At 58.0% G+C, this 52,398-nt stretch overlaps 2 protein-coding genes across 10 annotated transcripts; both read right to left on the bottom strand.

Annotated features, from left to right (window-relative positions):
• Positions 1 to 3,572: 3,572 nt before the first annotated feature.
• On the bottom strand, positions 3,573 to 5,232 carry HES6 (hes family bHLH transcription factor 6). Of its 2 annotated transcripts, none has more exons than XM_072719018.1 (4): positions 5,090 to 5,232; positions 4,933 to 5,019; positions 4,805 to 4,846; positions 3,573 to 4,621 (listed from the first exon to the last, which is right to left on the bottom strand). In XM_072719018.1, the coding sequence occupies exons 1-4, from the start codon at positions 5,168 to 5,170 to the stop codon at positions 4,493 to 4,495; spliced, it is 339 nt and encodes a 112-aa protein (XP_072575119.1). In that variant the 5' UTR covers positions 5,171 to 5,232; the 3' UTR covers positions 3,573 to 4,492. The 2 variants fall into 2 exon arrangements, with proteins under 2 accessions (XP_072575119.1, XP_072575118.1); XM_072719017.1 differs by having other exon boundaries at positions 4,765 to 4,846; positions 5,090 to 5,231.
• A 4,185-nt stretch (positions 5,233 to 9,417) lies between these two features.
• On the bottom strand, positions 9,418 to 51,340 carry PER2 (period circadian regulator 2). 8 transcript variants are annotated; one of them, XR_011994105.1, is made up of 23 exons: positions 48,727 to 49,433; positions 40,138 to 40,367; positions 39,390 to 39,452; positions 38,348 to 38,499; positions 35,998 to 36,119; positions 35,007 to 35,208; positions 32,361 to 32,412; positions 31,322 to 31,464; positions 29,612 to 29,690; positions 26,440 to 26,546; positions 25,751 to 25,904; positions 25,373 to 25,481; positions 24,511 to 24,636; positions 24,159 to 24,240; positions 22,739 to 22,898; positions 22,529 to 22,653; positions 21,556 to 21,720; positions 20,471 to 20,710; positions 17,663 to 18,486; positions 16,420 to 16,606; positions 15,192 to 15,380; positions 13,896 to 14,046; positions 9,418 to 11,555 (listed from the first exon to the last, which is right to left on the bottom strand). XR_011994105.1 is itself a non-coding variant. In XM_072719011.1 (23 exons), exons 2-23 carry the CDS (start codon positions 40,347 to 40,349, stop codon positions 11,406 to 11,408), a joined length of 3,798 nt encoding a protein of 1,265 aa, XP_072575112.1. In that variant the 5' UTR covers positions 40,350 to 40,367; positions 50,150 to 51,340; the 3' UTR covers positions 9,418 to 11,405. The 8 variants fall into 8 exon arrangements, 6 of the variants coding, with proteins under 6 accessions (XP_072575112.1, XP_072575113.1, XP_072575114.1 ...); XR_011994104.1 differs by lacking the exon at positions 48,727 to 49,433 and adding an exon at positions 42,708 to 43,572; XM_072719011.1 differs by lacking the exon at positions 48,727 to 49,433 and adding an exon at positions 50,150 to 51,340 and having other exon boundaries at positions 15,192 to 15,384.
• Between the last annotated feature and the right edge of the window lie 1,058 nt (positions 51,341 to 52,398).

Here is a 52,398-nt window from a genome sequence, read left to right as displayed (position 1 = left end):
CGCGTCCCCGGGGCCGCGGCACGCAGGTGTGGGCGCCGCGCAGGTGGGGGCGCCGCGCAGGTGGGGGAGCCTCCTGGGAATTGTAGTTCTCCTCCTTCCACTTCCCCTCCGCGGGGCCCCGCTTCGCCGCCCAGCCTGAAACGGGCCGTCCCCGCTCCGCACCTGCCGCCGGCGGCTGCACTCGCAGCACCTCGCGACCTCCCGAGACCCGCGGCCGGGCGCCCGGGGCCGTCCTCCCGCGGACGCGCGTCTCCAGCTGCGGGCCCGTCCCCTCCTCCTCTCCGCGGCGCCGGGCGGCAGGAGACCCGGCAGCGCAGCCTCCGCGCCCACACGGCCCCTCCTCGACCGCGCGGGGCTCCCGGCAGCTGCGGGCTCGGTGCGGCTGAGGCCCCGGCTCCCGGCGCTTGCGGGCAGGGGGCGTGGCCTCCGGCAGGGGGCGTGGCCTCCGGCCCCCGGGAGGCCTCTGGGAGTCGCAGTCCACGCTCGGCCTGCGGCGGCCTCGCGGAAGGGGAAGTGGAAGGAGGAGAACTACAATTCCCAGGAGGCTCCGCGGTTCGCCTCCGAGAGCTGGGCGCCGCGGGGAGTCCAGCCCCAGGGACCCCGAGGCTCTGCTCCCCTGTTCCGAAATCCGTCGGGTTTCCCCAGGGGCGGCTCCCAGTGCGCTGAGCGACACTGGCCGGATCAGCGGGTCAGCGCTGGTGGCTCGCCAAGGCGGGAGCCCGGAGCAGAGCTACGGGGGGAGGGACCCGGGGGCGGCCGGGACCTGAAGAAGGCCAGAGCCTTGAAGGCCGCTGCCAGGCGCCCCACGTGGAAGTAGGGGGCGAGGTAGCCCTGCTGCCGAAGTCCAAGTCAGAGAGATGAGGACGCCAGCACCCCGTCGGTGGAAGGATGCCGATCGGAGACTGGGTTAGAAGTCGAGCCCATGGGGCAGGCGCAGTGGCTGGGTGCTGACTCTTGGTTTGGGCTCAGGTCGTGGGTCGGATCCCTGCGCGGCTCTGTGCTCAGTCCCCTTGCGACTTCCCCTCTCCTCCTGCCCCTCCTGCTGGTGCTCCCTCTCTCTGTCTCTCGAATAAGTACATAATCTTAAAAAATCCCAAGTAGAGCTCATGCACGTGGGTGGCTGGAGGTGAGATGACAGGCAAGGAAAGAGTGGCTTCTGCAGATTTTTTTTTTAAGATTTTATTTATTTATTCATGATAGTCACACACAGAGAGAGAGGCAGAGACACAGGCAGAGGGAGAAGCAGGCTCCATGCAGGGAGCCCAACGTGGGATTTGATCCAGGGTCTCCAGGATCATGCCCTGGGCCAAAGGCAGGCGCTAAACCACTGCACCACCCAGGGATCCCGTCTTCTGCAGATTTTTGCTTTGCCTCATCGGAGTGCCATGAACAGGCAGCGAGTGGGGCAGTGACAGTGCAGGGGTGGGAGGTGAAAGTCAGTGGTTCCTGAGCTGTGGTTTGTCAGGCCCAACAGACGTCTGAGTGGAGATGCCCAGCAGACAGGACATAGGGGCCCTGAGGATGGAGACAGGCTTTGGATCAAGGGCACACAATGGAATAAATAAAATGGACCAGGTGGGGTTACTGGGCAGGGGTGCTAGGGAAGGACACAGAGCCTCGAATGTGCATCTAGGAGAGGAGCATCCAGCAAAGGAGACTGGATGGCCAGTGACAACCCAGGGACTGGGTATTTTTGAGGCCGAGAGAAGAGAGAGTTTCAGGAGGGAGGGAGTGATAACCCAAGAGGAGTGCTTCCCGGGAAGAAGGCCGAGCACGAGATTCAAAAGACAGGACTGCTGGATTTGGAACCATGGTGGTGGCTGGAGATCTTGACCCCAGCAGGTTCGGTGGAGGGAGGGACCAATGGCCTGACTGGAGAGGTGTGAAGGGGAGTGAGCAGTGTGGAAGTCAAGACAGCTCCTGTAAACAGTGCTTTAAAGGAATGTTGCTTTAGAGCAGAGAAATGAGGCAGTGGCCAACAGGGTATGACAAGTCCAGGGAGGTTTTATCTCCTCTTTCTCCGGATGGAAATATTTCAGCTTCTTTTTTTATTTTTTTTTTTAAGATTTTATTTATTCATGAGAGACACAGAGAGGCAGAGACATAGGCAGAGGGAGAAGCAGACTCCCTGCGGGGAGCCCGATGTGACTCGATCCCAGGACTCCGTGATTCCGCTCTGAGCGGAAGGCAGATGCTCAACCGCTGAGCCCCCCAGGAGCCCCATATTTCAGCTTCTTTGCAGAACGATGCAGGAGGAGAGATTAGTGATGCCGCAGCAGAGATTAATGATGCAGCACAGTCACTGAGAGGTCGGTGGGGACTGAATCCAATGCTGTGTGGAAGTCGGGCATCATTCTGCATCGTGATGGAAAGCAGGATGCCTGGGCAGAGGCCCTGGTGGGTATGGTTGGCACAGTAATGGTCCCCTAAATTTATCCACATCGTGTTTCCCAGAGCTTGTTGAGTGAGCTGCCTCACCCCACCCCATCCCACCAACCTATCCCATCCCTAAAAGTAAGTTGCATCTGGTTATAGCCTAGTGGCTGAGCTCTAACACTGAATCACAGGGGAGCCAATGTGAACGGCCCCTGGGGGCCAGCACCTGCGGAGGGGGAGGGGCTTTTGTAAAAGGGCTGTTGGGAAAGGTGTTCTTGAAGCAAAGGGCACGACCAGAGAGGAGGCCCAGGTGTCCGTCTGGAGTCATCACACCTGAGCCCCAGTCTGGGCACTGGCTTAGTGGCAGTGACTGCTTTCAACTGACCACATATCATCCACAGGCCCTGTCCTAGCCCAGGAGGGGAAGCTCCCTCCACCCTGGCTGCCCATCCCATCACCCTCCTTCCAAGGTTTCTGACCTCGTGGGCCCATTTTGACCTCTAGTCCAAGCTGGGTAGAGCCATGGCACATTCACTTCAAGCCATGAACTGGGAGGGTCTGTGTCCCTGAACTCACTGGTATTGGGTATGGTTCCTCTTCTGTCAGGAAAAGTGACCACCTGCCATCGCATCATGCTCATAGATCCTAAAACAGGTCTTTGATTGGAGATCCCAGTGGGGGTTGGGGGGAGTCAGCAGTTTAGTGCCTGCCTTTGGCCCAGGGTGTAATCCTGGAGTCCTGGGATCGAGTCCCACATCGGGCTCCGTGCATGGAGCCTGTTTCTCCTTCTGCCTCTCTCTCTCTCTCTCTCTCATGAATAAATACAATCCTAAAAAAGATTTGAAAGAAACTTCAAAGCACATGGCTAGGAAGTAGCCATTCATTTTATTCCCAGAAGCTCGTGAATCCGAGAATGGTCCCGGGACACACTATTTCCCTGTTGCTTGGTTACTCTGGAGACAAACCCCATCTCCAGGGTGCACAGCATTCCCAGGGAGGTGGAGGCACTACCCACGGTGAGACAGGCCACAGGGGGCCTCCTCGCCACCACCATTACGCTACTAACTTTGCCGACAGAGGGGAACAGGTTTTAGAAACAGTCACTGGCATTAGATACAAGAAGAACGCCCTTAGTTTAGTGTTTACACATTAGACACATTAATGACACCACATCATTCAGCCCCACTCCAGAAGGGTAACTAACTCTCCAAAAACCTTTATTTAATAAAACCAGAACATCTGATGGTAAACTAATAACACAGACTCAAACGTGCTAGATGCAAGACGTTCAGGGGGCTTTGCTTCTCTCTGGCACACATGGGCAACGTGTGCAAAAAGCACCTGCCTCCCCCGTGTCCCGACTGAAGGGGCAAGTTCAAGCTGCTGCTCAGGCCAGGGCCGTCGGGGTCTGAGGTCTCCCTCCGTCCCGGTCCCGAGTGCCCCACGCCGAGAAGGGCTTCAGCGCCACTCTGGTCACGTCTGCCCCCAGATCCACACAGTCCCCGAGAAGGCCGGGACAGTGAGACCCTGGAGAACCCTGGTAGTTCTGTAAGATTCCTCCTCCTGCCTGTAGCTCCCGCCCTGCACCCAGCCGGGGGGAGCTGTGGGGTCCATAAGAGATGGACTTCCTTAAGAAACACGGCCAGGGGCCTGCCTGGGCTGCTCATCCCCGCTGCCCTGCCACCCAAGCACCCGGGGAGGAGAGCCGGCGGACCTGGGAGGCACCCAGGTCCCCGCCCCACCACATCTGGACTGCAGGGAGGCGGGAGCGGAGCAAGGGAAGGCCACAGCCACCCTTGCACACCTCGGGCTGGAGCTGGTCACCAAGGCCTCCAGACGCTCTGGGCTACGCGGGTAGCGGTCAGGCTGCCCAGGGCTGCTGGCACCAAGTCTGGCCCTTCCGCAGGCGCTCGGGTCAGTTCAGCCTCGGGGGCCTCCTCCAGGTCGGAGCACGGGTCGTCCCCGGAGCCTGGGGGGCTGGGCAGAGGGGACCCCAGGACCCCTCCCGTGGGCCAGCCGCTTCGCCCGGGGGCTCCCGGGGGCCCGGCCAGGGCGTCCCCCAGCAGATCCCGGAAGCTGCTGCCCTCGCGCAGGGGCATGGACTCGAGCAGGTGGTTCAGGAGTTCTGCGGCGACGGTGGCATCGATGGCCTGGCACGTGGACACGAACGTGTGCACCTCGTGCATGCACTGGATGTAGCCGGCCGCGAAGCGCTCGCTCGCCTCCGCCTGCAGCTGCTCGCGCTCTGCGCCCGGGGGGCGGGAGGGAGAGAGCGGCGGCCCGGCCGGCCGGTGAGCGGCGACTGCGGCGGCCGGGCTCCCCCAGGGGACCTGAGGTCGCCGGGCGGGGGGTGCCCAGCCCCGGCCCGCCCGCGCCCCCGCCACTCACCGCGCGCGCGGCCCCGCAGCGTGCCCTGCACACGCCGCACCGTCAGCTCCAGCACCTCGGCGTTCTCCAGCTTGGCCTGCACCTGCGGCGGGGGGGGGGGGGGAGGGCGGTGAGGCCGGGCCGTGCCCCCGCCGCGCCCCCGCGCCCCCGCCCCCGCCGCGCCCTCACCTCGGCGCCCGCCAGCAGCAGCCGCAGCTCCTGGAGGCTCTCGTTGATCCGCGCGCGCCGCTTCTTCTCCACCAGGGGCTTCCGGGCCTGCGGGAAGCGGTCGACTGAGCCCCGGCCCGGGCCCCCGCCCCCGCCCGCCCGCGCCCGCGCCCCGCACCTTGCGGTCCCCCCGCGCCTCCCAGCCGTCCTCGTGCTCCCGGCCCGCGCGGTCCCGTCCCGGCGCCAGGGGCGGAGCCATGCCCGCCCGCCCGGAGCCCGGAGCCCGGAGCCCGGAGCCCGGAGCCCGGAGCCCGCCGCGCCCTCGCCGCCCCGCCGCGCCCCGCCCCTCTTATAGCCCCTCATTTGCATCTCAATGCGCGGATTGGCTCGGGGCCGCGGGCTCGGGGGCGCGGCGGCCAATGGGAGCGGCGCGCATTGTCCGGCCTCGCCGCCCGCCGCCCCCCGCCCGCCGCCCGGCAGCTGGTGGGGCGGGGCCGGCGGGGCCCCCAGCGCGGCCTCCGCGCCCCCGCCGCGGCCTGGGGCGCCCGAGGGGCGGTGACCCGGGGCGCGGCCGCGGGGGCGCCTCTGTTGCCCCTACCTGAGCCGGGCCCGGGTCCGCGTGCGCCGGAGCCGCATCGCTCGGTCCCCCTCGTCCTAGTCCGCGCCAGGGGCCTCCCGAGGGGCGTCGGGGCGCCGGGGGGCCGGGGGGCCGGGGGGCCGGGCACCGTCAAGGGGGCTCCCGGGGTGGCGAGCGGCTCCCTGGCTCCCTGGAGACCCCTGCGTGCTGGTGGGCCTCTCCCGCACGGGACTCGACCCTGCACCGCGTCCTGCGCCCGCGCGGGGCCGCCCTGCCCTCCTCGGGTCACCCTTCTCCCGGGCACCCCCCCCCCCACACCAGCCGCCGTTTCTTTTCTAACCATCATCGCTGCCCCCCTGAGCCCCGCAGGTCCCCTAATCCCCTTCACTCCCCCGACCCCCGCCCTCCCCGCACGGACACCCCTGACCTCGTCCCCGCCCTTCCCTGCCCCCCCACCCCCCCGCCCGTCCTTCTCCCCGCTCCGGTTCACTCTCCCGGGCCAGGCTCCTCCGCCCCCCCCGCCCTCCTCGCCTCCCATCCCCCCCACCCCCCCCACGCCCCCCCCCCCGGCCGAGGCCGCCGTCTGGTCTCCGTAACTTGATGCCCATGACAGTTGGCAGCTGCAGCGGCTCCGCTGGAGAAAAGCGAGGGCCGCGCCAAGAGCGACAGGTGTCGGCCGCGCCTTTGTCTGGGCGCGCTTTGTCCAGCGGCGGATGGCGGGTGAGCCTGTGTCCGCCAGACGACCGCCCCCCGCCCCCCGGCCCCCGCCCCCGCCCCCCGCGGCCGCCCATCTGCCAGACCCGCCTCCCTGCGGGTGGGGTGCGTGGGCGGGGGGCCGCGCCCTGGGCAGCACCCTGGGGACCCCGGCTGTTCCGGGCTCCACTGGCTCAGGTACACTTCGGGGCACAGCGAGGCTGGGCGGGCAAGATGGGCTCTGGGCAGGACGCCTTGGCACAGGCTGAGCCTTCCACCTGGAACACTCTTCAACACCCCTCCAAGTGTCTCTTTACTCACTGTTCAGGTCTCCGCCTCCCTATTCCTCTTCCTCCTCCTGGTGGGAGCCACCTGCCCCACAGTAGCGCTGCACCCCTACCCAGCCCCACACTACTCACCAGGGCCTGGGATCCTCAGGGTCTGGTCCCCACCCCTCCAGGCTATAAGCATCCCTTGTCAAGGGTACCTAGGACCTCCTGTCTACCTCCAGCGCAGAGCCTGGCCTCTGCAGAAGCCTGGGTGGGTAGAGAAGGTGAGGGGATGTCCCAAGCCCGGCTGGAAAGCAGTAGGGGAAGGAAGCATCCAGGGGCTGCAGTGCAGTGGGTTGTAGGACTAGGCCGCAGATATGCCTCACCCCAGCCACCTGACGTTGGATCTTGCAGCCCTCCCTGTGACTCCTCTGACTCTGGGCTCCCCACCAGAAGGACCTTTACAGACAGGGTGAATTTGGTAAGAGGTTTGATGTTTCTCAAAGTCACCTCACTGACCTCTATCTGTAACTACCTGAGAGTTTCTCCTGTTGACTTTCACCTCTCTGTACTCAGCCTCTTGTTTGCTTCCCATAAGCAGGCTTCTAAGACCTCCCAGTCCAGTGTTGCTCACCCAGGTAGAAAGCTACTCCTTTCCCTCTATCATCCCCTGTGGTTCTCAGTCTCCCCTGCATGCCAGGAAGCTCAGCTCTCTTCCTTCCCCCTCACCTGGCAGCTCAGAGCCCCACCTGCTTTTCTTCACTTACTTCTAGTGGTGGTGCTGACAGGGAAGGGGGTTCAGTGTGGACCCCATGAGAGCCCATAACTGGCCTGTGACTTTACTCTTCTTCATCACTTAGACATCACTCCAGGGAAGGAGATCCCTCAAATAAGTACAATTAGGTTTCCACTACTTTGAGAATATGAAATATGAAAAAAATTCATTGATATTTCTTCTAGTCTGATGCGTATGCCTCCCATCACCCATAATATTGTTTTAATAAGGCCAAATAGCGATTTTAGAATGCTCTCCATGAAGGACAGTTACTATTGGAATAGGATGGGCAGTGCCCTAGGGGACACCTCTGGGAAAAGATCAATAGAACATTTTATTTGATGGAGGCATGGGAATGGGGAGGAAGGCATGATAAAGGCAAATAGCACAAGCAAAAATGAGAGGCAACTAAGAACTCCAGGAAAAATGGAAAACAGAAAGCTCCCCACAAAGAGAAATATAATCTTAGCACATTGACTGACCTAGAAGCTAACAGTTCTCTCACAGTCACAACAGTATAACACTGTTCATGAGGTTTCAACATCTAGAATCAATCTATAGAGAAGGCAAGGAAGACATTATGTTATGAAACATGATATAAAGTTGACTTTGTAAAACCCAAAGGATAAGTGACAGTTGTCAGGAGGAGGGAGGAGGCTGAAGAGAGTGAGTAGGGACCCCAAAAGGTTTGTCTCACATGGGAAGGTGGGGTTTGAAGAATGCTATCTATAGAGTTGAAGGAAGGAGAAATGAAGTGCTGGGATATGCCTCATTGTGACCAAGTACCCTGAGGAAACAAAAAAAGCACAAGGATAGAGCAGGGTATTAGAAGTCAACAAAATCCTTGGTTGGACCAGAAGTTGCTCGAGGCCCCATCTTTGAAGTTCACCTCATTTTCCCTTAGTGGGCCTGTTGGCTGGCTGGCTTGGCCTTTTTCTCCCAGAAGCCTGGTTGTTCTACCCCAGGGCCACCAAGCCCTCTCTCCTTCCTTTGCACAACCTCCCCTAGTGGACCCATTTCCTGCCATTTGTCCCTTGGACTGATCCTACCTTCAAAGGTTGCTTGAGCACAGACTTCCTGAGCATTTGGGCCCTTTGATCCCTCCAGATCCAGGAACAGAGGGCAGCAGAAGCTGGGCAGGGCTGCGGTGGCCACAGGGGGACCAGTTAGCGGCAGGAGTGGCAGGCCATAAATCCCCAGGGAACAAAGGCAGCGGCCAGCCTATGGATGTCCAGGCCCCTTGTAGGCAATCAGCCCAGAAAGCTCGGAGAAGCTCCTTTTGGTCTGGAAATAAAGGGGAGGTGTCTTTGGGGTTAAATGGTAAATAAAAACACCATTAAAAGTCCCCAACGGCACTTGGTTCAGCCAAACAGCCATATCTGGTCATTTAAGGCCAGTCTGCCCAGGCTTCCATACTCACCCTTGCTCCCCACCCCCACCCTGTTCCCCCATCACCACCAGGCCAGGAGGCAGGCAGTCGAGCCCGCCCTGCTATTCAGGGAGCTCCTGGGAGGCTGGGCACCGGGTCCAGGATCCATTCATCTTGCTCTGATGGCCATGGTACTGGCATGAACAGTGGGAGGCAGTTGGAAGCAGGCCCCCACCCCATTTTGACCAGGGCCCGCTAGGCTGCTTCACTGTGGAAGGGACTGGGCATGTGGGGTGAGGGGATTGTGCAGTGCTGCCTCTATCGTCTCTGATGGAGACACGAGGCCTTTCTGGCTGACATCCTCTGACATCTGCCTTCAGCCCCGTGGCCAGCACACTGCCAGCCAGCCCAGGAGGGACGGACAACCTAGGGCAGGGTACAAAGGAACAGAGTGGGTACCCGGGGCCACACCTCAGAGTAGACAGGCCTGGGGCTGAGCCAAGCAACCCCAACCCTGCATCTGCAAGTGAAAAGCCCATGGGAGCACTGGATTACAGGATTGGATTTACATTTTATAAAGTTCACATCCTAAGAGTTCACTGGGCTGCACTGGCAGCAGGCGGTGAGGGTGCGCGTGAGAGAGATGCCCACGCGCATGTGCAGGACGGGGCCAGCTGTGCAAGGGAAGAGATGAGGGAGGCCTTTGTGACAGAAGTGGCCCTAACACAGCATTTCTAGAGTTCCTTTTTTTATTTTTTTTAATCTTCTGGTACTCTTTGATCTCTATTGTTTTTGCTCTGTGCTACATTAAAAACACATACAATGAACAATAAAAATATACTTGCTTTATTTACCAATTTTCTAAAAAGCAAAACAGTCATAAAAAGACACAAGCAGTAAACAAACATATTGCACTGGGTGAAGAAGGTTTTGGTTTGTGCGTGAACAAACCACTTGTCCGGCAAGGCTTACCAAGTCATTACACAGACTCCGAGAGCTTATGTACATGTCTTTTTTAGGAATAGATTAAAAAGAAGGCTCAGTTTAAAATCAAGAAAAGGGTTTCATGACCCCTGTGTAAGCACACATACTAAAAGGAAACACGTCTCGATGCGTGGCACCGTGTAAACAATTTCACAAAATGCTCCTATTGTCAACTTTCCAGCACGCGTTAAAGCTACGCAGTTAACAATCAATGAGCACAAATCATGTACTTGAACAATGCTGATGGCAGACATTCATAACAGTGGAGAATGTTCTGACAGTTGTATGTTCAGGTAACGTACATGTGACCTTACTGGCGTCTAACTCCCTAATGATCTGACGTCAGAGGCAGGAGGCGGGTTGGGAGGCATCTATTCTCCACACAACACACAGGCTACCACCCTCATTTTGGGCATCTGAAGGTGATGTTACTTTATAAATAATAAAAAGGACCCACCAGTCAGGACCCACTCAAACTTACATTTGAGTTTATGAAAGGTAGGATTAACACCCAAATGTAAGATTGAAAAGCGAGCGGATTACAAGGAGGCTTCATTTATTCTAGTAGCTGCTTCTCCACCAGAGAGCAAGGGGAAGCCTTTCTTTTCCGTTTCTACAAACTCAACCTGATTTTAAGTCCATTGTTTCACCCGTGGCAACTTTCCATTCACTCATATAGCCCATATAGCGCTTCCCGCAGACGAGCTTTGGGATACAAGAAGCAACATGAGGTTTTGTAAGCGGATGGGCAGACGGGCCTCACTCCCTCCCCGGTGTCCCAGTGACCAGAAAGTGCTGGTGACACTAGGACTGTCACTGCAGGGGCCCGGGACCGGAAGCTGCCCCCAGGGAGGCCAGGCTCATGTAAAGACAGGATGCCGGTGTCCCAGCCCAGGGTGCGGTGGGAGAGGCGAGCTAACGGCGCCCAGGAAAACACAGACGTGGCCACCAGCTCACAGTGTCAGCGGCGACTCTCTGCCAGAGCTCATGTCTGGGACAAACACCAACAAGTCCCAAATGTGGCGACGAGAGCCTGGTCTGCAAAGGGCAGTCACCCTAGAGATGACCAACAATGTATTTCATCTACATACTTGTCATGGTCTGAAAAGGATACAAGAATGATGTCGAAATACACAGAAGGTTCTGGCGTGGGCTAGTCTGATGGCCTTGGCCACACAACCACGGGGCCTCTTGTGGCCATCTCTGCTTTGCTGACCGCAAACCCCAAGCTACCTCAGATCCAATGTTTGTCGCTGTCGTACCTGAAGCTGAAGCTGCTGGTTTGCCAAAGTACGCTTCACACCGTTTCACGCGCAGTTGGGACAGGCCGTAATCTCCATTTGGTATGTTTTAGAAACATCTAGTTTGACTAGACGATGATTTAGATAAAGAGCAGCCCCCAGAGGAAAGAATCTGATCTGAGCCACACACACCCTGGGGCAGCTTGGGAAGGGCCTGTTTGCCATCAGCCTGGAAGATGCTAGGGACACCCCCGGGGCCGTGGGAAGTCTCCTCAAGTCCACCGACCTCCCTGCCTCGTGCAAAGAGGGGATTCAGTCTTTCTCAAGTTAAGTAATAATGACATCTGTCCCCTGGCTCCCAAACTCTGTATTTATGTTTTAAATAGAAAAATGTATTTCCGCCCAAACCTTTCTCACCCTCCACAGTTTTAAATCATTCCTTCGGAAAACTATGGGTTTTTTTGTTCTAAAACAAAAAAGGCAACACAAGTGTATCCGTCCACTGGATCACAAACATGTGGAAATCTTTCATGGCTTCCGAGCACCGTCTAACGTAGGTCATGGGCTGCCAGCACGGGGCGGGGAGTTAGGTCTGCTCTTCCCTGCTGCGACCCGAGGGGGCTCCACGTTCCTCCTCCTGGGTGTCCGTGGCTTCGCTGGGACCCAGGGTAGGACTATCTTCCTCGTACGGTACACAAATACTGTCCTGTCCCTGGTTCTCACAGTAAACACATTCCTTAAAAGAGAAAATGTAAAGTCAGTAGCAAAAATGACACCTTCGTTACCGACAAGTAGTCGGACCTGAGGGAAGCACAGGGGACCACAGTCAGCCATGGGGCTGCTGGAGGAGCGCGGGAGGGTGGGGAGCCTCTGAGGGGCCGCTGGGACCTGCCTGCTCTCGAGGGAGGCCACGCTGCTCCCCAGGGGCCCCACTCTCCACTTCCCTAAGCCCAGGGGGGCATCTGGGCGCTTGTCCCCTCATCAGAGAGGCCACTTTACATGGTGAGGAGATGGCGAAGCAGGTAGGCTTAGGCTCTGTCCCAACTGCTCCCCTTCCTGCCCTCTCTAACCTCAGTTTTCTAATCCGGAAAATGGGGCATCAACAACGTTCTGTCTTATTCCCTGAGTATCTGTCAAGCACCTGTCACGCACCAGGCAGGTCCTAAGCGCTGGGATCCACCAGTGAACAGAGACAAAATCCCTGCCCCAGTGGGGGTGACATCCTGGTCGGGGAGAGGGACAGTGACGTGAGAGGTGCCCCCAGAGTATTAAGGATGAAAGTCTAGGTGGACGTGGAACGAGGCACACGGAGGAGGCCTGTAATCTCACACTGGACCTTCAGAAGAGGCCACAGAAGGTGCCTGATGGAGGGGGTCCTGTGACACCTGTGGAGCCTCACTCCCCTTCCCTAAGGTGTGTGCTGCACTCAGTGATGCCTCCAGCAAAAAGGAGGTGAAGATGGGATGGAGGGCAGTGTGGGACCCCCCCAGGCTGGGTCCTCCCTGCCTTCCCTGGGGAGCAGGCCACCAAGCCACCCGGACACCCAAGCAGTCCCGCAGACAGACGCCCACATGGCCAGCACCCACTTGATGGGTGCGTGAGGGAGCCCCCTGGGGTGTGTCTTCCAGCCTGCACGTGATGACAAGCCCTAGCCAACATCGTGCCTTCACCTTCAGGGGAGACCCTGAGCTGGAACTGCCGGCAAGCGGCTCTAAACCAGAAGGAACACTGGGAGAGCCTCAGTGTTTATGGCTTTAGGCCACCGAGGTTTGGGGATTTTTGCTATGAGGCAACAGACAACCAGTCAGGTGGTGTGTGACCAAAACACCAGAAGGAAGCCAGAAGGCGTCGCTTGTCTCTGAGAGAGGGGCTTCCGGGCAGAGGCAAGGGCAGGTGCAAAGGCCGGGCAGCAGGAGCCTGCCTGCCACGTCCAGGGACAGGCAAGAGGCCCGTGTGGCTGTGGATAGTGAGGGAGGGGAAACAGCAGAAGGCTGATGGTGGGGGGGGTGTCAGATTTTTATGGCTTTGCAGCACTTAGTTCTGACTAGGTGGGGGCACCACTGAGAGAGACAGGACTGTAGGGATGGGGGGACGTCATACAACAGGAGGCTGCTGTGAAGATCCAGCTGAAGGAGCATTGTGTCTTGGAGGTGATGGGGGGCCGGGGCCTGTCCTGCAGGTGCAGGAGGTGATGGGGGGCCGGGGCCTGTCCTGCAGGTGCAGGAGGTGATGGGGGGCCGGGGCCTGTCCTGCAGGTGCTGGAGGTGATGGGGGGCCGGGGCCTGTCCTGCAGGTGCTGGAGGTGATGGGGGGCCGGGGCCTGTCCTGCAGGTGCAGGAGGTGATGGGGGGCCGGGGCCTGTCCTGCAGGTGCTGGAGGTGATGGGGGGCCGGGCCTGTCCTGCAGGTGCAGGAGGTGATGGGGGGCCGGGGCCTGTCCTGCAGGTGCTGGAGGTGATGGGGGGCCGGGGCCTGTCCTGCAGGTGCAGGAGGTGATGGGGGGCCGGGGCCTGTCCTGCAGGTGCAGGAGGTGATGGGGGGCCGGGGCCTGTCCTGTAGGTGCAGGACAGAGATGCAGCACTCAGCGGCTGAAGGACATGGAGACCCTGAAGTGAGCGGCTTCCAGGGCATGAGGCTCAGAGGGAGTGCGGATGCGCACAGACTCATCCCGGGAAGTCCGGGGCAGGAGAAGGCGCAGCTGCAGGGGCCTGGGGCCTGGTGGGAGTGGGGTTCCCACCTCACCTAATGGTCTACGAGACCACTGAGGGTTTACGATAGGAGACCCACTTCCCATTTTCTGTGTGTTTTTTTAATTGAAGAAAGAATTGAAACAAAGAAATGACTTTCAAACGTCAGTAAGCCCTTGAGATCAGACTTTCAGAAGACCTTTTAGAGAACAACATTGCAAAGTTCTTTAAAGTAGACTCAATAATATCACGGTATCATTTGTTCTCATTAACTAACAATAGTTTTAGAAGTTTGAGTTGTACAGAAGAGCGGCAGGGCCCCCACGGCGTGGCGCGGTGCCATCCCAGCGCCGTCTACCTCCACGGCCCAGACGAGGCCGCCGAGCTTACCGTGAGGTCCAGGGCGGTGGGCAGGCCACCGGCCCGCAGCCACGGGTGGACCTCCTGCAGCTCCTGCCTCTGGCCCTCCGTGAAGCGGGGCTGGGACTTCTGCATCGCTTTCAGCTTCTCCCGGTCTTCCTTCAACACGGTCTCCAGGTTCCTTCACAAAACATTTAGAAATAGGTAAGCTTTAGGTCTTATGGGTCTTTTGCATTTTAAAAAAATATACTATGCTCATATTTCATAAACTCAGTATCAATTAATCTTAGGTGATTTTTTTTCATGCAAATTTCCTTTTTTCTTTAAAATAAATTATCCTAGAGCGCCTGGATGGCTCAGACTGTGAAGCATCTGCCTTCAGCTCAGGTCATGATCTTGGGGTCCTGGGATCGAGCCCCGCATCGGGCTCCCTGCTTAGCAGGGAGTCTGCTTCTCCCTCTGCCTCCGCCCAACCCCACTTGTGCTCTCTTGCTCTCTCTCCCTCTCAAATAAATAAGTTAAAAAGAAATAAAATAAATTATGCTACTTAAGGCAACTTAATCATCCTAGTCAATAATCTGTAGTTTTCCTACTAAATTGGTAATCCAAGTAATGATTTCGGTTCCATTTTAAATTAGTCAAGGGAGCTGGGTACCTGCAGATGCTTGGTTCTACACAGGCTGGTTAACTGGACACTCTCGCTGTCAAGGCAGTGGGTGCGACAGCCGTCCCTGGCCTCCTGCACACACTGGGCTGGCTTGAAGCTGCCCTGGAATTGGAGCCCCAGTAACACCCCCCACCCCAGGCCTGTCTGTCCTGAGCCTCAGCATTAACCCCTCCTTCTTTCCCCAGCTCCTTCCACAGGGGCCGCCGCAAAGGCACAGCGACCATGGTGGTCACCTGCACAGCCTGACACAGTCACAGCGGTGGTGGCCCAGACCCGGTCACTACGGAGCAGCCGGTGGCTTAGGTTGCTCATATCCCTTGACCCCTGGCTCCTGCATCTTGAGGACAGACACACCCCATTTACTCCACAGGTGAACGGGCAACAGAGCAAAAGGGAGATGTTGGCACAAAGGCTTTGCGAGCATGGAGCACGATGCTCCGGGGGGTGACAGGGAGCCTGTGTTCCTCCCAGCCCACGGCAGGTCACTCCGTCCACACAGCAATGCTCTGCGGGACCAGGGAGTCACCCTGGGTGACCCTGCTTCTCTGTCTACTGCGCTCAACCAATCTGAGATGAGGCTTTTGGAGAGCTGTCCCCCCTGCCAGGCAGGTCTGATTCTTGGGGTGTCCCATGTCCCTAGGAGAAGGCTGGGCGGTTACCGGGAAGGCATCTGGTACGTCATCATGACGCTGTCGTCCGTGTCGGCCATCAGCAGCCAGACGGGGTCCTGGAGGACGTATTTGATGAAGTGTTCACTTTCTTCCATGTCTGCCTTCATTTTTGCTTGGTGATTATTCTCCGAGGAGTCAATGCTTCCAAAATATTTGCTGGTATGACTTGTGTCACTGCTGCCTTTAAAAAACACAAAACACGTGGCAAGTGAGAACCTTTTACACAAAGTTAAACCTCGTATAATGGCAGTTTTAGGGAGCTGAAGAGTTTTACTTGGTAATGATTGCCCAGGTTGGTAGGTTTTCCCTTCTCTTTCCAGTTCTCAAATGATCTAGATGACACCAGGATTCTCTCCTGGGTCGGCCCTGAGAAGTCCAGACAGGGCTGTGGCTTAGGAATCGTGCTCCCTGGGGTGCCTGAGCGGCTCGGTCGGTTTACATGTCCAACTCTTGATTTCAGCTGGGGTTGTGATCTCAGGGTGGTGGGAACAAGCCCCGAGTCGGGCTCTGTGCTCAGTGCAGAGTCAGCTTAAGATTCTTTCTCTCTTCTCACTGTGCCTACACCCCCCCCAGCAGAAATCACGCCCCCTGCTCCTCAACTAGGCCAGGCCACAGAGAAGCTGGTTTTGGGATCTGGTTTTGCAAGCGGGAGGCAGCTGTCCTGGCACATTTTCCAGCGAGCCTTCCGTGTGGAGCGCGGCCAGAGAACAGGTGCAGGAAAAGCTCCCTTCAGGGAGGCAGGGCTCTCACCGTATGGAGAGTGTGTGTGCGCTCCCCATTGCGGCTTCCGGATCACACCTGAGTGATCCTCGTTGGCGGAGCGTGCAGCCCACACCCGAGGTTCACACGAGGGGAGCTAACTGGCCCTCCTGGCAGGCCCAGAGAGCCTGGGGGGTAGTCCAAGATGGTCCAGAAGGGCCAGGGTGTGAGGACTGCAATGACAGCAACGTCAAAAGCAAACAGGTGGAGGGAATGCTGACTGGCAGCGTGGGGGCAGGAGGAAGGAGCCACTTGGAGTGCCAGCCGGACACCTGCTGGGACCTGGTCTGCACTGGGTACTGGACCCTGAGCACACACGGGCCTGTGGCCTGGGGTTCGGGAGAAGCTGGGCAAGCCCAGGGACACTAGGTGACCATCGTCCACAGAAACCTGAAGTGGAGCAACTGAAACAAGCCTGCTCCCGCAGGATTCTGTGCTCCCAGCGCCACCAACGTACCGGTCCCACTTCTGGACGTGTCGCAGCCCAGAGAGCCGGAGCCCAGGGAATCAGAGGTGGCGGAGGCCCCGCTCCTGGACAGGGCCGACCCTGTGGCCGAGCACAGGTCCTCGTGCAGCAAGAGGTCAAGCAGGCCGCTGGACGTGGAGAGGGCATCGCTGTTCTGGGCATCAGCAGGCTCCTCACGCTTCGGAAACAGGGAGAAGATGGAAGAGTCAGGGCTCGGCACACAGAGTGGGGCTCGGGGGCGGGTGCTGAGGGCACTGTCCGCACGGGGCCGCTCAGGGACAGAGCCCGCTGCGGCCCGGCTCACGTGGCTGGCCCTCCCTTCACGGCCTGCGACGGAGGCCCCATGAACACATCCTGCGGTTCCTGGGATGACAGCGACAACCTCGCCAGTGGCCTGTGAGCGCCACCTGATAACCCTCATTTTGGGACAATCACGCCAAGGACAGTGGTTGCCGGGGAAGCAGGGAAATCCCTCAGCAGCACCCCAGTGCTGCCGCTCACAGTCGGGGGGAGGGGGCGAGGGCTCTGGTTCCCGGGGGGACCGCCGTGGCGGCCTGGCTGCATCCTCACCCTCGGACCCTCGGACCCGGAACCGCAGGCCCAGAGCCCCAGAACCAGAGTCGGGGGGCCCGGGCACACTGGGGGCGGTCACCTGCGGCTACCAGGTTGCGTTCCCTGTCCGGGGAGCAGGGGCAGGGCGCCCGGGCAGCTCCTCCTGAGCCCGGGTGCTTGCTCGGCCTCACGAGTGCTCTGCGCACCGCAGCGCGGCACAACACGCAGGGGCTCGGCGGAAGCACAAGCTCAGCCTCACGACCCGAGCGAGGACAGCACGCCAGGGCCGTGAGCCGTGGAGGGAGGCGGCGGATGGCCTGGTCCGCAGCCCCGTCCTCTGCCTCTCCTCCCCCGGCCCCGAGCCCGAGCTCTGAGCGAGGCTTCACCCTCGGAAGTTCCATTTAAAATTTTGAGGCTCATAAGGAGTCAGGGGGTTACGTGTGGTCCTTCGGACCCCGGCCTTCGCCGCCAGGCCATCCAGGCAGCTTCCTTCGTGGACCCCGAGCAAGGGCCAGCTCCCCCTTCCTACTCTGACAGGCCGTTTAACGGGAGGGCACCGCGTCCAGCACCGCCCGAGCCGCCCGCGATCGAGCGCCGCGTCTGCCAGCGGCACCTGCCTCCGCCCGCCCCGTCGTGCCGCCCCGGCCGCGTCTCTAGAGAACGAACGTCGGGAAACCCTTACGATGGGCGCTGCCTTTGGCTGCCGGTCCCAGGAGGTGCCGGGTTTGCAGTCGGGCCCCGCCGTCCCCGAGGACCCTGCTGTGGCTGCGGCCGCGGAGCTGCCCTCAGGGGCCTCCTCCAGCTGCAGCAGGTTGAGCTGCAGCGGGGAGCTGCCTCGGGACTGGAAGAGCGGAGGGGACGCCCTGCCCGTGGGCCCCGAGGCCGGCGCCGGGGAGGCCGGGGTGGCCGCGCGAGATGCCGCGGGCCCGCGCTCCGCCTGGGGACAGGCGCACGGCTGTCTGGGGGGTGACGTCCGACCGGCGAGCTCAGGCTGCGAGGCAGGGATCACGTGTGACAGAAAGTCAGGCTGGCCGGGGAAGAAGGCCTGGGGCAGGCTGGGGGGCACGGCGGGGAGGGGATAGTTGGGTAACACCAGTGCCATGACCGGGGCCAGGGGGACGGCGAACGGCGAGGGCTGGAGACCAAACTCCTGCCGGGCGTCCATGGGCAGGGGGGGCACCGCGAAGCCAGGGTGGGGGGCCACGGGTGCCGCCGCCACCGCCCCGGGTGCGGACAGGATTCCTGGGGCTGGGAACACGGGCAGGGGGTACGCTGGCACCGAGGCAGGGAAGGGAGTCGTGGGGCAGCTGGACTGGGATGTGTCTGACGGTGACCAGGCCGTGGCGTTCAGGCCCAGCAGTGGGGGCCGGAGGGGTGCAGGCCCCCCAGACCCAGTGCTCTCGGACGAATCTCGAGGCTTGGCCCGTTTGGACTTCAGTTTTCTGTTCTTCCCGGTTTTTTTCCAAGATGAATCTATTCCAGAGGCATTTCTTAGTCCTGGAGTGGCTAAAATAATGGGAAAACAGCAGAGTTAAAATGTCAACATTTTAGTGACTCCTGATGAGTGTGTTTTTGGAGACTTTTGGCCCCCAGAAATGTGAGGGCAGCTCCTAGTTCAGCAGCTGTCCTGTGTTTGCAGATGTCACCCTAAGAGTTCCCTGGCCGTCACTTCCCTGGTGAAGTGAGAACAATAGGGGCAAAATGTTCACAAAACCAGACTCCAGGGATCCCTGGGTGGCTCAGCGGTTGAGCGTCTGCCTTCGGCCCAGGGCGTGATCCCAGAGTCCCGGGATCCAGTCCCATGTCGGGCTTCCTGCATGGAGCCTGCTTCTCCCTCTGCCTGTATCTCTGCCTCTCTCTCTGTGTCTCTCATGAATAAATAAAATCTTTAAAAAAAATTAAAAAACAACAAAAAAAAAAAAACAAAAAAAAACAGACTCCACCAGTTTCCAGGACTGCCATTAACAGTAAGAGCACATGCACCGTTTTCTTCTGGTGTTCAAATGTCCTTCCTTTTACAAAATAATGGTGATGAAAAAATGGCATTTAAAAGGTTTCATTTGTCCCAAAAAGTAAAAAGGCTGGTAAGTCTCTGCTGTTCCCCAACATTGGTTTGTGAAATCTGAAAGGTAGGACCACTGATCTCATTTAACCTTATTTTTTAATTTTACAAGTTTTGTCACTACTGTTCCTTAAAATGAGATGTTTCCTGCTTTACCTGTCGGGTGAGGGGCAGTCAGAGGGTAGAAGGGAGCCAGAGCTCCTGGAGCCACCTGCCTCCTCTCAGGTAACCAGTGCTGCTTTAGAAGGCTGGAGGTCTCCACGGGCAACAGGAGGGACTCTGGGCTTGTCCCTACACCTCCCCTGGCCTGGATCCTGCGAGCAGTACTTTGGGCTGGGGTGTCCTGTCATGTCTGGGAAGGGTCCCAGGAACCTCAGTTTCTCCTCCCGTGTCACACAGGGTAACTTGGGGCTTTGGCAGCAGGTGTGCGGAGACACCTCCTGTCAGCTGTGCCAAGTGCTGCTCCTTACCTTCATTCCACGCTGAAGACAAATGGGCCAGTCCAAGGCAAAGTGCTAAGTGGGTAGGGGCTTTATCATTCAGGCCATGTCTGGGGTTCCTTCTATAGGAAATCTGTCCCTTGCTGGGACTGGGGGCTGAAGCACTGGGCTCCTGGGATAACACATCAGGGGCTAGACAGGGCTGCTGTGGACAGCTGCACAGTCTATGCACTGCAAAAACTGATGGGCCAAGGGGGCAGGGGGGAGCTAGAACTCTGCACTAAGCCAGGCCCACAGGGTAGGTCTGCCCAGGGTGGGGGATGACATCTTTTCCTAATTTCCAAAGAGATTCCCTGTGGCCTGGCAGTCACCCTAATTCTGGGGAAGAAGGAGAAAAGGAAAAGAATGGAAAAGACATAATCCTTGGGAGCGTCAGTCTCCTTCACTTCTTACATGTTCACTTTGTGGGGCGTCTGCCTAGAGTCAGGGGTGGCGAGTGCCTGTGGCGCATGTGTCTCCCGGGCTCACTGGCTCTGATCGCGGGGTTAGAGGTGGCTCTCTGATCGGTCCAGCCCAGTCTATTCCTCTTCCCTCCAGGCCCTCCGACCACCTGCTGGCTCCCACCCTGAAAAGCAGGGTCTGTCCTCCAGCCCCGAGGCCGGCCTCGCCAGGAGGGCGTATCGCCTGGGGAGAAGGGAGCCACTCCCTCCTACGGTGTCCATAGGGGTCTGACGCCAAATGCCCGTCAGTCCTGAGGGCAGGTAGGTCCCCTGCCCCGCATGGTCACCCAGCAGCGGCGCTGTCACTGCCCTGTCCTGCACTCTGCAGGGGCCAACCTGGGACTGTCACCGCTCTCCATAGCACTGCTCCTCCGTTTCTGCATCGCCGGTAAGTTCCAGCCTGTATCTAACGGGGGACATTTCACACTTTGAAAGCAGCGCTGGATTCTATTCCACCAACAAACTTAGAATCAGGTTTTGCCACTTACTTCTCTCACTCAACTGCCCCTTGGACTTTTCTTGCAAGTAATGATGGCAGCGAGACTGGAAGATACTGAGTTTCCGCATCTCCTTGAACCTGAGCAGGAAGCTCTGCTCCTCCTTCTGGGTGTGGGCGGCCAGCACTTCCTTGGTAAGGCCCAGCGTCCTGAGCGGCTCCTTCTCCGGGCCCAGGCCGCAGGGCCGGCAGTCTGGAGACTCGGGGCCGCTCACGGCATCTTCCACAAGCTCTGGAACAGAAGACGGGACCCCTCATCTGCAAGGGCCCCGGGCCTTAACACGACTGAAAAACCCACAGTGTGTCTCTGCAGAAGGAAGTCCTTCCCAGGAGAGACTGCTTCGCTGCCACAGCACGGAAACCCGGGGTCTGTTCGGTTTAGCCTTCCGAGAGTTAACAATCAAAGGCAAAGACGAGGACGGAGAGCCCTATGACCTGGGCGGCTCTGGGATCCGTCCTCCAACCAACTGAAATCTGGGGTCTCGGGGGTTTCAGCCCAACGTTGAAGATGAAGCTCCTGGGCCGTCCCTAGTTTTTAGAGCATGATACGCTAGGCTGGCGCACGACCCCCGTCCTGGTTCGGGTGTGACAACCGTGACCCGGGCAGCTGCAGGTGCAGACAGGACAAGGGCAGGGGGACCCACTGCCTCTCCTATGTGTATGCTTCCCTCACTGTCTCTCTCTTCCCAGCAAAGGACAAATCTGGATTTCATTTCACTCGTGGGTGTTTGTGAAGAACAAGGTAAGTCAGTGACGGTGTCCTTGCTGCTCTGCGGGCACAACCTGTACTAGCTCCTGTCCTCAAACAGGAGATGGGGTGGGGACCCTCAGCCTCAACTAAGGGGTATGCCTGGGATCCCTGCTCCCTCTGTCCCATCCCCAACCCCCCCACCCTTGGGCTCAGCAACACCATGGCTCCTGCCCTATTTATGCCTGAGCAGATGACTGCCACCAGGTGGTGCCAGAGCGCAGCGGGGCTGGCCACAAGGTATGGCTGCACCCGCCCTGCTTCTTTCTGCACCTGGATTCCTAATTTTTATTGTTAAAATCAGATCATCCAAGAACCAGCAAGCATACCTAGCTCAGGTTGTGGCTTCTTGTCGCCCACGTGAACGATGGTGCTGCTGTAGCTACACTGGCTGGTGAGGGACACCACACTCTCCGCCTTGCAGGGCAGCGTCAGTGGGGGCAGGTGTGCACTAACCTCGGCGTGGCTATTCACCTTGGTGGGCAACGTGGTCTCTTTATAAGAGAAAATGAACACAGACACAAAAATGCAATAAAAGCAAACGGCTGGGATAAGAACCACCACTGTCTACACGGTGCACCAATACCCAAGTGACCCACTCAGCCTGCGCACACCCCGGCACGTGACGGTTTGTCCCTGGGTGTTTATTCACAGGGTAAGGATGGAGAAGAGGAAAGTCTGAAACAGACAGTTATAGTCTTGCAGCCTGAGTCCTCTGAGAGGAGGTGGGTGGTTGGGCAGCTGCAGGTGCTCGGGGTCAGCAGCCTCCGGCCAGGGCCTGTGTACAGAGGCCACGCAGGCAGCCAGGAGCCCACCCTCTGCTGGGTGCTCTCCCCCCTGAGGGCTAGGACAGAGGCTGAGCATCACAGCATGACTGACCAATACTTATGCTCTGTCAGCAATGGGACACCTGGTTTCTGGTCCTGGTAAGGACCACCAGCAACACTCACAACTGAGGGGCCGGGGATGTAATCTGACTGGTGGGGGGCACTAACATTCAGAGGCCAGAGCTCCTCCGAGAGACATGGAAACAAGACCTGCCCAAGAATGACAATGTGAGATGCCCCCCAGGCCTCCAGCAGCCCCACAGGATCCTGTCCTCAAAGTCCCAGATCACCTTTACCTCTAGCTGGTAAGAAGGTTGCTAACTTTTGAGCTACTTTGGTCACTTAAATACTGTGTCCTTGAAGCCACTCAAACTTCCTGTGGGAGGGAAGGGGGCTTCTGACCTTCAGTGACACCTGATCCCACAGCAAAGGACCCGAGTCACCACACATGGAAGAGTGCAAACCAACAAGACACCTGTGGAATGCAGCCCGGGGCTGGCCACTGCCTTTCGCTTGTCGCTGGCCTTCTGGGTCGCCATGTTTCCCGGGAACTCACACTTCCTCTTGAGAGTGGCCGCCTCGCTGCAGCTCTCCAGGTACCTGTGTGGAGGGCCGGAAAGGGCGTCAGGCAACACGGGAGCCCCAAGAGTGCATGAACCGAGGCCAGGGACACAAGTGCCCACACCTGATGACGCTGTCCAGGCAGCTGATCTGCTGGTAGGAGCCGGCAGGAGGGTTCTTGCAGCCCAGCTCCTCAGGAGAGCTGCCCGCGGGCAGGCTGGTGCCCGAACTGTCCTTTTCCACGGGGACAGCTTTCATCTGAGCAGGAGAACTACTGTGCATTTCTGAAAAAAGGACAAAATATTTTTGAGTTCACACTTGTTTCCCCCAAAAGAAGATTCTCTATTTAAAAAGCATTTTAATTCTACCTAAAAATAAGGCTGGGGGCTCAGAATAGGATTCGCAGCCACAGAAACAGCGACAGCCAGCTGCTTGGGCAGCCCTGCTGGGGCATGTGCTCCTGTGCCATCCCCAGAGGGAACCTGGAGAGAGCTGTCACTAGGGCCTGCTTCCTTCTGGGGCTCGGTGACACTTGGTCCAGGCTGTCCCCAGGGTCTGGGACTCAGCAGTGGAAAAGGCCAGTTCTCATTTGAACTCCTGAAACTTTCAGGGGCAGTAAGATTGCAGATGCTCTGTGGTGGATGGGTATTCTCTGTCTCTGGGAGAATCAGTCCTTTCAAATAGGGCCCGGTGGTACAATAATTACGTCTCCAGTGGAGCCGGCTGAGGATGCTTCTCTTGCCCTCTCCGCAGGCACCACATGTTATTCCCTGAGGGACCCTCAAGGCCAGAGCCATGTCCTGATCACTGGTGTGTCCCCAACACCCACACAGGTTGGAGCATGCAGCATGCCCACTGGGGGCAAAGTGCACACACACCCACATGTCCCAAAGGCCAAAAATCCTGGTGAAGAAGAGGTGCAGGTCAGCCCCAAGTGCAAGGGATGAGTCAGAGCCTACCAGGGGGAGAGGCCTACGGTGCACCTATGTGCATACATGCAGAGGAGCTGCGTGAGGCCAGGCAGGAGGCTGCAAAATCACAAGGTGGTGAATTGGGCTCAGGTGGTGGGGAGTGGCTGACAGCCCCCTGTGCCATTGGCTCCCCATGAGTGGGAGGCCCACGAGCAAAGCTGGTGCCGTCCACTTCAGATGCCTCATTCATACACACGAATGCTAGTGGGTTGGCTGGGCAGTTCCCTGGGGTGAGCGTGTGCATGTGCTCACATGAGTGTAAGCACTGACCCTCTGGCCACGACGTAGAGCAAGGAGGACAGAGGCCGTGGGGGCAGGGATGGACGCCTAGGCAACACCTCGACAGGTGTACAAGGTGCCAGGTACATGCCTGGAGACCAGAGTCAGCAAACTGATGGAGTGAAGGCCCACACTGCCCTGCGTCGGCACAGGGGCGGGCTGCTGCACAATGGAGGGGACACAGCACGCTCAAAGGGTCAATATCCTGCCATCCGGAGCTAGAGTCAAACCAGGTTCCCCTTGCCACCTTGCCACACTGAAGTTTTATTAAGGAAATGGAGAGACTGTTTTTACCTGCAACAGATTTTTCCTTTTGTTCTCCAGGTTCACCAGGATGACTTTTGTTTTTGACGCTGCTGCCATTTTTACAAATTTCCTTGAGGAGAAACAAAGGAACATGTTATTCCCCGTGAAAGAGCGAGTTCTGAAGGAGAAATCTGGGCGAGGCAGGGCTAGAGAAGACATGCTTGGCCATCTGAAGACCACAGAGCCAAGTGGCAGGTTATGTTTTTGTGACGTCTTCACTCTTGCTTGATTTTTGGCAGCTTCCCCCCTTAGAGTGTAGAGTAAGGCCCGAGTGAGCAGGTTCAGAGAGCAAGAGGCACCATCCCCCCGGGACGGGGACAGACAGGCAGGAGGGACTTACGGTCCTCCGTCGGCGGGAGTCCTCGTGACCATTGCTGTCGCTGGAGGAGGTCTGGCTCATGAGGTGTTCATGGGACCCGTTGCTGCCCAGGCTCCCGTAGCCGCTGGAGCCGCTGTGGGGCACAGGCTGGGGAAACAGCAGATGGGAAGGCCTCAGACGCAGCTAGGGGTGCAGATGGCACTGCAGGGTTAGCGACCCCTGACCCCCCAACATGCCTGGGTCGCAGAGGGGCTGCAACCTGCCCAGCGAGCTGGGTGATGACAAGGTGGGGCCGGGCTGGCACTCAGGGTCAGGCTGCGGGGAGCACCCCGGTCCCAGTCACCAAAGACTCCCTGGGAGAGGATTCCTTCAACCCTTTCCCTCAGCTCACCTGGGCCAGTCTGGGTTCTATCCCAGGGTTTTAGAAATAAAAAGAGGCACAGTGCGGTTTGGCCATGGTCTAAGGAGAGGGAGGTGCAGAGCTGCCCAGCTGGGGCCTGGTGCTCATGTTAAGTCTTCTTGGGTGCTGTGTCCACAGGAACAGGGGAAAGGTGTGCTCATGGCCCCCAGGTCCCAGCAGAGCGACCCGGGGGGGGACCACGGGTGGGCAAGCAGCATGGCTGTGGGGGATCTCAGGTGAGTCCTTCAGCCTCTTGCCCAGGGCTGCAGTGCAGACACAGCACCCCAACTATGCAAGGGGGGACGCTGCCCCCAACTATACAAGCCGTAGGTGTGCAGGGCCCAGACCATGGGCACTAGGGTGCAGGGTGGAGCAGGATGGAATGAGAGGAGCCTGAGAAGGAGGGATGGGCACCCCGGGACTCTGGGTAGCTCCTGGCCACTTGCACAGGGGGACAGGAGGGCGTGCAGGGAGCGTACTCACCTGTAGGAGCAGCCGGTGGATCTGCTCTGTGAGCTCCTGAATGCTGGGGTGCTGGTCCTTCTCCTCCACGAGCGACGGAGCTGAGAACACGTCCTCATTCAATGGGCCCCTGTCGGTGTTCATTTTGTCTTAGTTGGGCTCCATGTTGCACACCTGGGCTGGGCTTGCCTCCTCCCTGCAGACCCCTGGGCTGCTCCCTGCCCACCACTACCTCCTCCCTCCCGCTCCTGGCTCCGCCTGCATGAGGTCTCTCCCACCTGGGGGTACAGGTATGTGGCAGGAAGTGGCTTGGGTTCTGGTCACCCAGTCCTGCCCCATGCCACCTGCTGGTGGGGAGGGGGGCCCCCCCGAGCTGCGCTGGGGACTGGGAGCACTCACACCCTGACTCTGTGTCTGCCGATGATGAAGGAGATTTTTCTGCTCCACGGGTTGATGAAGCTGGACCAGCTGGTGTCCAGGGTGACGTACTCGCCATTCCGGGCTCGGAACCGAATGGGAGAATAGTCGAAGGGCTGCCCGCCGGACTGCACGACTGGGAGAGTTAGAGCAGCGTGGGCGTGAGGACAAGCGCCGGGTGCTCTCGGGAGCAGGAGAGCCGAGGGCTGGTCCACTCTGGAATTGGCTCCGAGCTTCCAGAGATGCCAACCCCCCCACCCCACTTTCAATTGTCCACGATGGACTATTTCCAGAAGGACCACCACATGCTTCAGGACACACGTCTCTGCTGGCTTTGATGGGTCCCCTCCAGGGGGTGCTCAGTGTCCCCTTCTGTGGGGCTGGGCTCAGCAGGGACGTGTGTTATCCAGTCTCCTGGCCTGGTCAGCACCTCTGCTGCCACAGCTGAGCCTGCCCGCCACCCCCCCACACACACCTGCCAGGGAAGCCAACAGTCACAGCCAGATTCCAAAGATTGAGGCCCCACAAAGGGACCCACAGACATGACTATAGTCGACTGTCAGAGCTAGGGCTCGGGCAGGGCCAGGGCACCCACCCCCACATGCTGCTAACCGATTTGACCCGTCTCAACTGGGTGCTGATCTCAGGATGACCATGAAAGTGGGACCTACTCTTTTTGTGGACGGTGACCATCAAAGGCCTGTCACCAGGGTGAAGCCGCACGAGCACGGGGGTCTCGATGAGGTCCTGAGGTAGGTAGCCCAGGAGGGGGACCGCCCTGCAAGGCAAGCACGTACCCTTCATTGAGCATGCAGGAGTTCGGCTGCAGCTCCCACCCAGGCGGGGCAGCAGACCACCTCCAAGAACCCTCTTGCTCACTAGGAAAAAGAGATAGACTCCAAACTCCCCCAAGATCGAGGTTTGGGGATGAGGCTAACAGAGAACCAGTCTTGCAGTTACTCAGCAAACGAAAGCTCGCAGCCTCCCGAGGGGCTGATAGGAAACAAGGCCCTACAAGGCCCAGCCCCGGGCAGGCTGAGGGCCTTGGCATCGGCTTAGCTCCTCAGAGAATAAAACAGACAGTTTTTGCCGTTCCTCTCTTAAGATCTTTCCTGTCTTTGTGTCATTTGTAAGTTCCGCCAGAAGCGGCTGGCATGGCCTTTTTTAACTAGTTTTGCCTGGACTCTGGACAACCCTGTGTGTGCGCCTCTTTTCCAACACCCGAGGGTTCTCTTCTTCTATTACTTTGGCCACCACATCTAGTCCTGAGGAGCCACCCACAGGCTGGGCGCCTTGGCTCTGTCCTGTTGGGTCTGCTGTAGCTCTTACTCTACCCTCTGGGAGGACGTCTGGGGGTGAACTCCCCGGGGCCCCTTCTGCCTCTGCATCCAGCTCCCTCCACAGCTCAGCCCTGCCCCCTCTTCCAAGTGCAGCCTCTCAGCCTCCCCTTGGAGGCCAGTCTACTTGCACATGAACTGGTTCCTCAAACTCTTCTGCTCAAGCAGAAGGACGCTCTCCAAGTCTTTAGAGCGAAGCTTGCTTGCTCCCAGTAGAAGGGAACTTGCTTGTGGCCCAGGGTCATTATTTTGTTTTCTCCTCCTGCTCCAAAATACACTCTTGCCAGGCCTTGTGATTTCTTTGATGGGACAGTAGGTACAGAATGTTCCTGGTGCCCTTCCAGGTCAAGGTTTGGCAGGGGGAGGGGGGAAGGAGGGGGGAGGGAGGGGAAAGAGGAGAGGAAGAAGAGGAAGAGGGAAGGGAGGAGGAGGAGGGAAGGGAGGAGGAAGAGGAGGGGGAATGGGAGGAGGAAGGAGGAGGGGGAGGGGGAAGGGAGAAGGAAGGTGGGGAGGAGGCACAGCAGTAAAAGAAGGAAGAGGAGGAGGAGCAGGAGGAGGAGGAGGAAGGAGGAAGAGCAGGAGGAAAAGGGGAAGGCAGGAGGGAGTAGGGGAAGGGAGGAGGGTGAGCAGGAGGAAGACGAGGGGGAAGGGAGGAGGGAGGAGGAAGAGGGAGAGGAGGAGGGAGGAGGAAGAGGGAGAGGAGGAGGGAGGAGGAAGAGGGAGAGAAGGAGGAAGGAAGAGGAGGGGAAGGGAGGAGAAAGGTGGGGAGGAGGATCAGCAGTAAGAAGAGGAAGAGGATGGGAAGGGAGGAGGGGAAGCAGGAGGAAGAGGAGGGGAAGCAGGAGGAAGAGGGGAAGGGAGGAGGGAGGAGGGGAAGGGAGGAGGGTGAGCAGGAGGAAGAGAAGGGGGAATGAGAGGAGGGTGCAGGAGGAGGGGAGTAGCAGGAGGAAGAGGACAGGAAAGGGAGGAGGAAGGAAGAGGGGGAGGGGGAAGGGAGGAGGGGGAAGGGAGAAAGAGGAAGGGAAGGGAAGAGGAAGAAGGAGGGGGAGGGGGAAGGGAGGAGGGAGGGAGGAGGGGGGAGCAGGAGGAAGAGGAGGGGGAAAGGAGGAGGAAGAGGGGAGGGAGGAGGAGGGGAGGGAGTAGGGCAAGCAGGAAAAAGAAGAGGGGAAGGGAGGAAGGAGGAGGAAGAAGGGGAGCAGGAGGAAGGAAGAGGAGGGGAAGGGAGAAGGGAGGTGGGGGAGTCCTGGCCACCTGCCCAGCTGTCCTGGGCTCTGCGGCTGGGCCCCCCCGCAGGGCTTTGCTAAGGCGGCTCCTGGCTCCTCCACAGACCCTCCGCCCTCCACCCCCTCCACCCTCCCCAGCCGCTCACTCCTGCACAGGAGTGCCCCCCGCGGTGGTGTGTGGGCCGCGTTCTCAGGCTTCTGGAGGAATAAATCATGGTCCTGGGTTTGCTTTATGAATGGGGCCCCCAGGGCCCACCCTCCAAGACCCTGCTGGGCGGGGCCAGGTGTGGCCCGGGAACCTGCACCATGAAACCCTGATGCTCCGATGGTTCTACCTGATGCTCCGATGGTTCTACCGCGGCCAGAGCAGGAGGCCGATGATTCCCTGGCTGCCTGCGAGCAGCTCTTCCCCAGGAGGCTCCGTGGCCTGTGTCCAGGGTGGTACCTGGTGGCCGCGGGCCAGGCGTGGGCAGTGGGGTAGACTGGATCCCTGACAGCACCTGTGGAGGCCACCCTGGCCACCCTGGCCCTTCTAGGCCCTCCTCCCTGGGTCTTCCAAGGAAAGCTCCTCCCCATGACCCCGGCAGCCAGCAGTATTTTCTGTTTCGCGCAGGAGCAGCTGGGGGAAGGCGCTCCACGGGCCTCGGCCCACAGCCGGCAGCCCGGATCCCTCTCAGGACGCAGTGCTCCGGACTCCAAGAAACGCCATCGGCACCAGCTATGGCCCATTGGTGGGAGACGGAGCAAAGCTCTGGGTGGGAAGGGAGGTGATCCCCGGGGCCGGTCTGTGGCACCCAGGCCAGCAGACGCCTTTCTGCTGGGATCCTGCGACAGCGTCTCCAGCTTCCACCCCAACACCGTCCCAGGCACACCTTCCCTGGCTGTAACCTCCTTTACTCACGTGAGATTATGAAATGAGTTCAAACAGGATAATAAAGACAGACTCAATTAGAATGATTACCAGGTGCTCCCCGGAATGCCCCATTTACACAAAGCTCATCTCCCAGGAGGGTTTTAGGGCAATTCCAGGATGATTTCATTGCCAATGGTTCAACATTCTGGTGAATTATCACGTAAGTAAAGCCAAGATGCAGCCTTCGCTTTAGCTACGCAGCTTCAACGTCCAAAACATGAAAATCCATTGAGCTTTACTGAATTGCCATTAAGCAACCACCGAGATCATGATGAAACGCTAAATATCCCGTGATCGCGTCTGCTGCCTCCAAGACAAGCCAAGTGCAAGAGGCGCGTGCTGGCCGAGAGGCCGGCGTCACCGTACTTACCTTTCATCCACGTCCTGGAACAAACAATTTGGTGTATGTGTGGTCGTAAAAATTCTCTTTTCAGGAGGAATTCTAGGGGCTGAAAGAAGAGAATTTTACACAAGTTTCTGATTCTAAGAAATAACACGCCTGATGCAGTCATGATACAGACACTAGAAAATACCACATAGATTCAGAGCGATGGGCAGCTAAGGAAGGAAATTCAGACATGGACCTGAAGCACAGAGCCCGCCGCATCGGGAACAGGGCCGACCCTATGCTGGGTGACCGCCAGCCGGCCTTCCCAACTTTTTGTGGACAGGTTTAGTCTAGAAAGCTAAGAATTGGCACGTTAACAGAACCCTGTGCTGATGCATAGGCTTCTCTCAGCAAAATCAGGCTGGGAGGCCAAATTCATGACTTTTAAGATCCGACGAGAGTGAGCTGAACAAATTGTTTTTATTCAGATTCAAAATTCTCAGCAAATATCATTGTGCTGGGGACTTCATAGATTCTAGGGTGGGTGAAGCTGATAGAGTAATTTGCAGAAAGGAAATCATACATCCAGGATTTTCCCTTCAACCACCAAATTCATGCACAAAACATTCAGAATTCCAGAGCCTCATTCCTGAAGGAGACTCAGGTCGTTTCGAGGAGTAACATGTTGAAATCTCAGTAACCTAAGTCTTTATTGAATATTTGGAAGAGAACATTCTATCATCTTTATGGAAGAACCCACCAAACATCTGAAAGAGAGCCACGTCCCTAAGACACTTCCCCTAGTTTTAAGAAATACCTTCTTACAGCGTGACCTCATTAACCCCTGAGACAAGGTGAGGAGCACAGTGGGACGTGGCCTAAAGCAGATCCCTGTGGATCAGTAGCTACACATGGCGACTGCTCTCTGCTCTCCCGTGGCTGGCTGAGTGGCCAGGGTGAGGACCTTGGGCTCCTGGCCAGGTACTGCGGCTGGTTCGGCACAAGGACCATGTCATGAGGCAGTTCAGGAGGAGGGCGGCACCAGAAGGACAGAATCGGGGTGGCAGAGTGCCTTGGGGCCCTCTGGGCTTCAAAGGAAAACCCAGTTTTGGGGAGTTTTCGGGGAAGGGGTGCCCTGAGAAGCTAGCAGGACCAGGGATGGACAGCCGGTGGGATCACTGTGCTGTGGTGATGGCCTTCTAGGGCGAGGAAGGGCAGAAAGCAGGAGCAAAGCCAGGGTGTTGGGCAGCCAACCAGCCTGCAGAAGCCAGTGCCCATGGGGGTAGAAACGCAGTGGGAGGTAGGATGCACCCAAGTGGGGAAGGAGGAAGGTCAGCACTTCATCTCTTGGGAGGGGAATGGCTTGGTTCTGAGCAGGCAGTGGTGTGTCTGCACCTTCCAGGCGTGGGGGTGCATGGGGGAGGCAGGGGCTGGGGGACCTGGACCATCGGGGCCATTCTCACTACTCAGATGGAAGGCAGCGGCTGGGAAAGGGGAAGGCACTCTCGGCCACAGCAGTGGCCTGGTCACTGTGGGAGGTGCTGGCACCCAGACCCTTTCCGGAGATGGTACGGCAGGGGCTACAGGGAGGCCCAGGTGACAAAGGTGGGTGTGCCATAGAGGGAGACAGACACCCTGCCCAAGGCTGGCGGAGAGGCCAGCCTTTCTGATGTTAGGTCTGAACCAGGGGAGTCACTGGGGAGCCAGACGGAGACTGTGCCCCACGCCCCCCACCCCGGGCTGGGCGGTTACCTTCGTAGCCTGAGTGCACTCTCTCTGCCAGCAGCACGCAGCACAGCTGGCTCCCGGCGCCCTGCTGCTCCCGCACCTTGACCAGGTAAGGGGTCATGCGGAACGGGTGGTAGCGAATCTCGTTCTCGTGGTTTTTCCCAACACTGTGGAGGAAGGCCCGGTCAGAGGTTTGGACTTAGGACAGAGGACCCGTCGTTTATTGCCGGTCACCTCTCCCTGCAGCGGCTGTTATGATAGCGGTCCTTCTACTTGCTGTACGGCAGCCTGAGAAACGGAGCCAGGCTCCTCGCCTGGGGCCCCGGGCCAAGCTGGACATGCTGCCCCGGGTCTGCGGGCTGTGCTTCCGCCCCACTCGCCCAATTTCCACGACATTAAGGGTCGATCAAAGAGTGAGCAGCCCCGGGGCACTGAGAGGTCTTCCAAGAGCCCTTCTCTGGAGCAATGTGCAGTTCAATTGAGGAAAAAGACATCGCTTCAACAGTGAGGTCCCAGCCCCAGCTTCTCCGAGTGCCAGTCGTGGCGGGGGTCACTCCTGACACTGCAGCCGGACGCTCAAAACAAGTCACCTTGTTTTGGGCCAAAAGCCTGCTGGGAGAGCTGTGGACTCTCCCTGGAAAAATGCACATTTGAACTAAAGGCTGCATGTGCTTTTGGGGTCCCCAGACCCTGGGGCACACGCCTTCTCAGTAAAGGGCCCTCGGGCGGTTTCCCAGGTGAAGGACGCCGAGTCCAGGCTGCTCAGGCTCTCCATGTGGCGCCCTGAGGTCATCCCAGTGCTGACCGTGCTCCTCAACGCCCAGGGCACAGTTAAAATTCAGCTTGTCGAACTGGTGTTTCCACACAGACTTTTGAGAAATATGCGCCCTGTGTGGCAGGGGCAGAGAGCTTATATCCTGAAGAACAGGGGTGCAGAAGGGCACAGGGGGTCACGGCACACCAACAACTGGGGGGGAGCACTCCCACATCTCCTCAACCTTGCAAGAAGTGCTCAGGAGAAAACGTGCCCTCACCAACTCTGGAACACCCATCGCGGGCTTACCTGACACGGCAGAAGAAAGATTTCTCCTCCATACATTCTTGAGTAAATGAATCTAAGAGAGAGAGTCCAGAGTCACCCATCCCACTGCACGACACAGCACAGACAGCGCTCTGCCTCCCGCAGGCTACAGACAAGCAGGGAATCGGGCGTGAATGCCTATTTACGGGAGCACAGAGCGAAGCCCTTAGAGATCACTCATTACGGTTCTGACTACAAGCAAACGTATTTCATGAGTATAGCACATACCAAATTATGAAATGCTAAAAGTTCACCACCAGAAGTTTACCAGTTTTTTTTTTAAGATTTTATTTATTTATTTATTCATGAGAGACACAGAGAGAAGCAGGCTCCCTGCGGGGAGCCCGACGTGGGACTCGATCCCGGGACCCCGGGGTCACGCCCTGAGCCAAAGGCAGATGTTCAACCACTGATCCCCCAGGTGCCCCAGAAGTTTACCAGTTTTGAAATGGTTCATAAACTGCCACAAACACACCAACTAATTAGGAATTGAACTCTGGGATACATACTTACAAGCAGAATTTTTGCAAGTAAAGCCCTAAGCATTTCAACCTATGACTTTGGGGGGGGGGGGGGTTATTCAGTTCTGACAGAAGCAACTTAGGTCATTTCAAAGCTTATATCAAATTTCTCTGCTAAAATATTAACCTACTTTGAAATCTGAAACACTTAGCAAAAACATGACGTCACATGGTGGCATCATCAGAGATGAGGGAATGGCGTTTTCCACATTTATTTCTTATAAAAGAAATCTTTGATGTTCATCTTTTATATAAAGTTTCCTCTATTCGAAAGAAAGAGGAAAAGCAGGAAATCACTAGTTAGAGAAAATGGTATAAAGTTACCAGCCGGGAAAGGCCTTGGAGGAGTCACCTGGTTCTTCTTTTTTATTCAGGTAAAAATTCAGTGGAAACCATGCCAGGAAGATGGTGCCAGACTGTTCATGCTGTAAACTCGCGTGTGGAGTGAGGTCCGTCCCACTCAGTGACCTATGGGTCCTCATGACACGCACTGCAAGCTTCAGGGACCTCACTGGACAGTTCTTGGGTGGGAATTCTGGGAGAAGGCAGGTGGCTCTCTGTTTAAAACCAAGAGCAAGGAATATCTCCTCTTTTCATGAGTCAGCCCTAAAGCAAACTCCCAGGTTTGTCAAGAAAGCACAGCCAGGGAACTACGGTGCTGGTGCTGGTGGAGGTGGAGTTAAGGTGGAGGTGGTGGTGGTAGTGGTAGTGGTGGTGGTGGTGGTGGTGGAGGTGCAGAAGGAGTGGAGGTGGAGGTGGTGGTGGAGGTGGTGGAGGTGGTGGTGGTAGTAGTAGTGGTGGTGGTGGTGGTGGTGGAGGTGCAGGAGGAGGTGGCGGTGGAGGCGGTGGAGGTGGTGGAGGTGGTGGAGGTGGAGGAGGAGGTGGTGGAGGTGGTGGAGGTGGAGGAGGAGGTGGTGGAGATGGTGGAGGTGGTGGTGGTAGAGAAGGAGGTGGAGGTGCAGGAGGAGGTGGAGGTGGTGGTGGAGGAGGTGGAGGTGGAGGAGGAGGAGGAGGAGGAGGAGGAGGAGGAGGCCCGGCCAGCTGACTGGGAGCAGGAGGAGATGGGAGGAGGAGAGGGGCCCACACTCCAGCGGGAGCAGGGCTGAGGAGCATTTGATGTGAGCAGAGATGCTGACCCCTGAGCCAAAGGGAACCAGGAACCAGTTCCGGGTGACATGGCCCGGGCAGCCTCCTGCCGCGTCACGACCCAGGTCCCGGCCGTCTGGGGTGCCTCCCGGTCCCCCTGTCTCCCATCATCTCTCCTGACTGCTCTGCATTTCAGCTTCAGCTCCGAGCCACCAGAGGCCCGAGGGCGGGCGGGCAGACGCTGCAGGAGTCCCCTCCAAGGGGCTTCTGGGGGCCGCCCAGGGTTGCAGGACGCGCCTGTGCTGCTGGGGCCTCCCAGGGCCCGGCTCCTGCCGAGACTGGTCTGGTCACCCACCCCGCCCTGCCCCCGCTACGTGCAAGGCGCTGGCCCCTGAGAGCTCCCAAGCCTTCCAGACCCCCAGCCTTCCCGGTCAAATTCCAGAACGTGGCACGGTTAACCGCTCGAGCCGGGACAGCGGGGCCAAAAGCCTGCTGCGGCCGCACTGCCAGCCTGTGGCCTGGGGTGGTGGCCACCGTGCAGAGGGTGCCTGCCGGGCCTGGGGAGCTTGCGGTACGGGAGGACGTGGCTGCGTGGCTGGCCACGCTGAGGAGCGCTCTCTGCAGCCCGTGGGCGTCCCTGCAGCTGACAGCCAGGGCGCCCTCCGCCCCACGGCCTAGCCACACTCCGCCGGCTGGTGCCAGGACTTCAGCTTCTCAGAACTTCGTTTCTAAGATGCCTAACATCCCTCCCAGTCTCCCGAAACAGCTCTGCCTCTCTGAAATTCATGCACAGACGACTACTCTCCAGAGCTTATCCTGAACTAGCAGCTTTCCGTCTTTGGCCTGGGACAGCTGCTGGGCAGGTGCGCCGGGCGGTCTCTGGCAGGGGGGAGGTAGGGCGCACGCCCCCCATCTGGGGTGGGCCAGAGTGCCCCCCTCGCCCTACTGCCCTGGGAAGGCAGCAGCCCCCCACGGTCCCCACGCCACGGGCGCATGAGACCAGGCAGCCCCAGGCCCTCACCTGCTCCACGGCCCACACTCCAGGGCGGAAGCTTGTAAGGCGTGGTCGAGGCGTGGAACACACTGACGTCGTGGGGCGCCAGGAACTCCACGAACCTGGCGCCGTAGAAGGCATCCCTTTTACAGTGAAAGATGGAGGCAACTTGGTCAGAGATGTACAGGATTTTCCCGGTGGCCAGGGACACGGCCGCAGCAAACATACCCTGCAAGGAAGAAGGAGCTGCATGAGGACAGGCTGCCCCTCCCTGAGGGGCACAGATTTGGGGGGGTCAGGGGAGGCCTCTGGGCTCCCTCCCTCTCACCTGGGCTGGCAGCCCCAAACCTCTGCCAGCCCATCTCCTCCCCAGGATGCAGCGGGGTGGGGTGGGGGGCGATGCCGCCTGGGCAGCTAGAGGCTCCCACCCCGGCTCCCTCCCTGCTGGCTGGTGACCTGGCCCAGAGCTCCCAGGGGGTTCAGCCCCAGTGAGGGCACTGGAGGAAGGAGATGGGGAGGATCAGGGAACCCACTCTCTCCAGACCAGGTCAGTGTGTCTGGGTGCCCACCTGCCCCAATGTCTGCTCTCTGACGGAGAAGTAGGGGCACGGACCCCCAAGAGTGCCCGACCCCTATGGGTTGCTTAAAAATGCATGAGCTTTGGAGTCTCATGAGCTGAGTTCAAATCCCAGGGCGCCCTCTCCTCCCCCCTCCTCTGAATGAGCCTAAGGTCACCTGGTCACCCCCGGGTGAGGGTGGGGCTCACTCTTACACACGCAAGATCTGGGGGTGGAGTCGGCCACGGGAGAAGGGCAATCACACAGAAAACAGGGCGAGTCTGCACAACAGCTGCTACGTCTGAATCACTGACTTTACACTGTTTTTTCAGGGTATGAGCTCACTTCCTGAAATCCCGAACTCCGTTTCTACAAAGCCACTGGCTGCAGAGGCTCAGCGAGCTCAGCGGACGAGGATCTCAGCTTCCTGGGGGAAGACGTCACTCGAGTCGGACACTTACCGCGTTCTTCACGATGAACTCGGAGGTGACACTCTCAATTTCTTCCACGGTGTAGGAGGGCACGTAGGCACTGCAGGGGTGGTTCTCGCTGGACATGAGCAGCTGGTAATACTCCTCGTTGGCTGCAGGAGAGACGGGGAGGCCTGAGAAGGGGCCCTCCCTCCCTGCGTCGGGGGCTCTACTGTTCTCATGGAAAAGTGCGCTACGCACACTGTCTTCCCGGGCCGCCAAGAGAAGGAAGAGAGAAATGTGAAGGCAAAGCAAACAGAAATCTGTCTTATTTTTCCTGAAAAATCCGGAAACCTTTGATTACGGAACTTTTTAATGGTGTAAGTGCACACTACTCTCAGTAACACGGGCACGGTTCCACCCGACGCTGCCTCTGCCCGCAGGGTCCCCGATCAGGACACAAGGCTGACGTTTCCCCTTGGGGACGCCTGGGCAGCCCCCGCACCTGCTCCTCGGGAGCCCCGGCAGGCACGTCCATCCAGACAGAAGCCGCCGCTCAGACACGGGGCACGAGAAGCAGCACCGCCACGGACTGTTCCCGACGCAACCTGCGGCTTCGGACAACAGACTCTCCCGGGCCTCTCACCCGGCACCTGAGGGTGGGGGAGCCCCCGGCGAGGGGTGGCAGCAGCTCCGCCCGTCAGAGAACCTCCTCCCCCTGCAGCGTCGGAGCGTCCGAAGATACGAGCACTATGTGAAACATGTCTTTGTATCCACGCTGCCGGTGACGAGCCTTGCCCTGGCTGTAAGCCCTGCCCTGGGACAGTAACAGCTGATCCCAGAAAAAAGGCAGTGTTAGGCCTTTATCTCAGCCATCGCCGCTTCTCTGCTCTCGTGCATGTTCCCAGCGTCCGAGTCCACTGGGACCTCAGCGTGCGTGTAATGTGTACACGGGGGCAAAGTAGGTAGAGCAGGGGTGGGGCTCCCACCTCTGCGGGGAGAGGGCACCTCCCTCATCTGCCCCCAGGTGGTGCTGGCCTGTCTTCTGTCTCTGCTTGCTGGTCTTAAGGGACCAAAACAGCTAAGAGATTCCTCAAAGTGCAGGAGTGGGTGGTTTCCAGTGTAACGAGAAAGGGTTCACCTGAGAGTTCGCTGCTATAAGATTGGGAACGCACACGTGTGCACTTCCTCCAAGCTTTCTGCTGTTTTCTCTGCAACGCTGGAGGAAACTTTAAAAACTCTCAAAACTCATGTCCCCATTCCCAGCTACAGACCAAAAAACAAGGCTGTTTGGACCTTTCTGACCACCTAGAGCTAAAGCACCCTGCGATGACCCCGAACGCAGGGGTCACGGCCCAAACCCCCAGGGATGGGTGTCTCCACAAGAGCTGGCCCAGCAGTCGGCAGTCGAGTTCTTGGCTCGCTAGAAATGCTGGTGCCTCCTCCATGGCAATGTGCTCCTTACGTGTCCTGGAGACAGAGGCACCTGCAGGTACCTGAGAGCCAGGGGATGGGGTGGGGAGGAGGGAATACCTGCTCAGGGGAAGTCCAGCTGCAGCAGCAAGTGAAGGAAGACTCAGGGCTGTTGGAAGTTATTTAAGGGGCTTGGAGTTTACCGAAACGTCAAGCATCTGAGCTCGATGATGCAACTATTTTGGAAACTGCAGTGTTTGCTCACAGATTCCAGCACCGCATCTATGAAGGCTTCTGCACCCGGGATCTCAGGTGAAAGCCTCAGTCTAGACCGCGGACCAGTCCTAAAGCTCTCACATATCCTGCCACCTAACAGTAAGACCCAAGCAAGCCCACAAATGGGAGCGGAATGCGGACTGTGGAGGTCACTACTGAGCACCGGTGACGGCTTCCTGCTTGAAAAGACAACCTTGATGGAAATTCACGCATTTCTAGACAAACAGGAGAACAGATTGCCCAAGGTCTTACATGCAGGAGCTCTCAAGTATTGTCCTGTAAGGGTAAGATCTGGCAATAGCCTCCTGGTATCTCCTGTTATTTTTCAAAGGAGCGACCAGCCCTCAGCTCCACGCCTTGGGATGTTCTACTTAAATTCTGCTCCGAGCTGCTCACACATTTCAGTCAACTCCAGCTCAGCTCCAGCCTGAGCTTGGAGGATATGGGCTACCCTGAATATGACCTGACCCCAGCCCAGAGCACAAAAGCTTTATGCTGTAAATACCTTTTTATCAGCTGGTTTTCTACTTTTTTTTTTTTTCTCTGAATGTCAAGTACAGTAGAGAACTTGCAAAGAATAAGGGTTTCCGATCTTTGTGATTTCATCGGACTTCTAGAATTTCCTTTTGCGACTTCAGGGTTGGGCTTTAGAAAGTCGACACAATGCAACTTATTTCTACAAGTTTGGGACAAGTACACGAACCAGACGTACCTTTCACCTGCTTCACGCTCCTGAGCGCGTACTTCAAGGTTGCCAACGTGCTGGCTTTCCCTTTGGCCTTCTTGTCCACAGGCAGGTGGACTTTCAGCTCCCTCAGGGTTTTTATCAGTTCCTTGTGAGCATCCGCTTTGGCAGACTGCTCGCTGTTAAAGAGGCGATCACACATTAGCTTCCCGACTCCTCCTTCCCATGCCTCTAGTCCCATCCCTCAACCAGGCCACTAGGATCTTTTGGTCCACGTGGTTCTCTGTGGAGCCCTGCAGGATGCGCAGCATCCCTGGCCTTCCCTGCCACAGGCCAGAAGCACCCTCGCCAAATGTGACAATCAAAGATGTCTCCTGATGCTGCTGCCCATCTTCTGCAGGGAGACAGAGTGCCCCAGCTGAGAATCACTAAGGGCTGCAGACACCCGCCCCCCACCTGGGCGCTCTGTCCCCAAGGATGGAGTGGGCTCCGTGCCTCAGAGCTGTGCCTTCCTGCCCTGTCAGACAGAAAAGGAGGGAGTGATGGAGATTACAGAAAATAGCAGACTTCGGAGACGAAAGACTCATAAGTAGAGCCTCTAAACTTAAGGATACAGAGATGGGAGGAAGATGAAACAGGTGGGCCCTTCCTGTTTAGAGCAGGGGGTGCAGAAAGAATGCTGGAGGTCCGGTCTAAGGTGCCCACACACTCAGGCCTGAGAGCCGGACTTTGCTCCAGGGGTGACATAAAAATGTCTGTGGATGCGAAATTAAGGACACCTTCATTACAAACACCTAAGAAATGGGAAGAATGTTCCAGATGGAAGTGTCTAGGATGCAGACAAGGCCTGCACAGTGGAGCCAGAGGGGATCCAGATCTGGAACATTCTAGGGGCCCTGAACAGCCAGGGTCCAAGAGGGTGCAGCTGGCTCATAACAGAGACAGCGGAGCGGACCAACATGGTCCAGCAGAAGGCTGAAAAATGTCCCATTACCCCAAAACTAACCTCCAATAACAAATCTCCATTTCTGTAAGGATCCTAAATCGAGGGACTTCTAACTGGCCTTACCTGCAGCCACTTGCAGACGTGCTGTGTTCGGACTTCGCCATCATAAGGCCAAAGGCACCTGGACTGTAATGGAAGCACAAGAACTAAGGCCAGACTCAGAGGACTGTGCGCTCTACCCGCTTCTCCCCATCCAACCGTGACCACGATCCCACACGTGTAGTCACGTGTAGTAAGATAATCACAAAATAATACAAGGTTAAGGGAAAGCTGGAGCATAAGGCCTCCAAGTTTTATGTACTGGGAGAAGGACTAGTTGAGCAAGTTCATGTTCTAGACTCCCGGCTGCTAGCAGGGCTGCGGACTCCTCTGCTCCTAAGATCCTACTAGACTCACTGGGCATCTATCTATTGGCAATTGGATATTCAATTTCAACCGTGGCATCGTTATAGTAAATTTTAGTTATTCTGAGTCAATGAGGTTTTCTTAAATGTTGAAAAACGTGGTAATCATTATTTAAAGACCTCAAAGGCGGGCAGCCCCGGTGGCACAGCGGTTTAGCGCCACCTGCAGCCCGGGGTGTGATCCTGGAGACCCAGGATCGAGTCCCATGTTGGGCTCCCTGCATAGAGCCTGCTTCTCCCTCTGCCTGTGACACTCTCTCTCTCTCTCTTTCTCTCTGTATAAATAAATAAAAAATAAAAATCTTAAAAAAAAAAAAAAAAAGACCTCAAAGGCAATCAAACAACGGGAGGAGATGCTGAGAAAACAGCCAGGTGGCCGGCCTTGGTGGCCCGAGGGCCCCACCTACCTTGGGTGGACAACAGGCGGCCTCACCAGCATCCCCAGCTCCTCGCTGCCCTGTGAGTCCCGCCCTGGGGAGTGGTTTTCGTTGGCTTCATTTCCACTAGAGCCACTGCTCATGTGAACGTCTTCCTGGAGCGGAGCTCTACTGGGCTCAGCCTCCACGGGCTCCTGGGCGGGGTGACTGGGGCTGGGTGGGTATTCGGTGTATCTGTTCATGTTGGTCCCACAACGAAGCTGGGAAAAGAGAGAACTGTCGTGAGGCCTTGGAGAGTGCAGGGAGTCACTGCAGCCATCTCATGGAGTGCTCCCCCAGAACCTGGAACCTGGTACCACACTTCGATGAACACGCTGGTAGCAGTCAGGGTCAATCACAGGGATTCTTTGTTCTTACTCACTGAGCTCCTATCGCCTACCTGCCTGAATTAGGAAGGCAGAGGAAGGGATCCCTGGGTGGCGCAGCGGTTTGGCGCCTGCCTTTGGCCCAGGGCGCGATCCTGGAGACTCAGGATCGAATCCCACGTCAGGCTCCCGGTGCATGGAGCCTGCTTCTCCCTCTGCCTGTGTCTCTGCCTCTCTCTCTCTCTCTCACTGTGTGCCTATCATAAATAAAATAAAATAAAATAATATAAATAAAATAAAATAAAATAAAATAAAATGCCTATCATAAATAAAATAAAATAATATAAATAAAATAAAATAAAATAAAATAAAGTGCCTATCATAAATAAAATAAAATAAAATAAAATAAAGTGCCTATCATAAATAAAATAAAATAATATAAATAAAATAAAATAAAGTGCCTATCATAAATAAAATAAAATAAAATAAAATAAAATAAAATAAAATTAAATTAAATTAAAAAAAGGAAGGCAGAGGAATCCTACAGTCACAGCCCCCAGACATCAAATCGCTGATGGCCTAGTCGGGAGGTGACAAGAGGTCGACCACTGCCCAGCACGTGGGGAGCCTTGGGGAAAAATCAGGTTCTCACTGAATGGCTGGCAGGGCCTAGGAACCTGCATTTTACAAATCTCCCCAGGTGATGTTGGGGAGCAGCAAGTTCAGAAGTCTTGGCCATCCCAAGCTACAGGAGACCCCGGGCCCCGCTGGCGGGCAAGGGAGACTTCAGGGAGACAGGAAGCTATGAAGAAGGTGTTGCCCTGTGAAGAGGGCCCAGTGGGTGGGAGCCCCCTGACAGCAGCACAGGGGGCGTGTGCAAGTGGGGGTGCAGAGGGGAGGGAGACCAGCGCCAGGCCACTGAAGGGTTCGAGGTACCAGATGAACGAATGTTGTTGCATTTGGGCAGGTCTTCACCACTGTGCTACACAGAAACTTTAACTTTGGTGTTTAGGGGTAAGAAGGTAGAGTGGGGCTGAGGTTAGAGCCAGACCAGCCCCAAGGCATCTGCGATAATTCTAGAAGAGAATCACGGGGATGAGCAGACAGGGAGCATGCAATGAGAGAGGGGTTCTACCGGAAGCCTAAGGGTGGAGAGAGAGATGTCCCCGGGAGAGGAGGACCCAGGACCGTGTCTCCCCAGGGTGCTGGCAGGAAGCAGAAGACATCTGGCCCCGGAAGGTAGGCAGGTATGGGGAGGGGGAAGCTGTTATTACCCTGGGCCTATAGGGCAGGGAGAGGGATGGTTACTGAAACCAGAGGAACCCAGACAACCTGCAGTTTGGGAGACCAGAGCTGGGGACGTAAGCCCTTGGCTTTTCTCTCCTCCTGACCTTGGTGGGCAGGAAGCCAGGAAGCAAGAGGACCCACTAGCACAGTCCCAGAAGGCCAGCCTTGGGCACTGAGCGGGGGAGGGACAATCCAGAAGGCCCCGCAGCACTGCCCTGAGTGGAGTCTTGGGGTGGGGGTGGGGGGCAGGATGTGCCCACAGGTCCATGTGCTCTGAGAAACAGCCCAGACACCTGGCTGATGGGGGCAACTACAGATACACACCGTTTCACGTAATACTCCTGATCACTGGCCATCGGACAGCGCAGAGCACACCATTCTGGGTTCTAGTCTACAACGAGGAAACAAGTCAGTGACTTGCTCGAGGCCACATAAGGGGGTGACAGTGCTGGATCCCGTGCCCACCTGCTCCTAAAGATGGGGACCCATGGAGAATCCAACCACATTAGGTCTCATTAGACCTTGTCTTGTTCATGAATCAACAAGCAGGGAAAAGCCATAGTAAGTCTTCTGAAAAGATGTGCAGCCAAGACCAGATGAACACAACCTGCAGGGCACGGAGGAGCGCAGCAGACGCAGGCTAGCACTTGCTCCGTAGCATAAATAAAAATTGAGAAATGGTGGATTGAAGGAAACAAGTAAGAAGGATGAACTGAAGCCACAGAGGGAGATGAAAATGCCACTTTAGAACAGAAAATCAGAAAGACCAAGCCCAGAATCCGTAATGAAGAAGGTGGCCTCAGAGATGTCGAGGATGAGCACGAGGAGCCCTGAAAAGCACTAAGGGAAAAACAAGGCGTCAGAGCCGTGTTTTCACCCACAGGTAATAGCTCCTTTGGAAAGAGACACCACGACAGTGACGCAGAGACTCTAACGAAAGATACGCACCAAGGAAACCATCCTGGCTGAAGACAGATTTGCATCCGGCGGTGAAAGGATTCCCTGAATATCAGGCAAAAAATTACGTGAAGAGTCCAAGCCTAGCGATGTCCTGATGTAAAATGATGTTTCCAAGGGAAAAAAAAATCCTACCCACATCCAAACAGGGAAACCACACGGGTTACCCACAGAGGGTGGAACGTCCTGTGAGTCTTGGGCAGAAGACACGGTCTACATGGTTGATACCGGGAAGATACGGTCCCCACGGTCGTGGTCAAGGGGAGGAAATCGCAGGGAACACACCTGCTCATCGCGGCTTTACACAGCAGCACGTTATCAGGACGCTGAGTCACGGAGAACCCCAAACACCAAAACACCTGACCACAGTGTTTTCAGGGACCTTCTAGCCGACTGGATGAGAGCACGGAAGGTGCTCGCTTTTGGGAAGAGGGAGACCAAGGACCAAGAATGGGCTACTCCCAGGAAGGAAACCGCCGAAGATCCGGAACCCGGAGACACGCTCCACTCATCAGTCGTGAGGAAAAGGTCGTGAGGAAAACACAAAGGATGAGGTCACCAGAAATGAGCAGGACCGAGGGCATCCGGTGTCCACAGGGTGGGGACCTTGTGCGCTGCTGTGGTCACAGAATGGTCTTTCTGGAGGGGCCTCTGGGCATGTCCAGCAAGAGTTACGATCCTGCCCTCCCCGTGCTAGGGGGCCCCTCTGCCCCCCAGGCATGCCCGCACGTGCGCACAAAGACCCACGAGCGTGGTGTCCGGAGTGACTAAACTACCGAAGGACCGTCGCCTTGTCCATCGTGGGCACCCTGGCCAGTGCCAGCCTCGACTTCCACACGGAGCCTGTGCCTCACCTGGCCCCCGCCCAGCCCTGCTCCCCCTGGCCCCGAGCACGGCCCAGTGCACGAGGGTCTACAGCCCTGCGAGGCCTCCCTGGCTGCCTCCTGAGCATCTCCGCTGCAGCCCGCCTCCCCGGCCCTGATGCTGAGCTCCGACCTCAGGGACTTTGCACTTGCTGCTCCCTGGTGCCCACAGGACTCATCCCGCTGACAGCCTGTCTGTCCTGCACAAACAGCAGACCTCTCCCCCCCCCGCTGCCCCACACCCCCTGCGGGGCGTCCCGTCCTCCACCCCATGTGCTGAGGCCATGAGCTGTCCCCTGCTGTGTCCCCGCCCATATGGTTAAAGACACGCAGCCTGGGACATCTGTGCTGGGGACACACGGACAGAGGAGAGTGTGGGACACAAAGGAACAAGAACACCGTTAGGACAGCACGTTGGCAGGGCTGGGCGCCGCCCTCCATCCATTAACTGGCTCCTCCAGCTCACGGCGCTGCGGGCGGGTGTAGGTCAGAGAATGGGACGGACGTCCTTCCTGCCCCTATGGAGCTTACGTTCCAGTGGGGAAGACAGACCACCCATGAGGGAAGGGCCCAGACAGCCGATGAAGGCCAAGTGCTACAGAGAAAGCATCAGAGCAGACCAGGACGGGCTGCGTGGGCGAGGCCGCGAGTGCGGCCAGAGACAGCGCGTGGATGGCAACGTTTGGCCTTGCACCTGCGCCCGCACACGTGGTGCTGAGCCACAGCCCCTCGGCCTCACTCCTGCCAGCCACCGCGGGGTTTCCACTCCCCGGGCCTCATGGCTTCACACTGGGGGCAGGCTGGAGTCTCTGGCCGTGCTGGCCGCGCATGGCCTCAGAGGAAGGCCGCACTCTGGGGGTGGCCCCTCACCTCCCCAGCTGCTGCCAGAGGCCGCTGAAGCAACTGGCCGGAGGGACAGCACACTCCCCGGGCAGCTTTACTTTCTATCCTTTCTTCTTCGTCCTCTTCTTTTGCATAGCCTTTCTGACGAGGCCCCCATGGGCCCGGAGACCAGCTCCGCTCCCTCACTCTTGCTGCCCTGGGATTGCACCTCCCAGTGAAATGCTAGCACTATGTGTTGGCCCAGATTCTACTTTTAAAAGAAACCAAACTAAAACAGGCTGAAGAGAGTGAGAGAGTGGGCCAGGAAGGTGCTGGAGGAAGAATATTCTAGGCTCGGCGGTGGGGGCAAGTACAAATGTCCTGAGCCAGGGGCCTTTGAGGAAGATGGACCAGCCTGGAGCAGAGTGGGCAACGCAGAGGATAGGAGGGTACTCCAAGGTCGGAGCTGGATCACATGGCACCTTGCAGGGGCAGAGCCAGGATGCTGGCTCTATTCCGAGTGAGATGGGAAACTGAGTTCTGCACAACAAGCTCTGACTTAAACTCTAACAGGGTCACAGGGTGGAGGCAAGGTGGAAGCAGGACCTCTTAGGGGGCTCTTACTATGGTTTGGTAGAGTTGCCAAGGGGCTGCCCGGGGGGGGGGCATTCTCCTCCTCCTGCCCTCCCCACCCCCTCAGCACCCCTGCACATCATCCATCTCATCCCACAGCCCCTCCCGGGACAAGCAGCCGGTCTTCTCCGGGAGTGAGCTGTGAAGGCTGAGGGTTACGTGAGCTGCCCTGGATGGCAAAGGCTGCAGCGGGTTCCACTGCTTCCTGACCCTGTGATCTTGGGCAAGTTCCCAAGCCTTCTGTGCCTTGTTTCCTCATCTGTAAGGGGGTGGAAGCAGCACCTCACTGGTTGCTGGGAGGGTTAAATGGCCCAGCCTGTGCCAAGTGTCTGGAAGGCACTTGTGTCCAACAAAGGCCGGCTTTTATCATCACTGCCAATCACTGCAGGAAAACAGATGGGGTAACAAAATAATTTTTTTTTTAAATAATTTTTTTTAAAGCAGATATTTTGCTGCCTGCGAGAGCTGACCCTGGCTTGTATGTAAAGGACAAGGAGCTCAGCTGGCCACTCCCGACTCAGGCAATCAGACACGCTCTAGAAGGAGGCAACACACACTTCGCTTCCATGCATGCCCAGGGGCTTGTCTCTTAGCTCTTCAGAGAGCTCCTGGCTTTGCCACCCTCCCAGACCCCAGGCCCGTCTGAGTAGGACTCATTGAGTAGGAGTCACAGGATTACCTCAGGGGGAAGATAAATCTTCGCAAAGAGGGTCAGACCAGCATGGCAGCGATGTGAAACAACAAACCGACCAAACCACCTGAAACTTCATCATTCCAGAAAATGCATCGCTCAGCACCAGTGGCTCTAACGGCCCAACCTCATTTTGCCACGTTGGCAAAACCGATGTGCTCGACAAAGCAGACTTTGCCTCCTGCCTTCCACAAACGTTTACGGAGCACCTGCTCGTGCCAGCACTGCCAGGCCCCTGGGGAGCCCTGGGCAAACCTGTTTTCACCCCTGGGGAGAAGTGCTCTTGGTCTGGGGTCCCTGGGACCCCAGAAAGGAAAGGACAGCCAGGCTGAAAAGGGGGTGCCAGGGTAGTTGAGGTGCAGCTGTCCCGGGAGTCCCCCTTGCTGCCCCCTTGCAGACGTCCGCTCAGTGGCTCTGCCCCCGGAGAACGGGCAGACCGGAGGAGCTAAGCCTGGACCCTGACGCTAGTCACGTGACCACAACTTACTAGCGAGGGTTGCCTTGACCGGACACAGGAACATTTAGAAAGCACCGTCCGCAATGAGGTCATAGTCTGGGACGGGCTCACCCTAATACGGGAGGGGGAGGAAGGAGGTGGGGGCATGGAAGGAGAGGGACCAAGCGCCAGCTCGTCAGAGCTGGCTGATGAGTTCAGGAGGTTCATTACGCCATCCTCTCTACTTTCACATGGATTCATAGTTTCCATGAAAAATAGTGAAAAAGAACCGGGAACGAAAGCACACCCTGGTCCTCAGCCCCATCCTCCACGGCCACCGCCAGGGCCCCAGGGCAGGTGAAGGCCTCTCGCCCTCAATACCTTGAGCCTGGGGGGGGGGGGGGGGCTGCATTTCTTTGTGGAAATCGGAAGTCAGTGTTCGTGTGCTTCAATCGCTTGAGACGATCCGCGCGTTGAAACAGAAATATAAGATGTATACGGAAACGTCTTCATTCGATGTATGGCCCCGGACCCAGTACACCCGTGTCCCTAGCACCCAGCTCGGAGGCGGCACACGACCAGTCCCCCGGAGGCCCCTGGTGGCCCTCCCAGCCATCCCCACCCCCCAGGGTCACCGCCAGCCTCACTTCTTGCCGCCTGGCCAGTTATGTCTGTCCTCACACTTTATGTAACAGGGATCGCACAGTCTGGACTCTGTCTCGGGGCCCGTGGTATTTTACAACCTCAAATATTGTAACATGTTTGCTACTTCCTGGTAGGAGCCAATTCCCTGAGGCCAGCCTGCTGTAATCTGGAGAAAATGTTTGTCCTGCTAAATAAACACCCGCGCTCTCCATGGCAACAGCTGGGTAACCGAGGAAAACGCCGTCCAAATATGGAAGGGAAGCCGGCGGGGGAGCCGCTCCTCTCGGGCTCACTAAGACTCCCTTGGATTCTCTCAACTGTCTCCAAAGCCTCAAATATGCATTAGCGTGACATTTAACACAGCGATAACGAAAGACGCCAGCATCCTGGCCTCGGCGTCCAGGGAAGGAGCTCCTCTGGGTGCCTGTGAACACCTGAGCTGCTCCCACCCCTGCAGGGCACCTGGGGGGAGCACAGGAGCCTGCGGGGCCGCTGGGGCAGGGCCCCCTCCCCCGCTGCTTCCTGCCTGTTCTAGCCCAGGAAACACAGTAACAAGCTTCTTACAGACGTGGGGCTTAGAGACTTGGAACCAGGGCCTAACAGAGCAGCACAGGGGAAGGGCGCATCAGAGGCCCCTGTGTAGCCCCCACCCCCCGCTGGGGTCTGCAGGTCTGCAGGTGGGCCGGCTTCCCAGGGGGCAGGGGCGGCGGCCCGGAGCAGAAGCAGGTGGTGGAGCAGTGATGGGCCTCGGCTTAGTTTTCAGTGTCATTCTCCTCTTTTGACTATTCGAATGCTGAGAGGTCCTGCCAGCCACTCAGTGGCCAGACAGAGCCTGTGGTTGCTGAGGCCCGGGGAGGTGACATCGCCATTTAAAAACAGAGGCGTGCCCCCCAGTATTTTTCTGCAAGTTGAGCGTGTGCATGAGAAACAGTGCGAATGAGGGGAGCTTTTCCTACTTCCTTCGAAGCATGACAGATGCGCCTCAAAGGGGAATGTGCCGTGAGCTGAAGCCGAGCACATCAGACATCTCGGACTCCGGCACAGATGCCTGAGGAAATCGCCCGTAGAGTAACCAGAACCCAAAAACCTAGGCGTGCACACAGGCCTGGGAGACTTCCCAATCGGAGGCCTCCGTGTAGACGAGGAAACTGAGGCCCAGAGCGGTGGCTGAGTCACCCCAGCCTCCAGAGAGCCAGGCTGCGTTAGTTCTTACCAGTGAATCACACCAATATGCCAGTGACAGATAACTGTGAACACCCACGGTGCCATCCCTGCATTGGCATATCACGTAGCTCCCATTTAAAAAAAAAAAAAAAAAAGAGGAGCCCCTTTCCTCATTTTACACATACAACTTACAAAAAGTGATTTACCTTGTATATACAAACTCGATAAAAACTCAATTTCCAATTAAAGCCTTCGGAGAGAGCCCTGTTCATTTTCAGCCAAACCCAGCCCGGGGCAAGAAACCCCCCCAGGTGGGGCTATGGGGGTGGGGTGTCTTCCCTTTGCAGCCAGGGAGAAGGCAGTGGCCGCCAGTGTCAGACCCGGGAGCTCAGCAGTATTCATCTATTCATCGAGGAGCTTCCGCCATGGTGCTGTGGTTCTTAGCATTTGGGGGACCTGGGGCTCCTCCCCTCAAATTCCAGCCCACTCAGCATTCAGCACCTGATGTCAGGCTTTTGTAGAACCTCTGAAGCTCATCCTGACCCAGATCGAGACCCTCAGGATGATGGGGCCTGGCCCTGCCACAGCGTGGGCCCAGAAGGTGTCAGGGCCTCGGTGTCCTAATCTGTCAAGCCAAGGTGCTGCCCTGGATGATGTCCAGGGTACCTTCTGGCTCTGCTGTATGAATCAGCTTTCCAAACTGCCTTCTTGCGAGTAGGTTACAGAAACCCTGGCAACCGGGTTCCCATCCCTTACCTGGCCTTCCTGGAGCTCGGAAGCAGGCCACTGCCGGCCCCCTGGTCCACGTCTGGGCCTCGGCAGGCAAGGTACACCCTCCAAGGATGGTGTGATTGCTGCATCGGGGTGGGACCCCCTTCTACTCAGTCGGGGAGAGGGAATAATTACCGGGAGGTCCAGGGGAGCCACAGCGGGCGGACCTTGGGTGGCGCCTCCCTGTGCACAGGGTTCAAGACCTGGCTTGGCACAGGGACTGGACCACGGGCTGTCCAGGTACCGCTCCCAGACCTGTGCCCATCAGCGGCCTTCCCCAGCCTGAGCCTTGGCTCTCTGTCCTCCGGGCGGGAAACCAGCTCCCTTGTGGGGCCCTGCATGTTCCCCGGGGGCAGCTGCGCCCACCCTGGGTTGCCCCAAGGGGCACGGGGAGGAGAGGGAAGATCCACAAAACAAAAATAATCTAGAGAACGGCAGTTCCAGGGGGCAGTCGGTCAGTGGCGCCCCGGCCTCGGACAAGTAGCCTAACCTCTCCGGACCTCGGTTTTCCCATCTGCAAAATGGGGACAGCAGTACTCACCCCCGCCCCCCACCCCGGCCCGCGCCGGTTTAAGCGGAGAAGGAGTCCAATGCCCCCGAGGGCTGCAGGAGCCGGAGCCGGAGCCGGAGGAGCCGGAGCCGGAGCCGGAGCCGCCGCCGCCGCCGCCCCGAGCGGGTCGCCCGGACCCCAGCCCGCGGCCCGAGGCCCAGCCCGCCGGTTACGTAACCAGCCGGCCAGGCTGCCCCGCCCGCCGCCCGCGCCCAGCCGCCCGCCCGCCGCGCCCGCCCGCCCTCACCGAGCCGCGTCCCCGCCGCTCCGCGCGTCCGTCCGCCGCCCCCGCCGCCGACCCCGCCGCCGCCGCCGGGAGCCGCGCGCAGCCCGCAGCCGCCGCCGCTGTCACATAGTGGAAAACGTGACTGCGCGCGCTGCGCCCGCCCCCGGCTGCAGCCATTGGCTGGAGCGCAGCCTCATCTGCATACCGGGGGGGCCGGGCCTGCGAGCGCCGCGTGCCCATTGGCTGCAGCGCCCGTCGCTCTCTTTACATAAGACGCACATGGAACTCCATGTTCACCGCGTCGGTTCCTCAATGAAGACGCGACGCGCTCGGCCCCCCCCCCGCTCGTCCTCCCGATGGTCCCTTCCACTTCCGGTCTCCGCTCCTTCCATTCAGGACGGCCGGCGGGCGTGGGCGGGGCGAGCGCGGAGTGGCGCGTACCATCGCGGCCCGGGGGAGCCGGGCGCGGGGCGGCGGGGGCTGGGGGGGGTGGTCTGCGGGGCGCCGGGGCCGGTGAAGCCGCGGCCTCGCTGGAAGGCTGCAGCCGTGGGCGACCGGCCGGAGGCGCGCCCCGCCGGAGGCCCCCTGCGGGCAGCTTCCATTCATTCCCTCGGCCCCGTTCATTCACTTACTCACGCCCATTCATCTCCGCCCGCGGTGCCGAGCCCAGGCCGCGGGCCCGAGCGGCAGGTGCACGCCCACCGGGCCTCCCAGGGCCGCCCTCGCTCCGCGTCCGCAGGACCCGCAGCTGCCCGAGTGGCCTTTCTTCTTTCTGAGCTCGCGTGTCGCAGTGTTGGATTCAGCAAATGAGGGTCCTTTCCACCAGGAGGAGGTACAAGAGAAACAAATGACGCTCCCAACCACGTCACTAGGGAACACGGGCCGGCTCATTCCTGCAGCGGGAATGTAAGTAGTCGGTTCACCAAGGCCAGAGGTACCCGCAGCGGCCCTTGCAGAGCGACAAGGAAAGGCGTCTGCAAAAGGAGGGTTTTCCGAAGGTGCACGCCGGAGAGACCCAGGGGCGGGGGGCCTAGGGCTCCGGGCGGGAGACGCTGCTGCACCTGGAGCACGCAGGCTGCGCACCTGGAGCATGGAGGCTGCGCACCTGGAGCACCCACGCTGCGCACCTGGAGCACGCAGGCTGCGCACCTGGAGCACCCGCGCTGCGCACCTGGAGCACCCACGCTGCGCACCTGGAGCACGCAGGCTGCGCACCTGGCGCATGCAGGCTGCGCACCTGGAGCACGGAGGCTGCGCACCTGGAGCATGCAGGCTGCGCACCTGGAGCACCCAGGCTGCTGCCGGTTTTCTTTCACTGAGCATTGCCTGGGGCACGTGAAGCCTGGGGTTTCTGTTTAAAGTACCCGGGGAGGGATCCCTGGGTGGCGCAGCGGTTTAGCGCCTGCCTTTGGCCCAGGGCGCGATCCTGGAGACCCGGGATCGAGTCCCACGTCAGGCTCCCGGTGCATGGAGCCTGCTTCTCCCTCTGCCTGTGTCTCTGCCTCTTTCTCTCTCTCTCTCTCTGTGACTATCATAAATAAAAATTAAAAAAAAAAATTTAAAGTACCCGGGGACCGTCCTCGCAGACAGGCCAGAGGCCCGGGACCTGCTTGTAGGACATGAAGCAGCATGCGGGCTCCGAGGCTGCTCAGCTGCAGCAGGCTCTGAAAATGCAGGGTCCCAGCAGGGAGGGGGAGCCGGCGGGGCTCTGAAGGGCTGAAGGGGCCTCTGGCATCTCCCTCCACTGGGCCTCTTCTTGCTGCAGGCAAACCCACATTCAGGAGCCACTTCTTTCCTTCTCCCTGACAAGTCGTGAATTCCACTTTGTCAGACACAGATGCAAACTTGGGCCAATGCCAAGTTCATCAGGGCAGCCCTTGCCCCCGGAAGCCCTACCCCCCCAACCCCCCTTGTGTGGAGTGTGTGGCTCACACTCCAAGGTGAAAGAGGCCCTCCTCCTGTTTCTCTGACACTGACACTTAGACACCCTCCCGCCCCCTCCCTAACGCACACACGCCCCAAGCAAATCCAGGCCCAGCTGCACCCTGTGTACACCCAAAGGCCTTTTGTTCCTTCATGTACATTGACGTCAATGGTGAGCTCCATTGTTCTGGAAACAAGAGTAAACAGACAGCTCATCCACATCACACAGAGATTCTTCTCCCGCTCAGCTTTTCTGTGGTCCTGTTCCATATTCAGCTTGTAGCCTCATGTCACATTTCCTCCCTAAATTTAGCCTTTTCTATTTCTACCCATAAATCTGGTAGAAAGATGTTGAAATCTATTATTTAAAAAAACTATAAAACATAATGGACCTCTAGAACCCATCAGAACCTAACCTATTTTCAGGATCTTACAGCTAAGGTTTTTTTTTTTTTTCATTATTATTATTATTCTTGTTATTGGGAACTTTCATTCACTCCATAAATAGTTGTCTAGGTCTAAGTGTTTGTGGGGGGTTGGTATGCAAAGTGTATCTCTTCGGATCCATCGTTTGCAATGCGGATGAGGTGACACCCGTAGAACCAGGCTAAGTCCATAGGTGCCATTCTCACTGAACCCAGAATCCTGAATATGTGTGTGTGTGTGTGTGTGTGTGTGTGTGTTGCAGCGTTAAAGTGGTGCTGGGAATGAATCCTTTCCTGGTCAGCCTATACTGACATGGAAATGGAAATGTGTTGGGTTAGCTGTCACCTTAACCCAGAACCCTTGGCCAGGCAAATCACTATGAGCACCAAGGGTGGCAGGCTGGCGAGGAGGAAGCCAGAACAGGGGGTGGTAAGGCAGTTTCCCCAGCTGCCTGGGGAATGCTGTCAGGGCAAGGGGCTGGCCGCTGGTGTCTGCCTTCACCCTGCCTCCCAGCCAGAGGCTGCTGAGCCCC

Source organism: Vulpes vulpes, chromosome 9, assembly GCF_048418805.1.
Source record: "Vulpes vulpes isolate BD-2025 chromosome 9, VulVul3, whole genome shotgun sequence".
NCBI lineage: Eukaryota > Metazoa > Chordata > Mammalia > Carnivora > Canidae > Vulpes > Vulpes vulpes.
This window is presented reverse-complemented; position numbering and strand designations above follow the sequence as displayed.

What these genes read in the sequence shown, in the direction of transcription:
- HES6 (XM_072719017.1), bottom strand. Translation starts at nt 5,170, where the DNA reads ATGGCTCCGCCCCTGGCGCCGGGACGGGACCGCGCGGGCCGGGAGCAC. An exon ending in TGCTGCTGGCGGGCGCCGAG is followed by an intron (nt 4,847 to 4,932) that starts GTGAGGGCGCGG and finishes CCCCCGCCGCAG; the next exon opens with GTGCAGGCCAAGCTGGAGAA. An exon ending in GCTGCGGGGCCGCGCGCGCG is followed by an intron (nt 4,622 to 4,764) that starts GTGAGTGGCGGG and finishes CCCCGGGCGCAG; the next exon opens with AGCGCGAGCAGCTGCAGGCG.
- PER2 (XM_072719010.1), bottom strand. Translation starts at nt 42,857, where the DNA reads ATGTGGGTAGGATTTTTTTTTCCCTTGGAAACATCATTTTACATCAGG. An exon ending in CCGCCTGTTGTCCACCCAAG is followed by an intron (nt 39,453 to 40,137) that starts GTAGGTGGGGCC and finishes CTTCCATTACAG; the next exon opens with TCCAGGTGCCTTTGGCCTTA. An exon ending in CACGTCCAGAAGTGGGACCG is followed by an intron (nt 15,385 to 16,419) that starts GTACGTTGGTGG and finishes TGTTTTTTAAAG; the next exon opens with GCAGCAGTGACACAAGTCAT.